Source organism: Magnolia sinica, chromosome 18 (genome assembly GCF_029962835.1).
Source record: "Magnolia sinica isolate HGM2019 chromosome 18, MsV1, whole genome shotgun sequence".
In the NCBI taxonomy this organism is placed as follows: Eukaryota; Viridiplantae; Streptophyta; class Magnoliopsida; order Magnoliales; family Magnoliaceae; genus Magnolia; species Magnolia sinica.
Genome location: NC_080590.1, coordinates 50407751 through 50479839, shown reverse-complemented (window position 1 = coordinate 50479839; position 72089 = coordinate 50407751). Strand labels below are relative to the sequence as shown.

Here is a 72089-nt window from a genome sequence, read left to right as displayed (position 1 = left end):
TAACGGTCGAAAAATGGCAACTTTTTTTTCTATTTAAATCAAATTTTGTTCTCATTTTTTTTCACTTTTCTCATTCCAAAAACTCTCCTAGGTCATTTTACTATAGATTTCGACCACTCTTACTATAGTTTTTGATATTAAAACTATAGATTGAAGTGATTTGAGCAAATAAAAGCTCCAATGGCCATTTAAAAAAAAAAATTGAAAAAGTATTATATATGACTTTAAAAAAAAATAAATTTCTAGTTTTGGCGCTTGATTGTGATGTGTAAACATTAGAGACATAATCATGTTCACAAATTCACTAGACGGCCTGATACAACACTCACCAAAGAGTGGACCGTTATACTACCGTAAACATGTTCAAAATAAAAAATGAATATATATTTGAAATATTTACATTATTCTGGATTTTCTAGATTTTTTTAAAAAGAATTTTTAGGGCAAAAGAAAATTTTCAACCGTTACGGAGGTTATAACGGTCGTTATGCCCTCGTATCGGCCGTTACGGCCAATGCCCGTATCGGTAATGGTGGTGACCGTTACGGCCACAATTACCGATACAAAATACCTTGGCTTGGAGAATAACATTCTAACCCAATCCGCCAAACATGGAAAACAATGCTGAAGCTAGTCCTGAAGCGCCACAAACTCTGCAACTTCCTCATCAAGCAGATTTCTTCGACATGGAAGTGACCAAACGACCGCATCTTCAGAAAGGATGAAGCACCTAACTACCAAAATATAGCTTTTTCAAAAGAGTTGTGCTATTCTTGGAAATGCCAACTAGAGAGAGGTCTCGCTTACCCATGTATCTTCCTAAAATTGGATTTCTCTCCTCATTACCAAGGGAGAACCAAACCTCCTTTTTGAATTTCGCCTTCAGCCCCCTTCCAAATATGCTATGCCTTGTAGAGAGAGGAGTTCGTAACTCACCAACCTTTTTCATTACACCCATACTTGTTTGCTATAGTCTCTCCCCAGTCCCCGCAGGGAATCTTCTTCTGACCCGAACCTCCATAACCATTTTCCCAAGAGTGCAAAGTTTACCTTCTCCAAATCCCTTATATGGATTTTCTAAGATATTGATTGTATGTAGTGTTCGAATTATCTCTGATATTATTGAAATATCCTCGATATTATCTTTATCTCTAGCTTAGCAATACCGATAACACTGGTAGCGATACCGATAACGCTGGTAGTATAAGAAATTCCCGGTATTAGCAATGTATCGCTAAGTATCGCCAACGTATCAATATTGCTAATGTAATCGTCAATATTTTCAACTATGTATATTATAGGTGTCGCTTGTATAGCCAATGCATTAATATCGCCAATATTTTCGATTATGTAAATTCTGGTAATGCTTGTATCATAAGTGTATTGATGATATTTCAATAATATCGCCAACGTATTGATATCATCAAAATTTTGTTTATTAGGAAAAAAAAAATATTTCATTTTTTTTTTCCATGGGCACATGGTTGTATGTTTTGTTCAATTTCTCATTGATAATATTAATAATATCTTGATATTATCGATATCGCAACATGCATGATATTGAGACCACAATATTTCGTTTCATTTCCAATTGTTGATGATTTGTTGGTGAAATATCATGTGTTGTTGATATTTTGCAATATCGATGGATGTTTGGATGGAAGGTTGGATGGTTAAATAGGCCGGATGAGGTATTTTTGTCTTTTTGGTCTTGCTCATTGTCAATGGGTCTTATGTGATGAGTGGACTAGAGCTCAAAATCATGTGCCCTTCCATATCCCTCTCTGTTGGCCCGACATCAAATGCTAACATTTGAACATGTGGAGCAAACTCATTCTACTTTTTTTGTGACCTCTTTGATTATCGGATCAGATTTGACATTGATTAACTCCACATTAACCATCCATTTGATGCTTACAACTAGACCGGTTAGGAAATATGTTTAGTGTCATTTTTGGTTTATGAGCTAGCTTTTGTGGGGCCCATTACATGAACTGTTTAATATGAAGTGCATGTATGTGACATCCAATTTCTCGAGAGTACACATGACCGGTCACATTGGCAAGACATGAAAGCTTCTCTTGCATGATCTTCAGCTGAAGTTTACACTTTACATATACTCTGATTTTAGTTTCATACAAGTGGGCATCACAGCTCAGCGATGCTGACCATGCGTTGGTTGGGACCTATCATGGAGGACCATTTTCGGAAAATTTCCTACGTGGAAGCTACTAGCCAACAATCTTGGTGCTTTTCTGAGGCAAACAAAAGTTTTTGTGGAAGCTGGTCCCTATTGCTGTTTGTTGGGAAATTTGGAAGGGAAGGAACTACAGGATCTTTAGAGATCAGAGAATCCCAAAAACTTGTTGAGGGCATGATCAATACGATTCCAAGTTCATAGGCAAAGGGTCCAGGGGCCCTCTCGGCTTATCCCTCTCAACCTTATCTTGTTGGCAAATGAGGCAAGTTTTTACATATTCTTCAACATCATCCCCCATCTTTGGCTAGTAGTAGGCCCTTTCAAGCAAGGCCATGGTACAATGAACTCTGGGTGCCCAGCCCATAGCATATTGTGGCACTCCCTGAGGGGAAATTTCCTAGATGATCTTCTCGTGATATAGTCATTGAGTGGTATAATCTACTGAATTAGCGCTTAGTTGCTCCCTCTGGTTAAACATTTTGTTTACTCGGTGGTCCCTGGTTTTGTTTTTGCGAGCCTTTTCTTTTGTTTTTCTTTCCCTGTTTGTATCTTGATCTTCAGATCTTTTTCAATGAATTTATCATTATTTGCTCGAAAAAAAAAAAAAAAAAAACTGGTTCTTTTTATTAACTTGTGGAATGTTGCTGCAACCATCTTTTTTAATAGGGCTCTAGTGATTGGTTAGAATTGTCGTAGTAGAGATTTCTAGGCATGTTCCATGGAGAGACCAAACTAATGGTCTGAATCACTGAATCATGGGTTCCACCAGTATATCATTTGAAATTAATATTTGGATCATAGTTATATGGAAATAAATTAGACTAAAAGAAGAATGATAGCCAAGTTTTTGGCAAGTTGGAAGTTGTGAGCATGGTTTGCATACCTAGACCACTATTGTTTCCACAGACCATTGTGGATGGATCCTGCCCCAAAGATCACGTCTAGCGACATCCATAACATTTCCATCTATGGCCTACAAATAGACGACAAGAAAGGAAATATAGCAACCATGAACCATCTGCAATTAAGTTACTAAAAAGCATTCTCAACACTGGTAGCTAGGATCTCCCAATCCTTTTCCTTCATCCATACCTGTCTGATTGGGTCAACCCGTTCAAAATAGCACAAGTAGGTGGGTGCATCATTAAGTAGCAACACATCCTTGAGAAAAGTAGCTTGTTCGTAAAAACGAATAAATGGTCTATATATCAATTTCGCATGTATGGATCCAACTAGTGGGCTTGACGGATGAACATCTCATGTTTCCTCTTTGGTTGGTATCAGTTGCAAGTTCAAGGTGCTCCCTTGATGTAGAGCGGGCCGCAAACCTATTCTTGTCACAACTGGACTGAAAGAAGCCTGAATGAAAGTGAATGCAGTCCATCAGATCCCGGCCCAGTCCTACATAGAGCATGGCATAACTAGGCCTCACGTGCATTCAGTTCAAAGAAATTCATTCCGGATGGGGAGAAATTGCCATTTGAAGTGTGAACCGTAAATAGCCATAACTTTGGATCCAGGTATTGTTACGGGGCGCACGACCTATGAATCTTTACTGTAAGAGGCCATATAGGGTCAATCGACCCACATAGTGGCTCACATCGGTCTGTTTCATGAGAAAACGCTTCTTTCCAATTCAAAATCGCAAATTTAGGAAAAACTTGCTATTTTTAGTAAGTTCTAATTTGGACTTATCTCATTCGTTTTAGAGTTTTAGCATATGCAGTCTTCTTACAAATTGCTTCCAATCATGCTAGGAATCATCTGACACGATTAAATTAGGACTTTATATTTTTAGTAAAATTTACTATTTCGGGTAAATTCTAGTTTAGTCAAATTAGGACTCCTAATTAGGTTTTTTCTTTTTCTTAAGTGATGTAATCGGGAACTCAGAGCATTATTGAACAATAAAATTTTGAATTTCCTTTTTACATTGTGGATTTAAGAATAACCTTGTGGATTCAAGGTCTTGTTTACCGGAGCTAGACGACGATCTTCCTCCTCACACCCTTCCCTGCGTTAGTTGGTATCAAAGCGAGGCCATTCCTCAGTTCGATGACATCTAACGATGGTGCGGGTAACAATCCCATGAACAGTGCGCCAGGGAACAATCTTATGATGATAGTGACGTTTGAGACTTTCTGGCGGGAGAATCCACAAGCCATGCAAGGACTGTAGGTGGCAATCGAGTGTTTAACGGAGGCCTTAGGGCAGACTCATGTTTGTGATGATGAGCAGCCTTAGGTTTGCGTTGGGGCTCGTAGTCGTCATGTTCATGGTGCGATACTGGTGGCGAATCACAGACCACCACTTGAAGATGGTGGATCTAATGATGGGGAGATTGATAATATGATTCTCTAGTAAGAAGAACGAAGAGGCGCCAGGCCGGATTGAGATAGGGATTTCAAAATGAAGGTCGATCTCCCTAACTTCAATGACCAACTTCACACCGAGGATTTCCTCAATTGGCTTCTTGAACTTGAGTGATTGTTCGGCTACATGGGGATTCTTAAGAAGAAAAAGGTCAAGCTAGTGGCCTACAAGTTAAAGGGTGGAGCCTCGATTTGGTGGGAACAACTCTAACGTATCGAACAGGCAGAGATGAAAGTGTCAATCCGCACATGGCAGTGGATGAAGCAGTTGATGCAGACACGATTCTTGCCAAATGACTATGATCAAGTATTGTTCTAGCAATACCAGAATTGTCGGCAGGGTAGCCGATTCGTGAGGGATTATGTAGAGGAATTCTATCACTTGTCCCCGAGAAATGATCTGGTTAAGACTGACTCGTAACAAGTTGCCAGATTCATCAGTGGTTTACGTACGGTGATCTAAGATTGGATCCAGATGCGACCCATCTAGATGATGAACTAAGCAATCAAATTAGCCACCAAGCAGAGATGCAACTGGACCGTTCCAATGCATGGAACTACGCTTCAAGTAGGGTATATACTTTTGGACCTTCGCGAGATGCAACACGACCCCGGGGGAAGGAACTTGTGGGGAGCGTCCTCGATCCCCTCCAACCGCAGATCGAGATTCAGTGAGCAGCCAAGTTAAACCTCAGAGGGCAGTAACTACTACTGTTGGTCCAAGTAGAATCCTTAACCCCTATGGTCCGCTTCTACCGGACAAGTGCTATCGATGTGGCTAACCTAGTCATCGATCTAATATGTGTCCTCAAAGGTAGATGACTAATCTGACTATTAACAATGGGGGAGCAGAAGATGTGAAGTAGATGATGTTGAACATGTCGAGGACGATGGAGGAGACAAATGGACTCATGAAGATCGCGGTAGGTCTTTGATCGTGAGGAAGTCGTTTGTGCCGAAGAAGGAAGTAGATCCGCAACGACATAACATCTTTCGAACAAGGTGCACCTTGAACAAAGGGTCCATGATACGGTCATAGATGGCAGGAGCAGTGAGAATATTGTCTTAAACATAATGGTGGAAAAGTTGCAGCTGAAGACAGAAAAACACTAATCTCCATACACGATTGGATGGATCAAGAAGGTCAATGAGACAAAGGTAATCGAACGATGTCGTATTTCCTTCTTCATTGGTAAATACTAGTAAGGATGAAGTAATGTGTGGCGTAGTCAACATGGAAGCTTGTCACATGTTACGTAGTCAACTATGGCAGTATGATGTTGATGCTACGCATAGAGATGAGAATAATATATTTATTTTTGTCAAAGATGGTAGAAAGATTATCCTTGCCCCTATGAGAATGTAGAATTAACCAGAGACTTCTAAAGTGAATGGGTAGTCCCTCGTAGCCATACGGGATTTCGTGAAACAATTCGAGGAGACGTAAAGAGATACACACACTGGTCGTAAAAGGGAAAGTAAAGCTCACGAACATTCATGAGAAGTTGAAACCAGTGTTGCAAAAATTCAAGGCAATCGTGCCTGATGAACTTCTCGATGGGTTGCCCCCTATGCTGGATGTACAACATCATATTGACCATGTGTTAGGAGCAAGTTTGCTCGGATGAGTTAGAAAGAGTGTGAGCTCTTACGAGGGCAACTGGAGGAACTGATATGTAAGGGTTTAGTGATGGAGAGCATGAACCCATATGTTGTGCCAACCCTGTTGACACCCAAGGGGGATGAGAGTTGGCGTATGTGTATTGACATTCGAGCCATAAACAAAATAATTGTGAAGTGTTGGGTTCCCATACCACAACTGGACGATATGCTGGAATGGGCAAAGATATTCTCCAAATTGGATTCGAGGAGTGGTTACTATCATATCTGTATTTGTTTAGATGACGGGTGGAAGACGACATTTAGGACTACGGAGGGTCTATACAAGTGGCTGGTTATGCCCTTTAGACTCTTGAATGCACTTAATACGTTTATGAGGTTAATGAACCAGGTTCTAAAACCGTTTATTGGGCAATTTGTAGTTGTCTATTTCAATGATGTTCTAGTTTACAACTAGGGTGAGACAGATCATGTAGAGCATCTCAGGCAGGTGCTTCAGGTGATTACAGAAAACAAACTGCACCTCAATTTGAAAAAGTACAGTTTTATGACAGATAACCTCTTATTTTTAGGCTTCGTGGTGATGTCCACGGGAATCCGTGTGGATATGGACAAAGTGAAAGCCATTAGGGAGTGGCCAGTTCCGAAAATTATTCATGAAGTGCGAAGTTTTCACGGGTTGACGACTTTTTATCGTTGGTTCATGCGGAACTATAGTACCATTGTGGCCCCTATTACCGATTGCATGAAGAAATGTCAATTTCAGTGGATCGAGAAGGCACACCGAAGCTTTGAAGAGATTAAGGAGCAGTTGTCTACTACCCTAGTCCTTGTGCTTCATAGCTTTGACAAGCTATTCAAGGTAGAGTGTGATGCTTCTTATGTGGGTATTGGAGGCATGTTGTCTTAAGAGGGTAGGCCTGTAGCATTCTAGAGTGAGAAGCTAAGTGAGGCCTGTAAGAAGTGGTCGATATACAAGCTGGAGTTAATATGCAGTCGTCCAGGCCCTGTGCCATTGGAGACATTGTTTGATCCAGAGGGATTTTATCCTTTATACAAACCACTAGGCCTTTAAATATATTAACAGTCAAGTTAATGCCAATCATGTGCAGTCCAGATGGATTTCTTTTTTGCAGGGCAGCATAACAAGGCTGTTGATGCACTTAGTAAACGAGCGGCCTTACTGATTACCATGAGTAACAAGGTCATGGGGTTCGAGTGCCTTAAAAAATTATATACAGATGATTACGACTTCAAGAACGTGTGGGCCAGATGCCAAGTGGGTCAGTCGAGGGACTTGCATATCCAGGACGGTTTTCTCTTCAAGGGAAACCGTTTATGCATTCCACAAAGTTTATTGTGAGAAAGCGTCATTCATAAGTTATATGGCGGTGGCCTCAACAGTCACTTAAGGCGAGACAAGATGATGGCCCTTTTGGAGGAATGATACTTCTGGTCATAGTTGAAGAGGGATGTCGAGAAAGCGGTGCAAAGGTGCCATACATGTCTAACATCTAAGGGGCAATCATAGAACACTGGCCTTTACACCCCTTTATCTGTACCTGCGGCCCTTGGGATGACTTATCAATGAATTTTGTGCTAGGTCTTCCACGAATTCGATGATGTATGGATTCTGTATTTGTACTAGTTGACAGGTTCTCTAAGATGGCCCATTTCATCCCGTGCACGAAGACTCTCAATGCGACCCATGTTGTGAATCTGTTCTTCGGAGAAGTCGTGTGACTATATGGCGTCCCCAAGACCATTACCTCATATCACGATACCAAGTTCCTCAGTCAAATTTTGTGGCGGCGATTTGACACCACATTGTAGTTTAGTAGTGCTTACCACCCCTAGACTGATGGACAAACAAAAGTGGTGAATCGTACACTCGGGAACCTCTTACGTTGGTGATAAGTCTAAGCAGTGGAATCTTACTTTGGCTTAGGTAGAGTTCGCCTTCAACAACATGCAGAATCGGTCCATCAGCAAGTCTCCATTCGAGGTTGTGTATGGTCGAGTTCCCAAGCATACACTTGACCTGGTCTTGTTGCCTAGTTACCGGGAATGAGTGTTGCTATGGAAAATATGGCGGACCATATCACGACTATACATGTCGATGTTCAGAAAAAAATATAGGCATCTAACTCAAGGGGCTGATAAACATCAGTGCCAGGTGTTTTAAGTAGGTGATAACGTGTTGATTCACCAACGCAAGGAGCGGTTTCCGACGAACATATAACAAGCTGAGAAATAAGAAGATAGGCATAGTCCCGATACTCGGGAAAATTAATGATAACGCCTATGTTGTTGATCTTCTCGAGGACCTAGAGATCTCGCGGACGTTCAATGTGGCAGATTTGTTATGAGTATCATGAGCCGAGTTCGATGGATAACTAGGAGAAGAGTTCTTTTCAAGTGGAGGGGACTGATGTAGAGTGGGTTGTAGACCTATTCTTGGCAGAGCTGGACTGAAAGGAAGCGGGCACAGTCCATCATATCCGGGCCCAGTCCTCTATAGGGCATAATGTAACTAGGCCTTAGGCGCATCCGATTGGAAGAAATTCATTCCGGATAGGGACAAATTGCTATTCGAAGTGTGAATCGTAAATCGACCATAGCTTTTGATCTGGGTATCACTATGGGATGCATGACCTATGAATCTTTACTATAACAAGCCATCTGGGATCAACTGACCCTGTAGTGGGTTGTGTCGGTCCGTTTCGTGAGAAAATGCTTCCTTCCAATTCAAAATCGCAATTTTAGGAAAAAACTCACTATTTTTAGTAAGTTTTAATTTGGACATATCTCATTCATTTTAGAGTTTAGTGTTATGCAATCTTCTTAGTAATTGCTTCCAATCATGTTAAGAATCATCTGACATGATTAAATTAGGACTTTCTAATTTTAGTAAAATTTACTATGTTGGGTAAATTCTAGTTTAGTAGAATTAGAACTCCTAATTAGTGTTTTTCTTTCTTCTTCTTTTTATAGTTGAATTAGTACTCCTAATTATTGTTTTTTCTTTTTCTTTATAAGTGATGTAATTGGGAAATTGAATAATAAAATTTCAAATTTCCCTTGTTTTTTCTTTTTCTTTTTCTTTGTAAGTGGTGTAATCGGGAAATTGTGAATAATAAAATTTCAACTTTCCCTTTTATCTTGTGGATTCAAGAATAACCTTGTAGATTCACGGTCTTGCATACTAGAGGGAGACGGTGATCTTCCTCTTCACACTCTTCCCTGCGTCATCCCTCCTTTGCTTCTATCTCGAGGAATTACACAATCCATGCATGTCAAGTGTTCAACCCATATACTCGTTCATTTTACTTAACGAGTTAATCTTTTTTTTCTTTTTTTTTTAAAAGGTTAAAAAGGAATATTTCAGCACCTCTATGTAAATTATTTATCGTGTTTTTATAATTTTTAATAATGTTGTTTACAACATATTTATTTACTTTGCTAAATAAAATAAATTTTCTATTTGCCTGTTCGTTCAACAATTTTTGGTGTGGTATAATTTCTCCAATGTAAGATATTTATAGTTTTAACATTTGGAATTATTAGGCATATTCTTAAACATATTTGTCGCATCTAAAAAAATAATTTTCTAGTTTTTAAATTTGGTTATGATGGTTCGGCTGATGAACTTTTCATAATATGTCATATGTGCCATTCAAATGGAGCCTTGATTTTGAGCATCAGATTCTAGTGGGGATGCTACAAAGTAGTAAATTTGCAGGCAATCATCCACTGTACACTATGCACGTTTTGACCAATTTAGACTGTCAAACTTATGTGCTGAATGTTAGAGGATAAGATGAAAATAAGCCACATGATGATTTCAAACCACCATATTTTGACCACACAATTTGTAATGCTGTCCAATTTCTTTTTAACATTCATTCGATGTTTCCCAATCAGATGCCAAAATTATTGATGCAGGACATGAAATTCAAGTATGATGTGCAAGAATTCAGGCTTAGATCATACCAATTCAGAAACAATTACACAAATTCCACATCCCACATGATAGTCCAAACATTCAATGAAAGGGGAATCTATACGAGTCTAGGCCAACACAGGCTAGGGCTGGACCAATAAAAATTATAAGCCAAACGATGTCAAAGGGAAATAGAAATCAACCACACATGCATAAGGATCAGTCCCTAACCCTAGGGATTCCCCAATTTCAATTCAAGGAACTCTAGGGTGAAAAAAAAAAGGGGCAAATAAATTAGGGCTAATGCAAACTAAGGCTAGGGTTTAAGAAATAGGAATGAAAAGAGGAAAACCATAGGAAAACCTAACCCGGAGAAAGCTCCTGCGTGCAGATGGTGACCCGGAGCTAACGCACGTGTGCGGGTGGGCTGGCCGCACGTGTGATGGAAGCCCGCCTCCCCAAAGTGACACCTAGGCCTTGGTCGGCCAGGGGAGACCTCCAATCCCTCCAAGTTTGACGACGATCCGACGTAAGGTCGTGGCATAGTGCTCCGCCGAAGTTTCAGCCCTCCTACAGGTCCAGATTATGGAAACTGACTGTAAGTGGACGAGTAGCTGCAAAGGCTGGGAATTTCAAAGCAATAATGATGATAAAAGATGAGGTATATGGATGGGAGAGGGTAGGGATGGATGGGGATAGATGTGGCTTCACACCATGTAGTTAGCCCTTCGAAAAGGGAGGAATTCACACCCACTTTTGAATTCTTCCATAACTCACGAAGAGAGCAGAAAAATAAAGCATAAATTTTTTTATTAAGCTTGAATGAATCAAAAGAACTACAAGGGGTGCCTATTTATAGGGAAAATCCTATACCCAAAAAATCGCACCATGTGCGCTACCTCTTACTTGGCGGTGAAGTAAGCTAAAATAAAAACCAAACAAAGAAATCCAAAGCGTTCACGATGTTCTAAATAATAACAATAAGCAAAACTTAAAATATGACATTAATTTGACAAGTGGGCCACGATCATGAGGTCCCATGATAGGCTTTTCTTGACTATCGGGCCCACCCTTTTGAAACAAAACTTCATCTTCTAGTTAGGAGGCCCTCATTGGACGTTGTCATCGAATCAGATCAATGGTGGGGCCCTCCTCCTGCGTACATACGTGTGTTGGGGGGGTGGCGTGCGCGCGCGTGTAGGCGGCGTGCGCACGATGTCCTCATCAATTATAGTTTCAATTTGATCTTTTGTAATTTGGTATATGTGGCAGTCAGAATAGGGGTTTGATTAATTGATTTAGAGGACCCAAAATGGGTTCAGATATGTCGTGCGCATATTGGATCTTTCAACCGTTTTTTTTTTTTCATCCTTTGTGTTGCTGTTGTCTGCGGCTAGTCTTTTTAATACACTGAGAATCTCCACCCTTGCTGCTATCTTGAAAGAGCTTTTATTCTTTCTTCTTCTTTTTTTTAATGTGCGGTCCTTTTTATTTGTTCTCTCAGGTTTTCTGTTGGATTCACAGCAGAGAAGTCCACATTGTGAATTTGATGAATGGCGCTTCCACATCTAGCAACAGCATTCGGGCAGCATTATCCTACTGCGTACAGCAAGTGCGCAGCTACGATTACCACCACTACCTCTGCCTCCTCCATCTCCCCCCAGCAGTGCGGAAGGCTGCATTTGCGTTGCGTGCTTTCAATGTAGAAACCTCCAGAGCCATGGATGTTGCCTCCGACCCCAAGATTGGACTCATGCGCCTCCTTTGGTGGCAAGAAGCAATCGACAAAATCTTCAGCAAGAAGTTAATCGAGCACCCGATCGCTCAGGCCCTCTCTTCAGTAATTTCAGAACACAAAGTCACAAAGAGTTGGCTGAAACGGTCTGTTGAAGCCCGGATAAAAGATGCGAGCAGGGAAGAGAATGGGATCCTGGAAACAATTGGAGAGCTTGAGAAATATGCGGAGGACACTATGTCTACCCTCCTATATATGACTCTCCAAGCTGGTGGGATTCGATCTACTGTGGCCGATCATGCAGCCTCTCATATTGGAAAGGCAAGTGGCCTCCTCTTGCTACTTAAATCTCTACCATATCATGCAAGTCGCGGTGGACAGTTTTCTTATATACCAAAAGAGGTAGCTGTGAATCATGGATTGTTGGTCCAGCAGGCAGGTCGGTCAGAAATCCGGGTGGAACCCAGTCAGGCACTGGCTGATGCGGTTTTTGAGATCGCATCGGTTGCTAGTATCCATCTGCAGAAGGCTCGGGAGTTGACTGGATCTGTGCCCACTGAGGCTTTTCCGGTACTTCTTCCAGCTGTGCCTGCACAGGTTCTTTTGGATTCTCTCCAGCGAAGTCAGTTTGATGTGTTTGATCCGAGGCTGGCACGTGGGGTTCTGGGTATTTCTCCTTTGTGGTTTCAGATGAAGCTGAAGTGGCATGCGTGGAGAAAGTACTGAAAATCATCTTTTTACCTTGATTATTAGGAAGGGTTGGAGGCAATTGGATGTGAGGTTGTACAATTTTCATGCGTTATCGGGTAAAATTTAAAATTTCAACGTTAGGAAATTTGTATCGTTAGGGTTATTATTAGTTTTTGTTCTCTCTACTTTCAGTAAGGCCATTCAATCGAAGTTGATTTGACCGCCAAGCTATTTTACACATGCACTCTCTCTGAAATCATCATCATCCACTCCTTATCCTTCCCAACCTTGGCAGTTTCTATCGATATCGCACAGGGCCAATCTGATAAACAGGGAACTTATCAAACTCTGCTGTATCACACAAAATGCCGCAATGTATTGCCGATATAGCCCGATGCATCGATATTGATATTTAAATCAGTGATTCCTACTAGATGGGGATGGCTACATGAATCCTATTGTTAGGATTCATGTGAGAAAGTTGTCAACTGTGACACAACCCTCCATTATTGGGGCTTGGGAGTCCGAAGCAGCAATGAGAGAGCAAAACTGGAGTTATGCACTATCTGTCAAATGAATAAATGGAGTTAAAGCCGTAGTTCAAAAACTAGACTTGACTCCATGTTTGGCCAGGTCAGGTGGACTTAAAAGACTGGACTGGACTCGACTTGACTTGATATTTAACAATTATAATTTGAATTAGTAATAGTCATATATATTGAATGTTGATAGAATTAATATAACCTCCTATCTTTCCTCTATTCCAGGTGGAGGTCTCCCTTGATCTTTGATCTAGGGGTGGATTTCTTTTCCTTAGCCTGAAGTGTAGGTTTTTCTTTTTCATTTCTTTCCGTCTTTTTGTTTTTTTACCTGACTCAGGGTGTGAGTTTCTTATACCTCTTGGTCTTGTATTCTTGGGTTTTTGCCCTTTAGGATTTATAAAGTTTTATGATCTTCTCCAAAAAAAAAAAAAAACTGTTGTTGTCAAATGATTGGATGATGGGTTAACTATATCTTCCTGTAGAAAAACTGAAGTTGAGGGTTCAATTCCCTCACTTCCCTCTTCTCATTTTGTTATTGTTTTAGCTATGACTTGTCCAGTGACTCGTTTTGAGTCAGTGCAAGTCCTGTCCACATGACAAGTCTTTCTGTGTAAGGATTGATACAGACCCAGTTCCTAGTTTCACAGCGACTTGGAATCTCTCCGAGTCCAGTTGACTCACCCGAGTTTTGAGTCGACTCAGCAGAATCCCTGGTGTATGTTTTTGATTTCACATTACCCATCCCAAGCCCTGGACAAAGGTTTTGTTAGATAGACGGATTGATGATTGTGTCAGGTAGACAGTTGTTGTAAGACTTGTTATATTCCTTTCTCAGGAATCCTGACCATAGTTCAAACGCTCAAAAACTTGACTTGATGTCTACTGGGTCGGGTCAACTCGAAGACCTTACCGAGTCTTAATTCAGTTCGAGTCGGCTGAGTTCTTGAGCTAACTCAACAAGTCTTGGTGAGTCCCGGCCGAGTTAAGCTTGTGAGGGAGTTTCACAGAGACTTAGCTGAGTTTCGAGTAGAGCCACTTAGTTTTAGAAGTATGATCCTGGATTTGAGCCACCTAGTTTTAGAACTGATGGTGACAAAGCAGTTCAAGCTCATGCTAGTAGAGTGTTGTCTGCAATGAGGATTGTCTTTTGACAGAGTAGAGTGGAGGAAGAGATGATGATGGTTACAGAAGGCATTGCTTCTGTTATTCGGCCCAACTGTAAACTTCAAAGATAGAAGAAACTCACATTGGGCTCCATTTATGTACAGGTCATGGGGCAACCCTTCACTGTAGGATGTTAAACGTTGGATTGGTGGGCCCACAAAATAGATTATGGATGGGACAATTTTGGGTCTTGGCCGACCACTCTAAGCCTAAATTGCCCAATCGAGAGGAGAGCGGATTAGGTGAGACCCCGGCCTCACCCAAGAAGGTGGTGCGGTCCTAACCGTGGGGCCCACCGTGATGTATGTATTATGTATCCACGATGTCCATCCGTTTTTCCAGATCATTTTAGGGCATTATCCCAATAATGCAGCAGACATGATAATCCATCCAGGCTGGGCTGTGGGGCCCACCGTGATGTATGAGTTTCATCCACACCGTCCATCCATTTTGCAAGATAATTTTATCGTATGAACCCAAAAATTAGGTAGGTCAAATGCTGAATTAGACCATAGAGTGGGGATTGAACGCTCACCATTAAAAACTTATCTCAGGAGGTTTTGGATCAAGCTGATATTTGTGCTTTTCCTCCATCTAGGCCTATGTGACCTTATCAACAGGTTGGATGACAAGTACACATCACAGTGGGGCCTAAGAAGGTTTCAACGGTGGGCATCATTATCACTGCTACTTCTTTTGGTGTGGTCCACTTGAGTATTGGATCTATCCCATTTTGGGTCTAATACACTAAAATGATCTTTAAAAATGGATGAACGGTGTGGATAAAACCCATAAATCATGGTGGACCCCACGGATCCCCTGCCTGGACCGAGGACGGAATCTACTTCCCCAAATCCAGGTGGGAGGTGAATTATCTGCAACACCCAAGCTCTGTGGGGGCTCACCATGATGTCTGTTTGAGATCAAATCCATCCACGTTAACTGTGTACACCGATAATGAGTCATGTCCAAAAGTTGGTTGGGACACACCACAGGCAACAATGTGCCTATTTAAGTTTAGGATCATGTCTCTTTATCCTGGTGAGGGGCACCTGATTAACGGGTACGATGGCACATAAACTCTACATTGGACCCGAGAGAACATTTGGAAAGCTTCCATGTTCCTGTCATGTGGTCCACCTGAATTGTGGATAGGGCTGGTTTTTGGCCTCAGACCCTATCATCATCTGGATGCAAATCTGATGGATGGACGTGACAGTCTTCTTCCACCTGAGGTGAGAGAATTTAATAAATGGACATTTTCTGAAATGAATAGAAATCGTTGATGTTTAATGCCTGGCGGCTTCATAGCTGGAGAAATTGATAGTTGTGAACAAGGCATTTAGTTGGTCATTTCTGATATCCAATGTATAGCCTTATTCTGGTCAAATCTACATCAATAACCAATGAATCATTTGGCTGTATTAATTGGACCATTGATCTTCAATTTCATACTGATCATACACGTTGATTTTTAATTTCAACCTGCCTAGGCCATTCATCTTCAATATAGGCCTAATCAGATCGTAGATATTCAATATAAGCATAATCAAACTAGTCGTCTTCCATATTGTCCAAATGAGCTGATTATCTTTAATATAACCCTAACCAACTGTACCAAATTGGACGAATTATCTATTAGTATTGGACCATTTATCTTTAATAAATAATGAATAGGACTGTTGGACTCTTACTTTGCCCTTGGAAACATTGGTTTCGGTTGGACTTGAGTATGCCAACCTCCCATGTAACCTTGGAAATCTTAGTTTTGGGTCCATTTTCACAGGTTTTTCCTTAAATAGTTCTTTTTAAAGTCTTCTTCTGGCACAATCCTCATCTCGGATCTTTTGGCATGGAGGGTTCTACGACATGCCTTGATACTGGTAGGCACACCACCAGGCTGTTGTGGTGGCCATGTCCATTGGATGTGCTCCTTCAATGTGACCAGTCCATACAGAAGCACAGACGTGTCCCACCAAAACATTTGGTAAGGGATCACCAACCAATAAGACCTTCCCCACTGTTTGCAGGGACCATCAAGTTGTGTATATACCATCTAATCCGTTCAAAAGGTGCACCCCAATAGGAAAATCAAGCCTTTGCAAAACCCAGGTGGGTCACACCATGTGAATTTTGAGGTCTTAGGGATGATTTTACCTGTTCCCTGCATTGTGGCAAATCAAAGACTTGGATCAACTTGATTTCTGGTTTCTACAATAAGCATGAGGAGAATATGATGGATGGGTGGTGGATCAGATGGACAGTTGACATGGACCCACGGCAGCCCAGTACCACCGCAAGTAACCACATGAGCCCACGTCCTAAATTGACTGGTCGGCTTATTTTGACTTACCCTACCCAGATTTTAATGGGGTCAGCCAAAAATACAGACCCAACGGTTGTGTGGGCAAGGTCTGGAGCTCGCCCCAATCTGACCCATTTCCACACCTAATCATAAAATGGTACAGATCCGTTCACAATCATATCTGGTTTTGCTGTCCAGATTCAACAGCAGTGGAACCATTTTACAGATTGTAAGGCGATAATATATTAAACATGGGCTAATTGACTTCAACCAATAGCACTGCTACAGATTACTGAAAACTAAAACAGCAGGTTTATAGTTTTTTTCCGATATCCATTTCTCAGGTGGTGGTGGAATTATTCACACAAAATCTACTTTCGAATCTCAGGGCAGAAAATAACTTCCATGAAGAACGGGAGGATTTCAAACAAATCTTCAAGGCCCTTCCGAACACCACTAGTAAGAGCTGAAATAGGACCCACCTTTCATACATCTCTAACCTGCCCAGAGTATTCAGGATATGCGGATTCATTCCTCTGCTTGGAAGCCTCTTCAAATAGTCCATCCGCTGTTTTCTGTCTATTGAATGGTGGTGGTTCCATGGGCATCCCAAATGCCTGAATGAACCCGTTCTTCATCTCCTCAGCTGCCTCAAAGAAACGGCTGAGACCACCAAACATGCTTCGCTCGAGAGCTTCGATGTCGTTGCGGAGCCCAGGGAAGGAGAATGGGTCGAGAGAAGAGGATTCAAATGGTAGAGGACCACCTCTAGTAATCTCTTCAGTGACGTCATCCTCTGTATACTGTGTGTTAGATTCCACAACTTCAGCGGGCCTGGGGACATAAGAAGAAAATTCATTTTCTCCTACCAATTGTAGGGTCTGGAAGTAGCAGTGTGCTCAAAGACATCCCAGGGCACATTGCAATATAATACGTCGGGACTTTAGCCTTTGAATCAGGGTCGTCTTCCAATGATCTAAACCATTTGTATGATTAATCTCACAACTTCATCATGACCTTTTGAAATGTGGTTCTTTGGCTTTGATAATGGAAGGTAACCATAACCTTCATATAATCAAAGGATCAAAACATACAAACTGAGAGATTTTTTGCGCATTCCCCAATCCAAGAGAATCCTTATCAGATAAATGGTTTGGGTCATTGAAAAGAACCCAAATCCAATGGTTCAAGTCCCGACGTACTATATTGCAATACATTGGGAGGTATTCCAGCAAACCTCGTTGAAGTAAGGGAACCATTCAGAGATGTAGCCAACAGCGAGAAGTTGCATAGAACATGTAGGGCTGCATTTGGATTCACCATAGAACTGAATTGCAATAGTAACTTGAATAAAGGAGAGATGACATGCACTGGCTTATGTTCCTTAGTTTTCATAGTGTGGAAGCATCCTTCAAATTGCAGTCACATTCCTTTCCAGTCCAACTTGAAAGTACCATCATAAACATGATTTGGGTCCTAGTCCATCGACGTTAATGCTATGGAAGGTCAGTTTGGATTTCCACCTTATCGAACTAACTAAGATCATTTGCAATGTGCCTCAGCCATGAAGAACAGTAGGATCAAATGTCGGTTATGGATGCATTAACAAAAAAAGGAAAAAGGCGTGCAAAGAACACTATAGAATATTAAATATAACATATTGGATTAGTCATAAAACTCAAAAACTACTACATCTGGAAAGCATCATATTCAAAAAAATTACCTATAGAACCTCAGCACTGCCAATGTTATATCCGTCTCACTGAACTCAACTAGATCTCTCCTTACATGCCTTGAATAGAAAGTCTTAGGGCCATTTGGTGCTGTGTAGTGATAGGGAAAAACTCAATGTTGGAACATGCGCTGTCTTCAGTTTGTAATAGAAAGTCTCTCTCTCTCTCTCTCTCTCTCTCTCTCTCTCTCTCTCTCTCTCTCTCTCTCTCTCTCTCTCTATTTTTTTGATAGGTAAGCCAAGATTTGAACCTAAGACTTCAATATTGGAACATGCGCTGTCTTCAGTTTGTGCTTTAAAGCTTCTTCTTCAGCTGCTTATCCAGTGGGTATCTCACTCATTCTATAGATGGAGTTAAGGCTTCTCAAGTATGGGCTGTTTATACCCAGTGTTCAAGTTTGTTAGTTTTTCATACTATGGAGATAACATTGGATCGCACTAAAGCATGTGGTTGGTTAATTTCTATGAATCGAACATGTCTCGCCATTATGGCTAGTCTACGATCACATATGTAAACATGTTCAACTGAACTTGTTCTGATCTATCAGCTCATCTGAGAAGCCACACAAACCAAACGGAGAACATTTTGAATACTAAAGCAATATTATAGGTCACTTGTTGGGCCTGAATAACATGTCAAAGGCTGATTTTATGCATAGGACCTGGCTCATCTGAGGAGCCACACATGTTCTAGAGATTAGCGACCTAGTTGACTAGTTTACCCTTCTCTTTGTTTATGGACATTGAAAATATTCGTTACAGGCAATAAAAGTGATCCTAGTTTCCAAGGATTGGAGGGTAGAATTGCTTATGTGTTCCACTGAAATGACAGCAATTGAGGAAACTTGCTGGTTCTTGAATTCAAAGAGCATGACATCCAGTGATGTCATTGTGCATTAAGGATTGATAAGGTAGTGTGTCCAAACGGACGACCACTTGTTTGGTGGGAGTACTGGATCATTCGGGCTAGTGGCATGAGCATTCAACTAGCCACATGCTGAGAGAACCACTTGCACGTTGCAATCTCGGCCTAAATGAAGGGACTGTGATGATGCACTAGGTTTCTCACTAGGTTTGGCATTTAGGCACCATCATCCTAGATAATCTAGTTGGTTGCTTTATTGATTAGATAAAGGATATCATAAACTTTCACATGATAAAGTCTTTATTCATGCTTAAGGAGATATTTTTTCTAATGTGAGCTTTTAAACCTTCATATCACCAATCACTATTATGACAGCCTCTTCAATTCCCTTTCAAATTGATAAACATTCCAACACTTACTGGTACCAACTTCAAAGAGTGAAAGGAAACCATATATCACTGTAGAGTGTATGGACTAGATCAAGCCTTGCGGGAAGATTCGCTAGTGAAGCCAATTGAATCAAGCTCAGCAACTGAGGTGGCCGAGTACAAGAAGTGTGGATAATCTAATGAGATGTGTCTAATGACAATAAAGCATTCCATATCTAACCTGGGGCTATACCAGCAAAGTGAATGCGAGAGTGTTCATAGCAATGATTGGGGAACGGTTCATGAAATCCAATAAGGCTAAAACGATATACTTCTTAGTAAGCTCATTTCGTTAAAGTACACCGGCCAAGGGAACATAGAGGAGCATATTGTGGAGATGTCCAACCTCGCTTCTAAAATAAGACGCTTAAGTTGGACATCTCAAAGGATTTGGTGGTCTATCTCTTTAAGCACTTCTTCACTAAGATTCAACACTTATAAGGTCAACTATAACACCTGAAAGGAAGAGTGGTCGTTGACAGAGTTGATCATATAGTGAGTGACAAAAGGGGAGGGGCTTAAGCTAGAACGTGCTCACATTGCATTTTCTTCTTGCGAGAATAACTCACAGAAATGGAAAGAACGAATCTAAGAACAAAGGTGAGCAAAAAGTAGTGGATGATGATTCACAAATGAAAGACAAAAGCAAGAAGGATGAACCCTGCTACTTCTTCAACAAGATGGGTCACTTCCAGAAGCAATGCATTGGGCATAAGGCATATGTAACAAAATAGAAAAACAAAAGGTAAAGGTAATCTCTATTTTAAATCAAGCTTCATTAATGCACCCGAGAATTCACGTTGGATCAATTCACGAGCCGCCAATCGATGTTTCAAGCTCCATTTCTAAGAAGCAAGGAGACCCATTGATGCAAAACGTTATATCATGAATTCGTGATGGACAACGGCACTAAGGCAAGGGGTTTATAGGCTACAGTTAGGATTTTATTTAGAACTTGTCAATACTTTCTTATGTTCCTTCTATTCAGACAATCTAGTTCCAATATCACATTTAGACAATGTTGGTCATACCTTTTCTTTTGGAAATAGAAAGATTGTGTTAACCTATGCCAGTTAAATCTCGACACCCCTTATCTCCAATCTCTTAAATCTATACATGTGAATATGAATGCTAGTATAAAGACAAGTTTAAATAAAGAGCATTCCTCAATGTTTATGACATAGTCGCCTTGGACAAATCTATCACAAGAGGATGGAAAGGATTGTGAAAGATGGAATTCTAGCACTTCATAGTTTGTGTAAACTGTAAAAAGGCATGTGGCTTGGGTACTACCCCCGCCCAGCCCTAGCTAGGAATGAATATGGGCTCTGAGGGTCCACCGTGATTTATGGGTTTTATCCACACGATCCATCCATTTTGCCATATCATTTTAGGGTACAAGCCCAAAAAATGAGGCATATCCAAGGATCAAATGGACCACACGACAGGAAGCAACAGTGATAATGACACCCACTGTTGAAACCTTCCTAGCCACCGTGATGGTTAATTGCCATCCAACCTGTTCATAAGGTCACATAGACCTGGATGAAGGTAAAACGCAAATATCAGCATGATCCATAACTTATGTGGCCCGCAAAAAGTTTTCAATGGTAAGTGTTTAATCCCCACTGTGTGGTCCACTCGAGCCTTGGAACTACCACATTTTTGGGGTTGTACCTAAAATGATATGGCAAAATGAATGGACGATGTGGATATAACCACATCACGGTGGTTCCTTAGAGCCCCCGAAACAGACGAAAATGAGAAAGTTAATACCATTAGGAGTTTGTCTCTTAGAGATGATACACCCACACATCTGTGGCCTATTCCTACGACTTCCTAAAATGGACGTGACTCTATTACTCTTACTGAATGGACATGACTCTATTACTCTTACTACGAGTACCTATACTTTATCACAACAAATCAGAGGCTTTGAATGTCTTTAAAGTTTATAAAGCCAAAGTTGAGAATCGACTCAACAAAAAGGGTCAAAATCCGTCAAATTCACCTGAGGTGGTGAATGTGAGCACAAAATCGCCTTGCAAATTACATCCACCTAAACACGAGAATATAAGAGGTTGATAGCAGGCATATTTTTGCCATTAATAAATGCTTAAAGTATGGAAAAATAAAAATAAAAAAAATACAAGAGCAGCCCACAGGACACCCAAGCCCAAACAAACACAAAACACCCTCACGCTCAGGGCACCCAATCCCTGATATGCATAACAACTCGATTGAGGACCCCAACAGCAGCACCACTTTTATTGTAGAAGCAACGATTATTCCTTTCACCCCAGATGGCCCAAAGAACAGTTAGCAAGGTGACCCTCCATCTAGATTTACCTATGCACCCCCCTACACCAACACACGATGAACAAAGGAGGCTCTCAATTAAGCTTGGCATGACCTCAGAAACATTTAAATAGAGAAAAATACCAGGCCAGAACCATGGAGAAGTGGCAGTGAATAAGAAAGTGACTCATTGAGTCCGCAACATTAAGGCAAAGGAGACAAACATTTGGCAACGCCATAGTGCTTTTGCGAAGGTTGTCAACTGTTAGAATCCTATTCCTGCAAGCAAGCCACGCAAAAGCTGCAATTTTTTGAGAAGCTCCATAGGATCAGACAGGGCCAGTGTGATCACTACAGCCCAAATTGTCAAAATGGGACAAGATCAAGTAGAATGATCGCACCGAGAAAATTCCCGATTTGCCATTACGCCAATACAAAGAATCTTTCACTCCCGGAGAAGGCAGAATCCTTCACAAACGCGAAAGAAGACACACCATGTCATTAATCTTGAAGATAAATTTCGTCAAGGAACCAACATACCCCCAGCCAGTTTTCGAAATATCGGTATCGCACAATGTATCGCACCCTTGGGATACAGATACGTATCGGTTATCGCACGGGATATATCGTTTGTATCGCATAGTTTATCGCACTTTTTGGGAAACATGGGGAAACATTGGAAAAATGGTTGAATTTTTTAATGAAACTTTGGGGATCGTTGAAAAGGCCCTTAATACACACTTTTAAATCATAATATCTCAAAAAAAAAAAGATGCACATAAAAAATTTACTTTGTATAGGGTCCTAAGTTATGCGATGTTTAACTGAACTAATGTAACTATTTTTTAACTTGAATGCATGATATTTATAAATATACCATAGTCATGTATGAAAACACAACCAATTCATTGAAAAGCAAAAGAAAACAGTAGAATGAGTCAAATCCAAGGCTCAAATGGACCCCACCATAGAACACAGTAGAGAGAGTGACGCCCACCATTAAAATTTTCTAAGGCCCAAAAAATAGTGGATCTGGTTCATTCTTTGTCTCATGCCTTAAAATGATACACCCAAATATATGGACGGTTTAGATACAACACATACATCATGGTGGGCCCCACAGAACTTGGTGCGTCACTTCAGTAACCGTCTGGCTACGCTCCTCGTCAAAACTTGGTGCGCGGGGAGACGGATTGGCTACTCCCCCTGACACCGGCCTCATGGCTGGTGGTCGGTGCTTTGTGGGCCCCACCATAATGTATTTGTTTCATCCATTCCGTTCATCCATTTCTACGGATCATTTTAGGGACTGATACGATAAATCATAGGGATGTAAGTCTAAGGTAGACCACACCAAAGGAAAACAATAATGATTGGATATCCACCATTAAAATCCTCCTGAGGCCCACTGTACTGTTTATTTGACATCCAATCTGTTGATTGGGTCCTAAAGACCCAGATGAAGTGAAAAAACAAATATCAGGTTGTTCCAAAGCTTTTATGGCTCCCACAACGTTTTTAATGGTCAACGTTCATTCAACACTGTTTCCTTTAATGTGGTCCACTTGAGTTGTGGATATGGTTCAATTTAGGGCTCAACGCCTAAAATGATCAGTAAAAATGATGGACGGTGTGGATAAATCACATGTAATCATGGTGGGCCCAACTGAGTTTACTCAGAAAGATAAGAGCGTACTGACTACGCGAATGCCCGTCAGTGACAGGCTCGCATGCTACGTCACCAAGTTATGTGGGTCCTACCATGATGTATTGTTTCTATCTACACCGTCCATACATTTGAAGAGATCATTTTATAGCATGAGCCAATGGGTCAGATCCAGAGCTCGAGTGGACCCACCATAGAAATCAGTGGAGAAAGGTTTCAACGGTGGAAAACATTTACCCCATCGGCGGGGAAGCGGATTGCGTACTGAGTAACTCAGTATGCTAAGCGTATTGAGTAAACTTTGTGGGATCCACTGTGATTTATATATTTGATCCACACCGACCATCCATTTTAAAAGTTAATTTTAGTTACACATACCAAAAAAAAAAAAAATTATATCCAAAGATCAAATAGACCACACCACAAGAAATAGTGTGAAATGAGTGTCAACCATTGAAAATTTCTAGGGGCCACCGAAGTTTTGGATCAAGCTAATATTTTTTATTTCACTTCATCCAAGTCTTTTTTATCTTATGAACATGGTGGATGAGAAATAAATATCACTTTGGGCACTAGAAAGATTTCAACGGTTGAAATCACTATTCCCACTGTTTCCAGTGGTATGGTTCACTTGGGCTTTGTATATGCTTCAATTTTAGGCTCAACGTATAAAATCATGTGAAAAAAATTATGGACGAATTGGATAAACCGCATACATTCAAGGTGGACCCAACTGAGTTTACTCAGTACGATAAAAGCGTACTGAGTAACTAGTATGCAATCCCATTTCCATCCACCGAAGTAGATGGCGCACTGTGTACTGAGCAAACTCTGTGGGGCCCACTGTCATTCATGCATTTTATCAAATCCGTCCATCCATTTTATCATATAATTTCAGGTCATTTGAAAGAAAAATTAATCATATATCCAAGCTCAAGTGGACCACACCACCTGAAACAGTTTGAATTGAAGTCTACCGTTGAAAAGTTCTTGGGGGCCCACAGAAGTTTCGGATCAAGATGATATTTGTTTTTTCCATTCATCCATGTCTTTGTGATATTATGAACAGTTTGGATAATAAATAAACATCATTGGGGCCTTATAAATATTTCAACGGTGGAAATCAATATTTACACTGTTTCCTTTGGTATGGTCTACTTGAGTTTTTGATATACTTTATTTTTGGGCTCAACCCGTAAAATGATCTGGAAAAATGAATGGACGGCGTGGATGGACTATATACTCAACAATGGGCCCTATAGAGTTTACTCCGTACGATAGGAGCGTACTGAGTAACTCAGTACGCAACCCGATTTCCCTGTCCGCCTCTCTTTTCACTTTCCCTATTCACTTTCATTGCCATGGCGCCATCCACGCAGTCCGTCCGTCCCTCTAATCTCGTTCCGGAAGCCACTGATCGTCAATCCGACTTGATTCCTTGCCGGAATCTCCGAGAAAGAGGGAAGATGAAGAAAATGGGAAGAAAATCGCACTTACCTGTCAAATGGACCACCTTCGATCACCGCTATAGCCAGGTACTCTCCGTTTTCTTTTCTTTTTTTTTTTGTAATTCAAATTTTTTTTTTTTTTGATTCTTCATTGCTCGGATCCGATTTTTATGGTGTGTGTGTGTGGTTAGCTACAGTGGGACCCGTAAGTCCCCTGCAATCCACCCATGACTGTCCGTGTGTTGATGTCCGACTATAATGGAGAGGAAATGGCGCGATATCGTCGATATATCGTGCGATATTGTTGATATATCGTGCAATATCGACGATAATATCGGCCGATATCTGGATTTGGAATTTTTTGGTATCTTCTGGAGGTTATCGGGAGTATATCGTCTCGCAGTGGTGCGAAACCGATAATATCGGCCGATAGTATCGATATTTGAAACACTGCCCCCAGCATCCTAGCCCGAGAACCCATTGGCGACAATGATATCAGCAATAGGACAAAGAATGGCCAAAGAAGGGAAAGACAATTAGAGTGAGGATTCTCCACACCAACCATCTTCCAAGAATTTGATCCTAGTCCCATCCCCAATGGCGAAGCGAAGCTCATACCGATAAAAACCTTGTTTGTGACCCGAGCAACAGCCTTCCAAAGGAAGGATACACGATAGAGGGATGAAACCTTAATCCAACAACCCATAGAGGATGAACAATACTTAGCAACAATGATTGTCCTCCACAGACTGGTCTCCTCCGCCTTGCAACACAAGACAAACTTGCCCAGCAAGGCAAAGTTCCCCTTTGCAAAAGGACAACAAAACTCCTTCCAATTCAACAGATGGAATTTCCCCTTAGAGGCACCACCTTGCTAGAGAAAATAACTTATCAGCTTAACCATTCTCACAAGAACAACTTTTGGGCATCGAAAGACGGACATAAAATAGAGAGGGATGCCTTTCTTAAGGTAATTTTACCCCTAAGAGATAGCAATTTACTTTTCCAATGCCAGGACTCCACACCAAACATATTCCCAAAATTTGACCCTAGCCCCATCCCCGACGACGAAGCTCAGACCGGCAAAACCATTGTTCACAACACAAGCAACAACCTTCCAAAGGAATGATGAAAAATAGAGGAATGAATCCTTAATCCACAAACCCATAGTGGATGATAATAATGATTGTCCTCCATAGACCGGTCTCCTTCACTCCGAACCGTCAGGCCTACTTGCCCAACTAAGCAAAGTTAGAGACATTGAGACATCTAATACCTACACCCCCTTTAGAGCCACCATCTTGCCAAAGGAAATCCTAAACCGAAAGTAGGTATAAATGATAGAAGGTAAAGTTCTACCCATAACCAAACTCATTTTCTCTTACATCTCCACACATCTCGTTAGAGAAAAAGCTATGCTTCCTCAAAATTTTTCACATAATAAAATTTGAGTACTCGCGGGGCATTTTAAACATTTGCACCAGTCCCATGGGAGCCATCGGATGCTCATCATGTTAATACAAACTATCCAAATCCATTATCCGTACACGGGTCACATGTGACCCACCTTAGGATTAACTCTAACATTTTCCCATCTGGGTCTCATGTGGCAGAGTAATATTTATGATGGAGAGGGGGCATATCTAGCACATATCTTATGAGTTGAAACTTCTATTAGATACTTATAATGGAACCAAGAGCTATAATATGACCAATTCAGTCCATTGCGACTACTAATATCGGATCATAGCTGCCGTCAATGCACTTATCGAAGTGCGATCCAACATAATCACAAATACGAGCACTCCTACTATCATGGATACTTTAGCATAGATGTATGTTATGAAAATTACATGCCCAGCATGGTCATGCATGCTAATTTCGAAGCACTATTGTTACTCCCAAGTTTGTGGAATTTAGACCGGTAAGTTTGGTTGGCAGCTTGTGTAAATTTGCGGTTGCAGTCACTGCTAATAGGATAAGTAAGATCATGGGCTATGTTATCGACTGGGGAAAAATCAGGAGGTATGTTATCATCCATTTCAAGGAGAATTCGTTGATAGGTGGCAAATTCAATTTAGTCTTTCCAGACAATGATTGTATGGGATCCAACAAAAGAAATGGCAACCTATGTATTCTTTGAAAGTTGGATATGGAGAAGGCATACAGTAACACGTATTACTCACTTCTCCTTCACATGCTAGCTTGGATGGGTTTTTGGTGAGAAGATAAAATGGGTTAAAGGTTGCATTCATGGGCTCATTTACAATTTTGGTTAATGGCACTTTTAAGGATTTATTCGATAATTCCAGGGGCCTGAGGAAATCAGATCCTCTTTTCCATTCTTTTCAGTATTGTGGTGGAAGGTTGTATTGTAAACAATGCTATGACTGGTCATGTTCGAGTGGGTGCCTGGGCAGGCCAAGTTATGTTCAAACAGGCATGACAAATCATTTCTGCTGTCCTATCAGTTGCCTCAATGGATAGGTACCTCCTTTTTCTTTTTCTTTTCGAGAAATGAAATTTTCATTACCGATTAGAAAAAAGAAAAGAAGAAGAAGAAGAAGAAGAAGAAGAGATAACTCAAGATTCTACAGTTTGATTCAGCAGTTCTTCATGAGGACAAAAAACAATATTTAGCTTTAAAATTGTGTTTGAACCTAACCCCTAACAAAGCTGTGCCCTTTTGATAACCAGCCTCTACAACTGGAAAAAAAAGAAAAAAAAGAAGAAGGAAAAATAAAATAAAAAACACTAACAAAAAGTTCTGAAAATATCGAAAACAGTCCAAATCTCCTTGCTTGCAACAAAATCCAATCATATTAGGGAAAACATATTAGGGAAAACATGAATAAACAACAAGAAAAACAGCGTATTAAGAGAAACACAGTTCATTTTTTAACCAAAATCAATCGAGATATTAACACAAGTGAAACCAATCAGCAAAATCTGTCCTCATTTCCTTAACCAAGGCAATAGAATGAGCAGGAACGAGTATACAACAGCAGAAAATCAATATCATTTGCAAATCCTCATTTCCTACAACAAAATCCTTGGAAACAGTGGTAAAGAAAAAAAACAAACAAATAGCAAATAAGAGAAACCCAATTCATTTCTCAACCCAAACCAATTAAGAGAGGGAAAAAAAAACGATGAAAGCAGACCAAATCCATTAACCAAATAAACCAAACAAGCAAAAAATCAAACACTTAATTACAACCGAAAACCAAACAACCCAAATCAATCAAGAAAACCAAAATGTAAAAAAAATAAAATAAATCATATTCTCCAACACAATTCAATAGCAATAATAATAATAAGCTAACAAACATGCACTGGAATCAGCAGAAAAACAATACGAATATTTAGCTCAATGAGAAAAGAAGCTGCCTACATCGAAATCCATAGGATCGATAGGAATAGAAGATCAGATGAATAAATACCTTCCGACACAATCCCTGAGGAGCTGCTCGGTCTTCTCGCACCTCCGGACGAACTTCCCTGGCTCGACCTCATCGATCTTGCATTGCGATTTCACGATCCTCCGTGTCGAGCATCGATCTGCTCCGTCGTCCAATCTAGGGTTAGGGTTTCCGAGATCGCGAATTCCTCCAAACCCTATAGGATGATGAGAAGAACTCGTTTCAGGTGAATCGCCCGATCCGTCATCACTCCATTTCCAACCCATTTCTCTCCCTCTCTCTGCCTTCGTTTGCGCGCAATCCACATCCGCTTATAGGCGGTTTTAGACCAGCTCATTCTATTTTCCCTCTGTCGCGACTGACAAACCTCTATCTGTCGCCGTCCCCCATGGGTCCACATGATGAGTGGTACTATGATCGGAACCGTCCATGTTGTAGAGTATATGCTACGTATGCTATCATAATAAAATTATATTGAAAAAATGGTTGTGACCATCACCAGCTGTAGATAAGTTGGAAGCAATGAAAAGGGGTTTTTAACGGCTCATGATTCATCAAGACAGCGTAATTGCGGTGGAAATAACGAGAGTATGGACGGTTCAGATCATCGTAGCAATGGGAGCACCAATGGGTGGCAATACATGCAGGATGGCGACAGGCGAGGGTAGTACCTAATCCACCGCCCCCCACCAGGACCTGGCTAGAGACGGACGGTCCTGTCCGGGGCTCTGTGGGGCCCGCCGTGATGTATATGTTTTATCCACGCCGTCCATCATTTTGACCGATGCATGATCCCAAGAAGAAAACATATTTGAGATTCGAATGGACCACACCACACAAAGCAGTGAGGATTGAAAGTTTACCGTTGAAAATCTTTCGGGAGCACAGAAAGTTTGGATTATGCTAATATTTATGTTTTCCATCGTACAGTTCGACGGGTAACTTATGAAAAGGTAGGGTGGAAAATAAACAAATAAACATTATGATGAGCGCTGGGAAGTTTTCAACGTAGAATTCAATCCCTTTCCAGTGGTCTAGTTGACTTGAGCCTTTAATTAGCCCCATTTTTTTTCCCATCTTACATAAATGATATGTCAAACTGGATGGACTGCGTAGGTAAAATATAAGTCGGGTTGTGCATCAAGTCAAGTTGAGCCGAGGTGGGCCAATCTTGGCTTGACTCGTCCGTGCTCCCGCACCCAAGCTTACCATTAGAGCTTGGCTTTACTCATCCATGCTCCCCTTGAGCTCGAGCCTGCCCTTTAGATAACCATACGAGCTCGAGCTGAAGGAGAGTTTTAGAAATTGAAATTTTTCTATTTTCAAACAATTACCTTTAAAAAAAATAAAATAATAATAATCAAATAATACATTTAGAGATATATTGTTGTTGAGAAAGAGACAGTGAAAGAGAGAGAGGGTGTGTGAGTTTGGTGGGTGCAGACCGTGTGGCTGAGAAGTTGAGTCGAGCTTGGGCAAGCGGCCAATTAGGGAAGAGAGAGAGAGAGAGAGAGAGAGAGAGAGATCAGGCGAGCGCAGTGGGTTGGGTTTGTAACGGGAATGGTAAAGAAAGGGACGAATAGGGTACGGCCTTTAGGATTATTTTTTTTATTTTTAAAAAATTTTAAATATATATATAAATATTCGAGTCGATCCGAGCTCGAGCTAACCAAGCTTGAAATCAAACTTCTAGCTAAGCTGATTCAAGCTCCATTCTGCTCAACCTCGGCTTGTTTTCAAATGAGTCGGGTCATATGAAGCTTGGCTCGCCTTGAGTTATCATTCAAACCGAGTCAAACCGAGCTAGATCGAGCCTAATTGAGGGAGCTTTTAGATTGGCTTGTGTACAACTCTATGTCCAAGCACAGAAAAGGAGATTTCAAACATGTCATGGGTGCCATACGTGAATGTAGTAGGGAGTCTCAAATATACGATGGTTTGCATGAGGCTAGATATCTCACAGACAGTTAGCATGGTCAACAAATATATGGAGAATATGGGAAAAGAGCACTGAAGTGCTATTAAATGGATTCTCAAGTATCTCAGGAACACAATCGACACTAGGATTATGTTCGAAGGACATAGAGCTTTAGGTGGAGTTATAGGCTACGTGGATTCAAATTATGCAAGAGATCTAAACAATAGGAGGTTAACTACAGGATATGTTTCCATATTAGTAGGAAAATCGATATGTTGGAGATATACCATATAGTCTGCGATAATATTTTTTATAACTGAAGAGGAATAAATGGTTGTGACGGAGGCATCAAAGGAAACATTATATTTGAAAGGTATGATATGAGAACCCATATTAAAGCAGGAGGCGATTTGGTTCCATTGCGATAGTTAGAGCACTATCAATCTAATGTTGAACCAAATGTATCATGCGAGAACCAAGCACATCAACGTGAGGTTCCACGAGATACGAGAACCCATTACTTCAAGAGAGATTTTGTTTTAAAATTTTCACACAGATGAGAATGCCGCAAACATATTGACAAAATTGTTGACCGCAAACAAGTTCAAGCACTACTTGGGCTTGATCATTCTCACTGGCCATTAATAAGATTGGACACCCTTGCACTGTTCTAGGTAGAGGATGCAGGAAACGGTCTACGCTCAAGGTGGAGGCTAGTACCGAAGATCTTGAAGGTGACTTGGCAAAATATAAATTAAGGTGAATATTTTTGTGTGGATGCCTTGGATTCTATGCAAACAGAGAGTTGAAACAAGGCTTTGTCGGTTCGACCCATGGAGTGCGGGTTTTCTTAGGAGCAGAGCATGGTCTATCGGTCCAAGTCAGTTTGACTGGTAGGGATATGTTGGTCTAATTGACAGGTTCCGACTTAATTATGCAGTTTTGTAAAAATCAGGGTATTTGAGCTTGTTAATACGAGTGTTTTCTTTCAAAACGTAAGAGTTTTCAAGGTGAGAGTGTTTTCTACACTTGTAAGGGCTTGTGAAGGAATTTTCTTAAGGGCTAAGGCTTCCCTAAGCTATGCATTGCAAAGGGAGATCGGGTACTTCTGTAATCGAAGAAGGTGAGTGGTTTAACTCTAAAGTTTTGATTATAGTGGAGATTTCTATCACTTTGTGTCACGGTTTTTTCCCCACAAAAGTTTTTCACATTAAATATCGTGTGTTTGTGCATTTTGCATTGATTGGTTAGTTCCATTTGACTGCTCTATCTTCATTGAACGTGCTTCCAAAAAGCGCATGATTGGTCCAAGTATTACATCTGAATTTCTAATACCTAGGATTGATTCGGATTTTTTGTGGGCTCGAAATTACAATACCGGTGAACCACACCATTGAAAAAAGTGGTGAATAGAAATTAAAGACTTTTTGTGGGCCATAAAAGTTTTGGATCAAGATGATCTTTGTATTTTCCCTTCATCCAAGTTTGATTGACCTTATTAATGGGTTGGATGTTAAATAAACATTATGTATCTACTTATGATGGGCCCCATGAAGTTTTTAATGCTGGGTGTTCATTCACCACTATTTCATATGGTGTGGTCCACTTGAGATTTGGATCTGCTTAATTTTTTAGACCACATCCCAAAATGGTATAGAAAAATGGATGGATGGCGTGATATACAACACATCATCAAGGTGGGCCCACAGTAAGGTTAACACCCATTAAGGTCTCACCTAGGTAACACCTAATCCGCTCCCCATCAAATGACTCTAGAAATGTTAATATGTCCATGTGTAAGGTATTTTTCGGTAATTGAAGTTGCAAAGAAAAAATTCCATTCCACGTTTATAACCAGTACCTTACCTTTACACTTTTGTGACATATCTCTGTATATAATGATAGCAGTTTTGGATTATTTTTCTCTAATAATAAGTGTTTAGGAGAGCCTTAAATCTTAAGATTTGAAATGATGTAAAAACAATTTCTAATATAGATAGGGTATTTTATGGATTTTTAAGAAGTGCTAGTAAACAAGACATTTTATCATTTCAAGAGACCTCTAATGACTACTTTCTCTCTCCCATGATCTCTCTTCCTTCCTATCTTAATGTGCAATACACATGGAATAACCATACTTTTAGTGAAACTTTTGTCGTCTCTGTAATCTCATTCCCTTAAGGAGCTTCTTCCACTTTAAGAGTAATGCTCGACCTTTGTCCTAATATAGTATTGTAGACACCTCACCTGAAATGAGATTAAAACTACTATTTCACTTTAGTTAGGCTTCAATAAAAATGTCTTCACAAGGCTTGATATCTATCAAGCAATTATATGACTCGGGCAAGATGAGTTTTTAGGTGAGTCTCGAGAACATTTGGTGGACCAAATCAGTAGATCAAGGGGCCACCCAATCCGATTTCGACCAAATCACGAGGACCCTCTAGAAGCTTGAAACACACATTATTATGATAAATCCACCTCTAGCCAGCCCAAAATACCTTATCAAACCATATGGCTGAATAGAAATTATCATGGGCACAATGCAGAGATGGTTAACGGGTCAGATTGATTGACTCACAACCTGAATAAATCAGATATATATCAATTGATTATCCAAAATACCTAGAAATTATGAATCAACACAACTTTAATCAAATCACATTTGTCAGACTCCAAAGGTACCAAAAATTTACACAAGTTCAGTCAAAAGGGTCCCTGACACCTCCCAAAGACAATCACCAGACCTGGTTGAATGATGCCTAGGTCCATTAAAAGATAGACTCTTAGGAAACCTTGAAACCCCTCATACACAATGTTTATAAGGCAGAAAAGGATTTAAAAAAATGCACAGCGAGTACTTAAGGTACCATTGTGCGAAATAGCACCCACTGCCAGCGGGATGATTACCTTGCCCAAAGAAACTGTCACGACATAAAAAAGAAAGCCTATAGGTCTATAATCGCATAGGTTAGGGTAGTGTCGAGCAAAGGTCAGGACAATTGCTATCATGTCCCATGAGTGATATCTCTCAAGAAGCTACCAGGCCAAACTCGTTCTACCGGACGCCGACTTGACCCACTCTTTGGCTCTCCTGGTCAATGCTGCATGTCGTCCCCAATAAAGCTGTCAAGTTTGGATGAGGATACCGTTTTAGGAGGGTGATTTCCTTTTAGTGTCATTTTCTTCCTTGTGTTCCTTGTGTCTAGCTTTTATTTCTTCCATTAAGGGAGATTTAGGAAAAGATGGAATAGGAAGATATATTTCCAGAATGAACAAGATACGGGTTATCTAGGGTACTGGTTGAAGATATGTTTAAACCCCACACAACAAACCATACAAGGAACAATGGCAGGGGTAGAGGGTCATGGGGGAAGTCTAGGCCAACTAAAGAGGGAGCTTGAGTGATTCGACTATCAGAGTACGGTCGCCAGTAGGCTATTGCATGTGTTAAAAGCCTCTCTAACTTCTGCCTAGTCCAAAAAAAGCCTAACAACGTTGTCACCCTGCCCAAATAAGAGAATGAATATTTTGAGATGAATAAGTTATTGAAGTTAAAAAAGGAGGGTTAGAATTAGGGACATCCAACCATCCATTTTGTAAAAAAAAATGTGTCTAGTTTTCTATTTCCTTCTCACATCTCAAATCAAACTATACTCCCCTCAATATATCCCAAGGACGTTCGCAACATTTACATATACATATTGCTTCTGCACTCCTTTCTTTTTTGCATTCTTCTTTTTGGTTTTTATTTTTCCTACTCTCGTGGTCCTAAAACTCAATGGAGTATCGCCTAATGTAGTGACGACCTCTTTAAATCCCAAAAAATCATAATATCTTGTAGAAACTGCATGTTGCACGGGTGGAAAAAGGTTGTCTAACCCCTTACTTTTTCGTCACCTAGACCATTATTCAAAATCAACAATCGTAGGCCAATCGCGGGAGTCATTTGGACTAAAAGTTTTTATGATTCCCTAGGCTTTAAGCGATTTTACGATTTTCAGTAGACTGCGGATTCTTAAGCTTCATTTGGGTAGTGGCGATTCTAGTTTAAGCATATTATAATACCTAAGTCAATACCACATCCCTCTACTCCCAAAATACCAAAGTGCAAAAAAAGAAAAAAAGGAACTGCCAAAGAAAGTGAGGGTGTTTTGTACTCTTACGTTGGAGTGTTCATGAGTATACACGAAATGGATGTGAATGATTAATGAATATCCTCATATATTAAAGGTCATCTAATAAAAATATTTATTTTTATTTCTTAAAAAAGTTATTTTATTATATTATATAGCTAGTGGGAGACATTTTTACCTCTAAAATTAGTTCCCACCAATGGATGACGTTTTATACTTAAAGGACATGAAAATACATTTTAAATAAAGTTATGGATATTTATTCAGAATTCAAAAATGTGTATGTTGTACAATATGTGATTAAGATTTCATCTACAAATGCCACTCAATGGTTTATATTTATTTAAAAAGAAATGTAAACAACCTTAGCGCACATAGACTTTCTCTCTCGCTAGAGCCGACTAATTTCCCCAATCACACTTGGTAACTTATAGCTAGGTACTTATAAGGTTACCTTTGTAAAAAGAAAGCCAGGTGGGTGGAACTTTTATTAGATCCACCCTATCTATCATATACACTGCCCCATTGTAACTATTAAACCTAAAAATCATGATAATCCAAAACTTAGACCACATCATGGGGAAATGTGGGAAAGGAATGCTTACGGTTCGTTTTGTATAGGGCCTACCATGGTGTTTATTGCCATCCATATCTGATGTGCCTGATTGTAATGAAAGAATTGCCCGAAAATCATAAATTCCAAGACGGGTCATGCCAATTAAATTTTAGGTATACGTTTATATGTTGGCTACCTAAGAGTTGAATCACCTTGATTTAAAGCTGTTGTTTATCTGATGGAGTAGATGGTGTGCATGTTAGGTTGTTTAACTTACACTAGTGAAAGAAACCCACGTAGGTACTTAGGTGAGGTACCCAAGTAACTTTTTTTTTTACTCACCTCTCTCTCTTCCTCTCTGTCCACTTTCCGTTGCATGTGTCATACACCTTAGTTCTCCACTCGAGAACCTACTCATTTTTGGGGTCATGCCATAAAATGAGCTGGTAAAATGGATGAATGGTGTGGATAAAACACATACATCATAGTAGGCTCCACAAGGTTAGGTCACAAGGCAATCCCTATCCATCTATGCATGCCTTAGAATCGATTTCCATATATAATGTGTCTCATTAGCTGGACAATCCTGATAGAAAGAAAACCCTGCCATGTTGATGTAGAGTAGGCTGCAGATACATTCTTAGCACAACTGAACCAAAATAAGCTTAAACAGAAGCAGAAGTAGTTTATCAGAACTAGTCCCAAGCATGTCCAGTTTGAAGAAATTCATTCAGGATATGGAGAAATTGTGATTTAAAGTATGGACCGTAAAATAGTCATAACTTTTTATCCGGGCATCGTCACAAAATGCACAACCTATCAACGTTTATACAATGATGCTTATGAGGTCAACCGACTTGCTATACCAACCAAATTCATTCATTTTGCAAGAAAACACACGCCTCTAGTTCAAAATTATGATTTTAGAAAAAAATAATAATTAGAGATTTCATTTTTATCATCATATCTTCTTATTCTTGTAGTTTTAAGATTTTCATCTTTTTTAGAAGTTTCTTGTAAAAATGTTGGGAATGCTTTGATAAGGTTTTTTTGGACATTTCTATTTTTGAAAAATTAGGCTTTGAATAAATATTTTTACTATTTTGGATAATTTTAAATTAGGGTTTGGGTTTTCTTTATTAGTGGTATAATTGAAAAATCATACACACATTATTCGATAAAATTACCTGAGTTTTCCTCTTATTTCTTGTGGACTTAAGAATTATCCTTGTGGATTTAAGGTTTTAATTAATTAAAGAAGATAGTGATCTTCTTCTTTGTTATTGTACGCTCTTTCCCTCATTAGTTGGTATCAAAATAAAGCTTTTCCTTGATTCGATGGGCATATAATAATGGTTTAGGCAACAACCCCATGAATGGTGCTCCAAAGAATAATCCGTTGACGGTGGCAGCATTTAAAGCTTTCTAATGGGAGAATCTGCGAGCCATGCAAGGTCCGAAGGCAAAAATCAATCGTTTGACAAGGACATTAGGACATACCTATGTCCGTAATGATGAGCAACCTGAGATTGGCGATGGAGATCTCAGTCGTCATGTTCGTGTTGTGGCAATAGTAATGAATTGCAGATAGAGGTGTACATGAGTCGAACCGAGTTGAGCTTGACACAACTTGATTCGGCTTGGGCACTAGTTGACTTCTGCTCGAACTCTACTCGGCTCGGTCCTCAACCCTGACTGGCCAGCGTAGCTCGATTCGATCAGCAGCTCGGGCCAATTCGAGCCAAGTTTGAGCCAAGATCGATCCGAGTTCGTCTTTGTAGCATTTTCACAAGCACATGGACTGCACCTTCAAATTCTATACATAGGGTCCAGGAAATCAAATCCATTCGTCATATTTGATCGATCCTTAAAGGGATTTGGTCGGTGAGGTCTAGGGTCCAGGCAGTCAACGTTGACTGCTTTTTTTTTTTTCTTTTTTTAAAAGTTTTGTACATAGGGTCTGTGGGCTCCACTAGAGAGATTCGTTCCGTCCATTCGATTGGGCGGATAAGATAGTTTGAGGTTTAAAGATAATGTAAAACTAAAATCTTGGTGGTCGTCAATTTAACGGTCAAAATTGATATTTGTGATTTTCGTGGTGCTAAATATGTTTAGATTGAAGTCAGATGTTTAGATATCATTAATAGACCTATGAGGAGTTTACTGGATGGTTTAAATTGATGATTGGTCAGGTATGTACGATTAGATAAGGCTCGAAATGCAAGGAAAAAGTGGATAAGTTCATGTACTTGGAAGTGGGGTTGTTGGGTCATGAATTCGACGGTTAACTAGGTTTATACATGGGTACTAGATGAGATGAACAAAATAGATTTAAAGGTGGATATGTCTACAAGTGAATGAGATGATTTGAAGTTGGTTTAACATGCTGGCGGTCCAATGGCTAAGTGGAGGGTTGGATATCTTTACTCGGTGATGTGTGACTATTTCAATGGTTGGTTTGACAATTAGTCGAGTATACGTAACTATATTGGGTTTTGAGTGTAGTTATAAGGTGTACAATGGTCTAAGTGTGTGTACTTAGTGCAAGTTCAAGTGTTGACCTCCTAAAAGTACGTTTTTGATTTAGGGTGTGCACTAGGATACACACTCATGTACCTATACGAGTGCATAAATTTTCCTTATTACACGCTCTTTTGCTGCATCAATTGGTATCGGAACAAGGCATTTCCTCGATTCGATACATCTAACAATGGTTCAGGCAATAATCCCATGGATCGTGCTTTAGGTGAGAATCCTATGACAATGACAACGTTTGAAGCTTTTCAGCAGGAGAATCTGCAAGCCATATTGTAAGGACTGCAAGCAAGGATTGATCATTTGATGAAGACCTTAGGATAGACCTATGTTCTTAATGATGATCAACCTAAGGTTGAGAATGGAGATCGCGATCATCATATTCATGTTGTAACAACAATAATGAATTGTAGATCACCACTCGATAATGGTGAGTTTATTGATGGAGAGATTGATGATATGATTCTTCGGAGAGAAGAACGAAGAGGTGAAAGGTAGGAGTAAGATAGAGATTACATGATGAAGGTTAACCTCTCCAGTTTCAATGACCAACTTCACATCAAGGACTTCCACCATTGGCTTCTTGAAGTTGAATGATTCTTCTACTATATGGAGATTCCTGAGGAGAAAAAGGTTAAGCTCATGGCCTACAAGTTGGAAGGTGGGGCATTAACCTGGTGAGAATAACTTAACCTTTTACGAACTAGACAAATGAAAGCGTCAATCCACACGTGACAACAATTGAAGTAGTTGATGTGAACACGATTCTTGTCGATCGACTATGACCAGGTATTGTTTTAGCAATACCAAAATTATCGGCAGGGTAGCCAATCCGTGAGAGTACACAGAGGGATTTTGTTACTTGTCTACGAGAAATGATCTGGTCGAGACCAAGTCCTAGTAAGTCACTAGATTTACTGGTGGATTATGTACGATGATCCAAGATTAGGTTCAGATGCATCGCATCTGGACAATAAACGAGGCAATCAAGTTGGCTACGCAAGTAGAGATGCAACTGGAGTATCTCAATACGCGAAACTATGCTTTAAACAAGATGACTACTATTGAACTTTCACCCAATACAACATAGTCTTTAGAGAAGGATCCTATGAAGGGTGTTCTCAACTTCCTCCAACCACGAACCGATATTTAGGAAGCTAAGTTAGACCTTAAAGAGTAACAACCAATGATGTTAGTTCAAGTGGAAACCCTAAACCAATGATGTTGGTTCAAGTAGAAACCCTAACGCCTATACTCCACCTCAACTGGACAAGTGCTACTGATGTGGAAACGCGGTTGCCGATCCAATTGATTGCATGAAGAAAAGAAAGTTTCAGTGGACTGAGGAGGCAGACCGAAGCTTTATAAAGATTAAGGAGTAATTGTCTACCAAGCTAATTCTGGTGCTCCTTAGGCTTTGATAAGCTATTCAAGGTAGAGTGCAATGCTTCTTGTGTAGGTATTAGATGCCTGATATCTCAAGAGGGCATATTTGTAATATTTTATAGTGAGAAGCTAAGTGAGGCTTGTAAGAAGTTATTGAAATACAAGTTAGAGTTATATGCAATCGTCCAGGTCCTGTGCCATTAGAGACACTATCTGATCTAGAAGGAGTTTATCTTTTATATAGACCATTAAGTCCTTAAATATATTAACTGTCAAGTTAATGTCAATCGTGTGCATACTAGACGAATTTCTTTCTTGCATGAATTCACATTTGTGTTCAAGTATAAAGTAGGGTAACGGAATAAAGTTGTTGATGTAGTTAATAGATGAGTGGTCTTATTGGTTATCATAAGTAACGAGGTTGTAGGGTTTGAACGCCTTAAAGAATTATATACAGATGACAACAACTTCAAGGATGCATGGGCTAGATACTAGACATGTCATCCGAGTGACATGCATACCCGAGACAATTTTCTCTTTAAAGGAAACCAACAATGCATTCCACGGACTTTACTGTGAAAGAGCATCATTTAGGAGTTACATGGCAATGACCTCAGCGGTCACTTAGGGTGAGACAAGATGATAGCCCTTTTGGAGGAGCAATACTTATAACCATAGTTGAATATGGATATTGGGAAAGCAATGCAAATATGCCACATATGCCAAAAATTTAATGGGCAATCATAAAACGCGGGCCTTTACATGTAACTGACATTCCTTGGGAGGACTTCTCTATATACTTCATGCTAGGTTTTTTGCAGACCTAGCAAGGTATGGATTCAGTATTTGTGGTGAGTGATAAGTTCTCTAAGATGGCTTATTTCATCCCATAGAAGATGACTCTAGATGAGACCCATGTTGCTAATTTGTTCTTCAGAGAGGTTGCACAACTACATGATATCTTCAAGACTATTACTTTAAATCGCGATACCAAAGTTCTGGCAAGTCAACATTTGAGGTGATGTATGGTCATATTCCTAGATATATATTAAACTTGGGCTCTTTGCTTAAGTAACCGGGTATAAATGTGACTGCATAAAATATAGTAGAACATATGATGTCAATGCATGCCGAGGTCAAAAAAAGTTACAGGAATCTAATGCCAAGAATAAGAAAGAATTTGATAAACATCTATGCCAAAAGGTGTTTAAAGTGGGTGATAATGTACTAATTCACTTGCATGAGAGGTTTCCAACTGGGACATCTAATAAGCTGAAGAATAAGAAGATGGGCCTTGTTTCGATACTCAGGAAAATTAATGATAATGTTTAAATCGTTGATCTTTCCGAGGACTTGGAAATCTCACGAACTTTCAAACCTGTATGAGTATCGTGAGCTAAATACTTTAAATAACTTGGAGACGAGTTCTTTTCAAGTTGAGGGAACTAATGTAGAGTGGGCTGCATATATATTCTTAGCATAGTTCGGCAAAAAAAAAAGAAGCCTAAAACAGAAGTAGATGTAGTCCGTCTGAATTGGGCTTGGTCTTACATAGGGAATGATGTAACTGGGCCCCGGGCATGTCCGATTTAACAAAATTTATTCTGGATAAGAAGAAATTATAGTTTGAAGTGTGGACCATAAAATAACTGTAACTTTTGACTTGGGCATCATCACGAAATGCATGACCTAATGATCTTTATGTAATGATGCTTTAGAGGTCAACTAGCCTACTATACTGGTTGAACTTGTCCATTTCATAAGAAAACCCACGCCCCGGTTCAAGATTGTGATTTTATGAAAAAATTGTTATTAAAAAAATGCATTTTCATCGCACCTCCTTATTTTTGTAGTTTTAAGATTTTCATCTATTTTAAAAGTTGTTTGCAATAATGCCAGGAATGTCTGTAAGATTTATTTGAACATTTATATTAATAGAAAATTAAGCTTTGAAGATAGATTTTTATTATTATAGATAATTTTGAATTAGAGTTTGTGTTTTGTTTTATTAATCGTGCAACTGAAAAACCATACACATATTATTTAATAAAAATATATAAGTTTCTCTCTCTCTCTCTCTGTTATTATTATTATTATTTTTTTATAAATTCTTTTTAGATTTAAGTACTATCCTCGTGGGTTCAAGATTATGATTAATTGGGAAGATGATGATGATCTTCTTCTTCTTTGTTATATGTTGTTTCCACATCACAATATGACTCTATTATACTTGGGTTCTTCTAGCTCCAAGTTACCACCTCCCTCACGTAGTGGGCCTGGTCGTGCTAGGCCTGAAAGAGGATAATTCCAGTGCTCAAGTCTATTGCTCACGTGTTAGACTTGAATTGATGTGAGCACACGTATGAAAGATTAAGCCAATCATGGTCTTATTGGTTGTCATAAGTAATGAGGTCATAGGGTTTGAGTGCCTCAAAGAATTATATACAGATGACAACAACTTCAAGGATGCGTGCTCTAGATACTAGACATGTCATCCGAGTGACATGCATACCCGAGACAATTTTCTCTTTAAAGGAAACCAACAATGCATTCCACGGACTTTACTGTGAAAGAGAATCATTTAGGAGTTACATGACAATGACCTCAGCGGTCACTTAGCATGAGACAAGATGATAGCCTTTTCAGAGGAGCAATACTTCTAACCATAATTGAAGATGGATATTGGGAAAGCAATGCAAATATGCCACATATGCCAAACATTTAATAGACAATCATAGAATGCAGGCCTTTACATGTAACTAACGTCCCTTGGGAGTAGAGATAGGCATCGGACCGAGTCGGATCGGATTGGGTCCAACTCGACTCAGGTCGAATTCTATATGGCCCAACTCGAACTCGGACCGATCCGGGACCGAGTCCAAGTCATCTGACTCGGACTGATCCGAATCCCTGTTGGCCTGAATCGAACCGAGTCCGACTTAATCAGGAAAATCGAGTCGGATCGGATTGGGCAAGGTTCGGATCGAACTAGGATTTTCTTTCTTTGAGCCGGGATTATCGGGAGTTTGGATGGGTGTGGCGAGGATCGAACTGGGATTTTCATTCTCCAAGCTAGGATTGTCGGGAGTTGGGATGGGTGTGGCGAGAATCAAGCTGGGGTTTTTGGGCGTTGGGATGGATGATGCAGAGAAGTGGCGTTGGAAGAGGTATATAGACTGGAGGCGGAAGCGAATGATGGAAGCCATGGATTCTTAGACGGAGAGAAAGAGGTTTTAGGCTCCGTGGTCCCTCGCCTCCCAATGTTCTTCCTTTCAGGGTTTTAGCTAGTAATGGAGTGATTAGCTGATATTTCATGAGAGAAGATTTGCAAAGCACAAATGCGTGTACAGCCCTTCACGTCCGTGCGCGGTCACACATGCCAATATGACACATGTAGTAGAACCCATATTTCTGTGAACTACATTGATTAGATCTTCATGCTTAAATTAGGCCATTTCACTCTCTAGGTGGGCCATATTATAAAAACAAATGGATGGCTAAAAAGAGATGTGTTTCCATCCGTTCGTTTTCTAGCACATGATTTAAACAGTGCCTCCGCCTGATGGAAGGCCACGATCTTGTATAATTATGACTTGTTGTTATGTCTGCATATGCATGAGCAAACACGCGTGTGGGCTTAGCACACCTCAACGATTTAAAGCTAATATTCCATATACATTTCTTTTGGTTTTTAAATATTGGGCATACTCCATTGCTTTAAGAGTACTATAAGTCAGTCATTGATCAGTGGCCTACAAACTCATAAATGTAAGGACACGTGTCGCCATCTTAGTACTCCCTGTCAGAATGATAGCTAAGGGAAATGGCAATGCAGGGGTGACTGGCCTTTTCTCCGCCGATTCCTGCCGTCAATAGCCGTATCAATCAGTCCTTGCGGATCTTCTCTCTCTTGTAAGTTGGATTCCCTGACGCCGTCATCATCACAAATCATCACCTTAGCCTTAGTCTTGTAGTCCACGGGCTACTGAGTGAACTTGTTATCCGTTCGCTGGGATATGTACGGATGATGATCAGAGCCATTCAATCTGTACATCCTTTGCACAGGGAAAGATTTTGGGCATGCCAGAGCTAGAGAGAGTTCTGCCATTCCTTAGTTGGACATATTAGATCGTAGGATAATGAACGGTTCAGATTTAAGTCTATTTCATGTCATTAGTACATCCAATGTGGACCGCCAGTCGACTACCCACGGGAAGCAGCTTCAATAGATCCTCGTATCCAGAAAGTTCCGTAGATCTCTGACTGTAGGGCCAACCATGGTGAAGATCCCTCCATCTTTCCAAACGAATACTTCCATCTCTCTCTCCCTCTCTCTCTACACTGAAATTCATTTCATATAACAAAAACCCAGGAATGTTATCAACGGAGCAGTCCTTAAAACCGCACAAAATCTCTGAAATGTTCTAAAAGTTCACCCTCGCCTTCAAGACCAAAACATTGAATTCTTTGCTGAAGATGACACCGAATGTGACGACGCCTACAACAATAACCATAACGATCTCTCTCTCTCCTTAACTCCACCGACGAGATCATCACCGACCAAAGTGTTGTCGTAATCAAACCCGACCACAACAAAACACCACCACCCCTCTCCCAAAACAACTACAATAATCCTCAAACCCTCCATAATATAATTTCTTCTCTTTCGCCACCATTTCCTCCTTCAAGGCTTCCTATCTCCATCTCCAGACCGCTCCGGGTCAGGTCTTGTCGGTTCGGTGTGGTTCCCATCGATTTGGGCATTTGGATCGGATCTGTCCGGATAGACCTCTATTTGGACCCGACCCGAAAAACGATCGGATCTGGATTTCCACACTCGATCAGGCCCAATTTAGGCCGTCGGTTCTGTTCGGAATGGGTCTGATCGGATCGGATCGAGTCGGATCCACCGGATCGGGTCAGAAATGCCCACCTCTACTTAGGAGGACTTTTCTATATACTTCATGCTAGGTTTTCTGTGGACCTAACAAGGTATGGATTCGGTATATGTGGTGGTTGATAAGTTCTTTAATATGGCTTATTTCATCCCGTGGAAGACGACTCTAGATGAGACCCATGTTGGTAATCTGTTTTGCAGAGAGGTTGCGCAACTACACGCTATATTCAAGACTCTTACTTTAGATCGCGTTACCAAGTTTTGGCAAGTCAACATTTGAGTTGATATATGGTCATATTCCTAGATATATATTAAACTTGGGCTCTTTGCTTAAGTAAGTGGGTATAAATGTGACTGCATAAAATATAGCGGAACATATGGTGTCAATGCATGCCAAGGTCTAAAAAAGTTACAGGAATCTAATGCTAAGAATAAGAAAGAATTTGTAACATCCCTGATTTTTTCCAACTTGGCAATGGACGTCCTTGGACGTAGAACTGCCATAGGACCTTATTCTGTTGTAATTAGGGCGTAATTTAGTTGAGTATTAATAGCTTGGATCACTTTCTATACAAACTACAAAGGCCCAAGTACCACCTTAGGCAAAAATCAAATAAGACCAAATCCTTTAGAAATTAGGTTAATATTAGCAAGTGCTAAACTAGAGTATTTATGAAATTAACACTAATCACTTTAAATATGATCTACAAGACCCAAACCGTGCAGTATCATTGACATTATATTACCCTGAAATCTAAAATCCATCCCTAAACCCGGTTGCTCTCGGAAGCACACCGAAACTCCGTATCGGACCTAGACCGCACGTCGAAAGTCCGATAACCACAAAACTATACAGTTATGACCGCATTACTGGACTTGACAACCCCCTCGAAAATCAAGTCTTAATTGTGTCTAGAAATGTACAACTTGAGCCTGGAGCAAAGTGTGTGAGGAACGTGAATATCTTTAGAAATAAAATCTGAATTTAAGTAATCTGAGTCGTGTCGCTTGTGGACCAAATATAAGGATTCAGACCGTCAGAATCTGAACCTAATATATCCTCGGATCAGGGACAATGTCCCATACATGGAAATGCACTTGTGGCCCTGATCGAGTGCCTGTGACCGTTGAACTGGAACTGGTATGCCACGGTCAATCTGTAAACCCGATCGGAGCGAAAACTCAGCCTGACCTAGATCCATGGTCAGGGAGCTTAAGTCCGACTGCACGTGGAAAAGGGGCCACCAGAAGTATTCCGTTGGGCTGAAATAGACACCCTTTGGATATAACCTAAGTATACCTTGGCCCTGGGGCCATTCCCATCAGTTCTGGGCCTATATAAGGGCCTTAAACCCCCTCTCTCTCTCATTCCATACGATTTTGCAACCCTAGGAGAGAGAAGAGAGCAAAAAGAGAAGGAAAGAGAGAGAAAGTGAGAGAGAAAGTAGGAGAGAGTTCCTTGTATCTGAGCCCATCGCTCCACGTGCTGAATCGACCTATCTGTATCGCTATACTGACGATTCTAATTCCATTTTTGGGTAAGAAATCCTAACCCTAATATGTTTTAGGGATTCAGGTAGAGTAAATGGTGAAATAGCTGACCTGTTTCATGCTATAGGTTGCCGTTGTGCCGTAAACAAAGACTCAGTGTTTAAACTGAGTTCGTTATGCGTTTACCGGTGAAAGGTGCGGACTATAAACGTATAGGTTATGATTTTCAAGCCTTTCAATGTCGGTTAATAATTTATTACTGACGTGGGTGCTATTTCACATGCCAAATGCATCGTTTGTTTCGCGTTTCAGATATATATGAACTATATTGACTATAGTGTATTCTAAGTATTTGTTGAAATGATTGAATGTGTGTAGAATTGGGATTTGTGTTTGCCATAATTATCTGTCATAGATAGGGGATAGTTGCATTTGCAACAACTCCTTGGTGAAAGGATCCGCTCAAATACATGTTATGACCGATGTACGTCATGTATGTTGAAGGGTGTAGTTTAAGTGTTTGTTGAAATGACTGAATGAATATGAAATCATGATTTGTACTTACCATGGCTATGGGATGTATGTGCATGATGATAGTTTATGTTACAACTCCTTGTCGGAAGGATTTGTCCAAGTATATGTTAAAAATCAACATATGTCATGTATGTCGATAGGTGTAGTATAAGTGTTTGATAAATTGTCTGTATGAGTAAGTAATTGGTGAATTGTATTGTATATGGGCGTTGAGATAAGGTTCTCAACTACCTTAACTATGTGCATAAATCCCTCTATGTACCTTATATTATAGTCTGATTACTTATGAAATGCATATGTGTGAATTCATGTTTATATTGTATTTCATAAAATGCTTAAATGGTTGTAGGATTTGAATTACTTACTGCTTGATTATCTCACATGAACTCTTGTTGGTACTAGTGTGGTTGGGACTATGAAATAGTCCAGGCAATCGGTAACAGGTCTGATTTGGTGGCTGAGGTTGTTTTCGCCCACAGGACGTGTTCGATGAGCCCGAGCCGTACTTCGGTTGTCGACAGTGGTTAGGCCACACGGAGTACTCGTGCACTTCATGTCGATCAATTCGATGTGCGCTCGTGCTAGTCGAGCTCGTCAAGTAACCCGATTGACCTGATGTATGTTCACCATGTATGAAAGCTACTGCTTGAACCTAAGGTACCAAACTTACCAGTGAAAACCCCTTTAACCTTGGTACCTCGATCCGCTAAGATTCATGAGCCGGGCATAGTGGTATGAGACACCGTGGTCGGGCTGTCGGCCTACGCTGGGGAGACGAGCCTCCCTGTAGTGACTAGTGAGCAATCCAAACTCGTGAGCCGAATACGGTGGTATGTGACATTGTATTTGAGCTGTCGGCCTACCCTTGCACAGCCTGACTGTGGTCTCCAGTCGGGTTGGTGACGAGCCTTCGAAAATAGACTGCCAGTTGGTAGGGTGTGAGTGGTGGTGACTTCGAGTGTACTTTGAGATTGCGTTGAGGCGACGAGTCTTTCCGTAGCAACCAGAGTACAAACTAGGCCTGCACTGATAAGGTGACAAGCCCTTTGCAGTAACCTAGAACCGTAACATCATATGGAAATTGCTAGGACTAACGACCCTATAATAGATCATTGTTTGGGAATTGATATAAGGGAGGTACCTTAGCTTCCCAATCCTGCTGTATGAAAAGGACTAATAAGAACTTGGTAATCACGTTCATGCACCGCACTGCATATACCGTTTGGCGTTAGGCAGAGCACTGAGGAAGTGACTGACATGCGCGGCTGTTAGATGAAGAACGCAGAGGGAGTGTAGACGAGGGCATGCATCATTTATATATATCATTCTTACATTAATCAGAGTACTTAGGGATGTTTAATTGTATTGTTTTATCATTACTGTTTGACTGAACTGACAACATGTTAACCTTTTCTTTATTGTTCCACTGAGTTGATCACTTACTCTCACGTTACGGGACGGTGTTTTAAACACCCACCAGACCCTGTTGTAGGTTCAGATGATGGCGTAGCTTGCGAGGCGGAGCTGGACTTTGAGGATGGCGATGAAGTTTTCTCATATATGCAGTATTCAGGCGGGTTCATATAGACCGTTCTGATCAGCGGGGCTTCAGGGTTATACTTGCAGTGGACTATTACATTTTTGTCATTTTGTATTTTGAAACAATACATGTAATTATTGACCTGGTAATGCATACATACTTTGGGGACTTATACTGATTTGTATAGCTATACATATTTGAGTCAGTCTTCCGCTTGCGTATTACAACTGTCCCTGGATTATGTTTTGCTGATTTAGCTTAATCTCATTCATGTTTTATGCATTAACATGGACAACATTAAATCATCATTATGTATGTTGCATAAGCGATGCATTGGAACTCGGGAGCTGAGCTTCTGCTCGACCCCCGATTTTCAGGGCGTTACAGAATTTGATAAACATCTATGCCAAAAGGTGTTTGAAGTGGGTGATAATGTACTAATTCACTTGCACGAGAGGTTTCCGATTGGGACATTTAATAAGCTGAAGAATAAGAAGATGAGCCTTGTTTCGATACTCAGGAAAATTAATAATAATGTCTAAATCGTTGATCTTTCCGAGGACCTAGAAATCTCATGAACTTTCAATGTGGCAGACTTGTATGAGTATCATGAGCTAAATACTTTAAATAACTTGGAGACGAGTTCTTTTCAAGTTGAGGGAACTAATGTAGAGTAGGCCGCATATATATATATATTCTTAGCATAGTTCGACCAAAAGAAGCCTAAATAGAAGTAGATGTAGTCCGTCCGAATTGGGCTCGATCTTACATACAGAATGATGTAACTGGGCCCCAAACATGTCTGGTTCAACAAAATTCATTCTGGATAAGAAGAAATTATCGTTTGAAGTGTGGACCGTAAAATAACCGTAACTTTTTACTCGGGCACCTTCACAAAATGCATGACCTAATGATCTTTTGTAATGATACTTTCAAGGTCAACTAGCTTACTATACTGGTTGAATTCGTCCATTTCATAAGAAAATGCACGCCCCGGTTCGACAGATTTTATGAAAAAATTGTTATTAAAAAAAATGCATTTTCATCGCACCTCCTTATTTTTGTAGTTTTAGGATTTTCATCTATTTTAAAAGTTGTTTGCAATAATGTCAGGAATGCTTTGTAAGATTTATTTGAAAATTTATATTTTTAGAAAATTAAGCTTTGAAAATAGATTTTTATTATTTTAGATAATTTTGAATTAGAGTTTGTGTTTTCTTTATTAATTGTGCAATTGAAAAACCATACACATATTATTCAATAAAATTATATAAGTTTTCTCTCTTATTATTATTATTATTATTATTTTTTATTCCTTTTAGATTTAAGTACTATCCTCATGGATTCAGGATTATGATTAATTGGGAAGACGATAATCTTCTTCTTTGTTACATGCGGTTTCCACATTACAATATGACTCTATAATACTTGGGTTCTTGCAGCTCCAAGATACCACCTCCCTCACATAGTGGGCTTGGTCATGCTAGGCCTGAAAGAGGATAATTCCGGTGCTCAAGTCCATTGCTCACGTGTTAGACTTGAACTGATGTTAGCACGCGTATGAAAGATTAAGCCACTCATGGTCCTTGCCATTATAAAGATGCTTTGTATCAAAGATCAAGCCGATCCACAGTGCTGTTTGATTTTTAATTCACCTAGGATAAATACCTAAAAATAAGTAATTATGACTTACTCCACCAGTTTCGAATCAACGAAGAATTATGTCTCCAAAATCAGTCCATAAAAACTATGTTATTGCCTGTTTAAAATTGTTGGCCCTATCACGATGTATGTGACTTATCCACACCCACACCATCAATACTTTTTAAAATAACATTTTAAGGTATGATTCAAAAAATAAGGTAGATCCAAATTGCAAGTGAACCACACCTTAGAAAATAGTGATCTTAAAAATGTAAACGGTTGAAAGCCGTTTTCTTCCTGGGGGCCACGTTGATGTTTATTTGTCATCCAACCTGTTCATGAGGTCAGGCAGTCATGGATAAAGGGAAAACAAAAATGCAGCTTGATCGAAAACTTATGAAGCCCTCGAGAAGTTTTCAAAGGTAAGAGCTCAATTACAATTGTTTCCTGTGGTGTGGTCCACTAGCTTTTGATCTGCCGAATTTTTAGTATTAGAAATTAAAACGATCTGTAAGAGAGGATGGACGGCGTGGATGAGGAACAAACATAATAGCGTCCCCCACAAATTTAACATTTTTCTCATCGGTTTAGATGACGAGTGCGATAATTAAATGACGGTGCGTGTCAACATTTGAGAATCCAGCCTACAAAATACAAAGGTAATTTACCCATGTATCTTGAATTATCACTACATTTAGAAATTCAAACAGCTTAAAAACTAAAATGGGCAACATGTGCACTAAGCAAAGGATAAGAGAGAAATAATCTTTTTAATGGTCCGCATTCAACTTATCAAATCAATCATCAGAACCGTCCATTCAGCCAGGTAATTTTACGGTGGTCCATCCATGGTAAGGCTGAAAAGATGGACGTCCCAGTCGTCGAGCCATTTTAGTATACATTGCAAAGAGAGAGGCCATCTCATACACTTATCAAGTGGGCCACACTGATAAAATGCACTAGCCTAAAAATCATGCGGGTGCAATCATCAGGTGGGCCATACTGATAACATGCTCCAAGCCACAAACGAAGCCAGTTCGCTCAGGTGGGCTATTAATAAGGTGAATATAGACCATTGATCTAACGGTCCATTCTTCTCATACACGCCTAGACACCAGATCAATGAAGCAGCTTCAAATTCGAGCCAAGCAATGTAATGGTGGGCCACAAAACTGATCGCTTAGCCACAGTGCCACGCACATCGCCCGAACTTGCTCTCACACAAAGCCACGTGGCATAGATGTGAAACATCTGGGCCGCTAATCAGCCGTCTCTATGCAGGTGTACGGTTAAAGTTGGACGTTTGGTCACTTTATCCTGACCGTCTATCTAGTTGGTACTCGTCTGGTCCACCTGATGATCCAAACCGATCGCGACCTGACTTTCAGGACAAAGCATCTAATCTGTGTAGCCCATCTGATGAGAGGATCGTATCCCTAACACGTGGCCCATCTTCCACGTGTGATAGATCGGTAATGGGTGTTGGTTCGAGTTCAAGTCGCAAACTCAGACCGGAATCCTCTGCGATTCCTGTTTTGCTCTGCGCGTAAAATACCTAACCCTGTGGGGCCCACCATGTTGAATATGTAAAATCCACTCCGTCCATCAGGTTATATAATAAAATCTAGGCCGTGAAAATACAAATCAGCCAGATCAAACTCAGATGGGCCACACCACAAGGAACAATGGAAAACACCCAACTCTTTGGGGCCCACCATGTTGAATATGTAAAATCCAGTCCGTCCATCAGGTTCTACCATCGATTTTTGGATTCATGGGAAAAAATTTCATCCAGATCCACAATTCAAATGGGCGACATCGTAGGGAAAAATGGGGATGGGATGCTAACCATAGGTTCGTGTTTGTGGCCCCCATGATGTGTATCTTTCATCAAACCCATTAATCTGACGTAAATCACCGTAATAAAATGAAATTACGAAAATCATATTGATCCAAAATCAGGTAGGCAATGAACTTAGGAGGTTTTAGGAGAAGTTTTAAATTGTTCCAAGTGGTGTGGCCCCATTAGAGTTCATTTTATATATGATGTTGTGTTTTACAGTTAAAATAATTTTTCTCACCCGATGGACGGAGTGGATTCATATTTGAAACATGTTGGGCCGCAAAGTTGTTGTAGACGATTCCGGTCCGTTGATTTCGCGTAGTAAGTCAGATCTCTGCTGTGTGGGTTGGTTTTTCTTTCATGGATGCTCTCACCCTATAAAAAAAAATGAGAATTTTGCCCAAATTCCATTCATTTCTTTACATTTCTAACGCAGAAAATTGGATTCTTCAGCCGTTCAAGTCGCAACGGATGCATGTTTCAATACACCGCAAATCTCCAACCACTCATCCATCCAAGGAAATTCCAGTCTCCGAAGAAACCCACATGAAAAAACCAGAGACAGAGACCAAAGACACGACCTCCCTCTTTCATACGATTTCAGAGATTGTAGGCACTGAAAATCTCGGCATTGACAGAAATTCGTCTGAAATTCCAATCTTTGAAGAAACCCACGTCAGAATTCCTAAGATAAGGCCCCAACGTGTGATCAGCACTCTACCTGTTTGTGGAAATACCCAAGAGAGCATGGGGCATGCAAAAAATCTCAGAGGCCAAAAGAACTGTCGATCAGATGGGTTTGTTTCTGAAATGTCGATATCCAGAAAATCCCACCTCAGAAATCAGAAGAAACGGCGACGACACGTTGGCACCCCACCTGTCAATGAAAAGATCAAAGAGACTACACGAACTGAAAACAACGTTGGAAACATGAGAAAACATCTCTTCGAGGGATCTATATGTGAAACATCGGTATCTGAAAATAAGATAGGGAGCCAAAGTGTAGGAATCCCATCTGTTTGTGGAAACGATGCTGGACAGAAAAAGAATCCTCCATCTGAAGAAATTGTATGTGAAAGTTCAGTGTCGGACACAACCCACTTGGGAAATCAATTGGTAGAAGATATAAGCCCTGTTGTTCATAGGATTACAGAGATTGTACGAGCCGAGAACCCTCAAATTCCTATGGAGAAATGTTTAGAGAATTCGAGCCTTTATTTGAATTCAGAGATTGTGGAGAAAGTGCTGAAGAGATGCTTTAAAGTAGGACATTTAGCTCTTCAGTTCTTCAATTGGGTCAAGCTCCAGCATGGGTTTTGCCACACGACGGAGACTTACAATACCATGATTTACATAGCTGGAGAGGCAAGAGATTTTGATTTGATGGAGAAATTGGTAGAGGAAATGTGTATGGAATCCTGTCCGAAGAACATTAACACCTGGACGATTCTAATCTCTCATTATGGGAAGGCAAAAATGACTGGAAACGCATTGTCAGCCTTTGAGAAGATGAGGAAATCCAGTTGTGAACCTGATGAGGCAGCTTACAAATCGATCATTAATGCCCTTTGTAACGTGGGAAAAGCCGAGCTAGCTATGGAATTTTACAAGGAGATGGTTTCTAAGAACTTGAGCATAGACAGGAAGTTGTGTAGTATTCTTATGTGTTGTCTAACGGGAGCAGGAGATATAGAAGCGATTCATACAGTTGGGGATGATATGATGAAGATTGCTGAGATTCCGGAAAATGAAGTTTATACTTGTATTCTGAGGAGCTTTTGTTTGTCTGGGAGGATGAATGAAGCTCTGCAATGGATTGATGAGCTTAAAGACAAAAGCCCAATGTCCGAGCCTGAAAATCTCAAAGTTCTGGTGAAAGGGTTGTGTCGGGCAGGCAGAGTTGATGATGCTTTGGAAATCATTAACGCTACAGGGCATAACTCTGTTGGAGATGGGAAGGTTTATGAGGCCATTCTCAATGGGTACTTGAGAAAAGACAATTTTTCTAAGGCCTTTGAAGTGCTGAGTACTATGAAAGAATCCGGGTTCTTGCCTACAGTGTCGACTTACACTGATATGATCCAGCATCTCTTCTGTTCAAACGAGTATGAAAAAGCTTGTGAGATTTATAGGCAGATGTTGGGAAATGGAATTGAGCCAGATGCTGTGGCGATCACGGCCATGGTCGCAGGGCACGTGCAGAACGGCCGCATTTCCGAAGCATGGGAAGCTTTTGATGGTATGAAGAGGAAAGGCATTGGGCCAACTCGGAAAGCTTATTCAGTATTCATTAAGGAGCTCTGTAAAGCTTCTAAAACAGAGGAGGCTTTCAGCCTTTTGAATGAAATGTGGGATTTGAAGATAAATGCCAGTCACAAAGTATTTCATTTGGTTTCATCTTCTTTACAACAGAAAGGGGAATTGGAGAAAGCTGGGCGAGTCAAGTGGATGTTTAGATCCTTTGAACTTAATAATCAAGATGACAAACTAGAAGATCTATCCATCGATCATCATCATTCCTGCAATGGGACCCACGATGTTTTCAGTACACTACCTGAGAAACCGTATTACTCAGTGAAGCAGGACCTGGACTTCAACCAAGTACAGCCAGCAAGGACTGATATTAGTGTAATGGACCCACCGAAAAAAGGTTACAGCTGCCATGATCTTGATGAAGTATGTAGAATCTTGTCTTCTTCAAAAGATTGGTGGGCCATGCAAGAAGTCTTGGAGAAGAGCACAGTTCATTTCACACCAGAATTCGTCCTGGAGATTCTCCATAATTGTCAGAAACATGGTTATGCCGCTTTGCAGTTTTTCTCATGGGTAGGACAGCGATCTGGCTACAAGCACACATCAGAAACCTACAACATGGCTATCAAAATCTCCGGCGGCGCGAAAGATTTTAAGCATATGAGGAAACTCCATCTTGAGATGAGAAGAAAAGAGTGCTTGGCAACTTCAGATACGTGGACCATCATGATCACCCAATACGGCCGGGCTGGCCTGACTGAGATTGCTCTAAAGAAATTTGAAGAGATGAAGGTTGAAGGGTGTAAACCAAATGGAAGCACATACAAGTATTTGATCATTTTTCTCTGTGGAAAGAAAGGCCGGAAGGTAGATGAAGCGGTCAAAATATTCCAAGAGATGATGTGTGTCGGACATGTACCAGATAAAGAACTGTGTGAGATCTATCTCTCTTGTTTATGCGAAGTGGGGAGGTTGTTGGATGCTAGAAGATGCTTTGAATCTCTATGCAACAGCGGGTTTGCAATTCAAACAAGCTATTCATTGCTTGTTAAAGCTCTTTGCCGAGCTGGGAGACTGGAGGAGGCTCTCGCATTAGAAGGCACCCAGGGATTAACAGTAGATCGATATATTTATGGGAGTCTAATTCATGGACTTCTACGTGGAGGGCGGTTGGACGAAGCCTTGGAGAAAATTGATGCAATGAAACGAGGTGGGATTGTTCCAACCGTTCATGTTTACACATCATTGATAGTGCATTTTTTCAAGGAGAAGCAGATTGGAAAAGCTCTGGAAATGTTTAACCAAATGGTAGAGGACAGCTGCGAACCGACTGTGATCACTTACTCTGCATTGATTCGTGGGTATACAATGGAGGGGAGGATTTCTGAAGCTTGGAATGTCTTCCGTCGGATGAAATTGAAAGGACCATTCCCTGATTTTAGAACTTACTCGATGTTTGTAACTTGTCTTTGTAGAATTGGGAGATCGGAAGAAGCGTTGCAGCTCATCCATGAAATGTTGGATAGTGGAATTCTCCCAAGCAGTATTAACTTCAGGACCGTGTTCTATGGCCTAAACAGAGAAGGTAAGCAAGATTTAGCCCGTACTGTATTAGAAACTAAGTGGGCCCTCGCAAGGAAAAGAAAGTTCTGCACATGAATCCTCTTTTGATTATTCTGATTTCTATTCAGTTCTATCGGGCCGTGCTTCTTTTTTTCATCTTTAAAGTAACTTTATTAACGCCCAAGAGCCCAAATGAAACAAACACTGACACTCACGGTACAGCAGAGCAAGATCCCATCCCCGAAGGAAATCATCTTTTCCATAACCCATGAACTCCTTTGAAGATCTAGCCCAGGAACTAACATAATTTAAGACTTTTTCAATCACCTGGTGCAGTGTAGTTAGAGGTGTTGGGTGCAACTGCCCTTGGAATGGCCAAAAAGCCTAGGCATACCTAGGAGCATGCCTGGAGATTCCAGGATTTTTTTTTTTTAGAAATTAATTTTTAAATCGTATATAGGAAACATATTAATTTCTTTTTTATAGTTATAGTTTGAAAACTAAATTAACAGAATGAAATAAATCTAATTATAAAGTTATTATGAATTTTAAATAGAGTGATGACATAATGAAATAAAGCTAATTATAAAGTTATTTTGTATTTTAAATAGAATGATAGTTAGACACTGCTTCCAAATACCTACTTCTACTCAAACATTCTAGCAAATCCATAGAAGTAAAATTTCAAATTTCCTTAATTTCTCAAACCTATAAACCTTAATTTCGTAAAATTATTAATTCTGTTTAGCTCAAAACCCATATCTCCATTTTTTTTTTCCCTTGAGTTCCTCAATTCTAAGCCACAATGTTCCAATTTTCCTAAATCCTAATCCTAAGTTTCCCAATTGCCCCAACTCCCTCAAATTCCCAACCCGAGATCGAAATTTGGCTAAAATTCCAAAATGTTCCAAACCTTAAAAAATCCAAAATGTCAACATCTCAAAATCTTGTAACCTAAAATTTTCAATTGTCGTAAAATCCCCAATTTGTTACTTTCTCTTGCATGACATGAACGGAAACTTAAAATTGTTTTTAAGAATCTCACTATGCTGCTTATGGAAACGAGATCAGTGCTGCTAGGGTTTGCGTCAAAAGGCGTTCGGTCTAAAAGGACCCCCAATCGATTGATCTTTGGATCGAAGAAGCAAAGGTGGTGGTGGGGGTGGTCACGGAGCCCAGTGGGGGGTCTCGGTACAAATGGGCCGATGAGTGGAGGCGCAGCGGCGTAGATCGGGACGATGTTGGAGGTCATGGCGATGGGTTCGATGAAGGAGTTCCAGTTCCATGCTCCCGCAAAACTCGCGATGGGGAGGAATTCAGGGGTAGGGGCACGTGGCAGATGCGGATTCAAATTTCCCCTCATGAAGGGCACGAGTCGAATGGGGATGGCAATTGTCTGTTGTTGGATGACGTGGCTTGGGGAGGCCTGTTCAATGCCAAAGAGGTGGTGGCGGGAGACCCTTCTCTCTTTCAAGCTCGGTCAGATGATCGGGCACTAACAGAGGTTCAGACTGAGGGTTGGCTATTGCAAGATCTCTCATGTGGTCTTGCTGTTTTAGGGGTCAGGTTTGGAGCAAGCTCCGATCCAACCCACATGTCGAAACGTTGCAACCCCCTCTCTCGATCTATGTCTTTCAGTAGGCTCGAATCCAACTATTAGTGCGTCTTTGCATCGCTCTCTATTGACACGTGGCAAGGGTCAGTCCCTTCCCTCCAGCTATTATCTTGTGCCCAATCGCATGAGTCGCCTTTTACCCTGGGTATGTTGCACATGGGGATTTTATTGGGCCCCTCTCATGTGTCCTCCTTGCATGTTCGCCCTTCAAGGCTCTTTTCCTTCCAGTCCTACCAATCAATCCTCTTCTTTTAATAATCACGCGACAGCTCCTCCAGGGCTCTGTGTTCTCCGAGATCGCCTCTCACAAGACTTTCTACCTGAAGATGGGAGGATGGTCGAGGGTAGTCATGACCTGGTGGAGGCTCGGTACACTTCTTTGAGGTAGATGAGTCTTTCTACCTCGTTGAAGATGCGGTGAGTGGGGATTTCTTTGACGATGCGCTCGACATCCCTCCATTGTAAGTGGTGAGGGAGCTTCCTGTGAGCAACAATGTCATCCCGCTTCCCTCTCTTTAGTATCTTCCCTCTCACTATTAGGGCATTTGATCGATGTTGAAAGTGGAGCTGCACTGGTACAAAGATATGCTGGAGTGCGTCGGAAAGTCAGTAAGGATGTCCATTGGTGCAGAGGATGATGACGTACAGGCCTTCATAAATTTACTCCAGGAAAGAAGCAGTCGGAACTCTGAGGCAACTCAGATGCAAAAATCTAGGCCAGAGTTTCCCAGGGGTTGGAGAGAGCTGTTGAGCCTGGAGAGCTCAGTGAATTACGATACCAACAGCTGTTGCAATGGCAAAAAATGCAGGGGTATGAGAATTGGTTACTAATGAAGGTCTTAACTTGGAACATCAGGGGGCTGGGAAGTCGAGACAAAAGGAACCAGGTGAAAGAGGTATGTAAAAAATATAAAATCCAAATCTTGGCACTCTATCTGGGACATCAAGAACAAGGGTTGGCTATCCTTGAATGCTGAAGGATCAACCGGGGGGGGGGGGCATATAGGTTCTTTCTGTTCTTAGGGAGATTTCTTCGGAGTTCAAATGGTTGTTCACTACTGTATATGGACCGTGCATTCCGACCCACAGGAATCTGTTCTGGTCAGAATTGAACCAGGTGAGAGCTCTTTTCAACCTGCCTTGGTGTATAAGGAGGGATTTCAACGTCATAAGGTTCGTCCACGAGAAGTTTACTAGAGGGATAGTCACCAAAAGCATTATAGGTTTCAAAGATTGGGTCGGTCAAAACGAAATGGTGGATATTCCAATTGGGTGGAAGGGAAATACATTTGGTCTAATGGTAAAGAAAACCCATTCTTGGCGCGGCTGGATAGATTCTTATTGTCAGCTGATTGGGTGGAAAAATATCCTCTGGTAAAATCTAGGGGTTTACTGAGAACATGCTCAGATCACTGACTCGTTTTGTTGGAAGTGGAGGAAGATGGTTGGAGCCCCAAACCATTTTGCTTTGAACTAGCATGGCTAGAGGTGCAAAACTTCACGAAGATGTTAAAAGGCTGGTAGCTATCTTTCAAGGTCTCAGGTACGACTGGTTTTGAGCTGGCCCAAAAGTTGAAGCTTCTCAAAGCCAAACTGTCCATCTGGAAAAAGGAATTCCTCAGCAAAAGATCCGAAAAGGCTGAAGGCATTACTCGTGAAATCAGCGAATTGGACATCAAGGAGGAGGGGTTGGTCTCTTGGATGATGAGTGGAACAAAAGACTTCACCTTGCGGAGTTCTCCAAATTTCTCAACGAAGAACAAATCAGGTGGAGGCAGGGATCTAGAGCAACCTATCTCAAGGAAGGTGATAAGAATATCTCCTTCTTCCATGGAATCGCAAGTGCTCAGGCAAAAAACTAATCACATCAGTAACATTCTAGTGGAGGGGCAAAGTGTAGAGGAGAAATACCAAATATGCTTAGCAGTTGTAGACTTTTACTCCACTCTTCTCTCGAGTCCGGGGTGGAAGAGACCACTGTTGGATCATTTGCCCTTACCAAGGATCTCGATGGAGGAAGCAGGTTCATCAGAGAAACCTATCTTGGAAGAAGAAATCCAATGTGCCATCAATTCATTAAGAAGGGATAAGGCCCCGGGGCCCGATGACTTTCCTATAGCTTTCTATCAAGTTTTTTGGGACACGATTAAACAAGACATGGTTGACTTTGTTAAAGAATTCAGCGATAGAGTTAATCTTGCTAAAGGTTTGGGGGCTTCTTTTGTTGCCTTAACCCCAAAGAAAGAGGGAGCAGAGTCACTTGCAGACTTTCGGCCCATGAGTCTCATTGGTAGCCTCCACAAGATAAAAGTATTGGCTGGCAGATTTAGATTGGTGCTCCCTTCGGTTATAGCAGAAAATTAGGGAGCATTTGTTGCAAATAGACATATTCTAGATAGTGCGTTACTTGCTCACAAATGGATTGACTCTAGATAGAAGGAAGGAATTAAGGGTGGTGTGTGCAAATTAGACATTGAAAAGGCAGACAACCACTTTGAATGGGATTTCTTCGCATACGTGCTAAGAAAGAATGGGCTGCGGTAGTAAATGGATCAGCTGGATGCATGAATGTGTGTCGTCAACTTCCTACTCTATATTGGTTAACAGATCACCAAAAGGTTTCTTTAAAGGCTCGAGGGGTTTAAGGCAATGGACCCGCTATCCCCTTTTCTATTTATAGTGGTGGCTGAAGCCTTATGTCCCATGCTAAGCAAGGGGCAGTAGGCATGTCTCATCTCAGGTTTTTCTAGGACAAGAGATGGGGTCAAGATCACCCATCTACAATTTGTAGATGACACCTTGTTATTTTGCGATGCGGACGAAACCAAGCTAGACAACCTAAGGAAGATATTGGGGTGCTTTGAAGAAGTTCCAGGCCTTAAGATCAATGTCCGGAAGAGTGAGATGCTTAGCATCGGGATATCAATCGAGGAGACTTCTCATTTGGCAAGTGCGTTTGGATGCAGAGCCGGGTCCTTCCCATCTTTCTATTTGGGCCTCCCCTAATGCTTGGGCAAACCGCCTAACGGTCCAAGGTGATCGAGAGGTTCGAGTGGAAATTGTCAAAATGGAAGGGAAGACACATGTCCCTAGCCGGGCGCATTACTCTCATCAAGGCAGCCCTTTCTAATTTGCTACTATACTTCATGTCCCTGTACAAATGTCCTAAATCGGTTTGGAGAGATTAGACAAATTAAAAAGGGATTTCCTTTGGCAAGGTGCCGAAGAAAACATAAATTTCATCTAGTCAAGTGGGAAGAAGTCTGCAAACCTATATCTGAACGAGGCGTGGGCATTAGAAATCTATATTTGATGAATGTCTCCCCTTCTTGGCAAGTGGCATTAGAGATTTGGCACGGAAAGGGGAAGTCTTTGGAGTGAAGTTGGAAGGCCATCATGTCTGTGTCCCCTTTGGTCAAACCAGCATGTCTTTTGCTCTCGGCAATAGTGATTGGATCAGGTTTTGGGAGGACCCGAGGTGTGGAATCAGGCCTTTGAAGATGGATTTCCCATCCTTAACTCTTTTGTCTCCTTTGCCGAACATCTCTGTGGCTAGAGGCTTCTTCTCTGATGTAGGGAGTGGGGCTTGGTGTACCCTGTGTCACAGGCCTTGTCAGATGATGAGGTGGAGGACCTTGCGAGGCTTTTGGTGCACCTTCATAATATACATCCTTCCCTGGACTCCTTGGATAACATTGTTTGGATTGCATCCCCTTCAGGAATATTTTCTGAAAAATCTTTTTATTTGAAAAAATGGGGATTGGCAGTCGCTAGTGGTGAAGGACTCTTTCACGCCTTTTGGTTCTATGGTGCCACTCCTAAGGTGGCTACTTTCACCTGGTTGGTGGGGGGAGAAAGCACATCCTTACTATAGACAATCTATAGAAGAGAGCTATGACTCTTCCCGACACGTCTCCTCTGCATGAAAGACTCTTGAGTCAATTGACCACATATTTATTCATTGCTGGAGTGTGTGGTCCCATCTCCTCAACATCTTTGGCTTCGACGGGATGATGCGATCCTCCATTGATCAATTATTTGATATTTCAGATGTGGCATGCTGTTCTCCTAGCCAAATCCAGCCAGGTTCTCTTGCGATTATGCTTGCCAGTAGTCCTATGGAACTCATGGTGGGAGCATAATGCGAGATGCTTCCGCAACTAGTATGAGCCTTCGGAAGAAACTCTATGGAAAACAAAGAGAGAGAGGTTCTAGATTGGGCTGCTAGTGCATGCCTAGTAGGCATTAATGTGGCAATATCTGTACTGGGGATGTAATTTGGCTCCTTTCTGCTTTAGTCCTTGCTGGTTGTTATTTCAATCAGCTTTTCTAATAAAATGTGTTACCCCTCCTCTCTCTCTCTCTCTCTCTCTCTCTCTATAGATATATATATATATATATATATATATATATATATCAAAGGCAATGCACCCCCAACTAGAATTGCTATACAAAGGAGACACATGCCCGCCTTTCCGAAGCTCCTCCGCCCCAACCTCCTGTTGAGATCTCTCGCTTCGCCGTCACGGGATCGAGCGCTATCGACAGCGCTACACGTGTCACTGGCTCTACGTCAAAAGTTCGAAAGGACAGTAGCCAGTTTACGCTCTGGACCCTGGAGCTGCCACGTTTGCATCGCCCGTCAGGCCCCATTTATGTTGGTAACGTACATCCTTCTTCTCTCCACGTGTCTGCTGACATCGCCGAAGCATCCGTCCTATCCGTCCATGTGGCCGGTCGATCTTCTCCCCTTCAACCTAAACAGCTATCCTCCCTCGGGTCTGACGATGCGGGTCCGGGTCCGACCAGTATCACCCTCCCGTCTGTTCGCTGGGGCTCGTATAACTTAACCGACTCAGTTCCCTCTAATCCCGTCCCTAACTCCCTTCGGTCCATTCCTTCGCAGAAACGGGGTGATGCCTCTTCGGTAGGAGTCGAATCAGATAGCATTGCCTCTGACAGCCTGCCTTCTAGCCTAACGTCCCCTACTCATCCCCCCGAACTGCTATCAGACTGGACTGAAACGGGCCCTCTGACACTGTTCGACAAGAATTTCTCCAGTGAAGTGTTAGACGCGGATCCATTGCAGGTGTATTGTCACTTTCAGCAGCTAAATGTAGATATTCGTGATTCTCCTCCTAGGTAGGATATTCTTTCGGCGTCCAGTTCGGAAGGGAAGAGCAGAGAGGACATTTTTGAAGAAATCCAGAAAACGAAGTGGATTAGAGATGCAATCGGACATGTCGGTAGAGCCCTCGGTTTATCCTTTGGGAACAAACCTGAAGACTATACCAATTTATTCCAGTTCATTGAAAATCGAGGCAGACCTCTCCCTCTTTCCAGATCTCCCTCTAATCCTATTCAGAGGCCTTCCAACAGAGAATTGCTTCGCCTCCAAATAAGTCCAGCACCATCATCTTCTTCGGCGGGCCGTCGAGGTCGAAAGGGAGCCCGGGGGAGCAATGTTTCCCAATCATTATTTTCTCCTGGAATGTAAGGGGGATGGGTTCCTTCCAAAAGAGGGGGCTGATTAAGGAATCCATCAGACGGAAGAATCTGGAGATAGTCTGCCTTCAGGAAACTAAATTGCCCCAGTTCTCGGACAGATTGATGAAATCGATTTGGAGAGCCTCCGATGTTAATCGTGTCACGCTGGACGCTGTGGGCTCCTTGGGTGGAATTTTGGTTGCTTGGAAATCTTCCCATTGGGAATTGATATCTTCTTTCATTGGAACCTTCTTCGTCTTCGTCATTCTCCAAGCTAGGTCTTCTAATTTCAGTTGTAACATTATCGCTGTTTACAGTCCTAACGATGATTCTCTCAGGTCTTCCTTTTGGAATGAACTGACTTCGTCAAGACAATCCTTTCCAGGTCCTACCTGTTTCGTTGGAGATTTCAACATCATTCGCTTCTCGGACGAACATTCCCGGCTGAGGAGTACTTCGCCTGCTATGATCCAATTCTCTGATTGGATCCAAGCGCAGGAGCTTATTGATCTTCTGTTGTCTGCGCCTCCTTCACCTGGTCTAATTGCTGCCGGTCTCCCATTCTCTCGCGATTGGATAGGTTGCTACTTTCCACAGAATGGATGGAGGCTTTTCCCTCGATCTATCAGGTCGCTCTCCCCAGAATCACTTCAGATCACTGTCCTATTATGTTATCCATTGAAGAAGTCAACTAGGGCCCTAAGCCTTTTAAATTTAATCCAGCGTGGATGCAAGTCGAAGGCTTTCAGGAAAAAGTGGTGGATTGGTGGAGCTCTTTCCAGATCGATGGGTTTGCAGGCCATAGACTTTCGTGCAAGCTCAGACACCTCAAAGAAAAAAATCAAGGACTGGAAGTTCATAGAACTCAACAAACTAGAGAAAGAGACCGAGGCCCTTATGGTAGAACTTCAGCAAATTGACGCGTCATTCGAAGGCGAGGAGATGCCTATCGAATCTTTTTCTAGACGAATCCAAATCATTCAATCCTTGTCTGCCCTTGCTTTGGAAGATGAAGTCAACTGGAAAGTCAGATCTCGAGTGAAGTGGCTCAAAGAAGGTGATAGAAATACCAAATTCTTCCACAAAATTGCCAGTCTCAGAGCTCGTGGTAAAGCCATCCACAACATCTTGGTGGAAGATAGGTTAATTGAAGAAAAAGACGAGATCGTGGATTGTGCGACTGATCATTTTCGATCCATGTTCTCTTCCGACGGATGGGCTAGACCTCGGCTTGACGGGATTGCCTTCTCTCCCTTGCAAAGATCGGAGTCCGAAATGCTGGAGGCTCCCTTTTCTGCCGAAGAAGCTAAGGCATCCGTCTTCGCTTTAACAACAGATAAATCTCCAGGGCCAGATGGTTTTTCTATGTCTTTTTTTCAGGTCTTTTGGGATACGGTTCAGTCAGACATTTTGGCTTTTCTTCATGAATTCCACGAGAGGGGGAAGCTCTCCAAGAGTCTTGGAGCTTCCTTTATCACTTTGATTCCAAAAGTTTCGGGTGCGTCCTCGCTGTCAGACTACAGGCCTATTAGCCTTGTTGGTGGTCCCTACAAAATCCTAGCCAAAATCCTCTCTTCTAGACTATCTACTGTTCTGGGGAACCTTATTTCTAAAAATCAAAATGCGTTCTTAAAAGGGAGACAGATTATCGATGGGGCTCTTATTGCCTATGAATGTCTGCATTCCGCTCACAGATCTGGAAGAAAAACCATTTTTTTCAAGCTAGACATCGAGAAGGCATATGACCATGTTGAATGGGATTTCTTGCAGTACATGATGATGCGTATGGGATTTGGGGATAGATGGCGAAGATGGATTAGCTCTTGCGTGGAGTCAGCGCATTACTCAATTCTCTTAAACGGTTCTCCTTTCGGTTTTTTCCCTGGATCACGAGGCTTACGCCAAGGGGATCCTCTCTCTCCCCCCCCCCTGTTCCTCCTGATTGGAGAGGCTCTATCTCAAATGATTCTTAGTGGGCAGGCCGCTGGGCTATTTTCAGGTTCTTTCGTCGCGGAAGCAGTCCCTCCTATTTCTCACATCCAATTTCCTGATGACACCCTGATTATGATCGAGGCGGACGAACCTTCTCTTCACAACCTTCATACGACCCTCCGTTGTTTTGAGGCAGTCTTTGGTCTCAAAATCAACATGGCAAAATCTAAGCTCTATGGTGTGAATCTTCAGGATCAGGCTCTAGAGGAGTACTCTGACATTTTGGGATCTTCTTCGGCTTCCTTCCCTACTGCGTTTGTCGGTCTCCCCCTTTCTGTGGGCCCCCCCCCACCCCCCCCCTGGCAATGTGGGAAAAAATCATCGCCAAAACTCAAAAGAAACTTGCCACGTGGCAATGTTGATATCTATCGCTTGGAGGTAGTCACATTAATTAAAGAATCGCTGTCCAACCTGCCTCTTTATTATATGTCTCTCTTCAGATGTCCGCCCGCTGTCTTGGATTGAATTGATGCGCTTAGGAGGAATTTTCTCTGGTGTGGCAATGATAATCACAGGAAATTCCACCTTATGGACTGGAAGGAAGTGTTTTCCACTTCAGGAATAGGGGTGCTAACATTAAAAATCTTAAGATTATGAATGCGGCTCTTCTAGGTAAGCGGATCTGGCGTTTGGGCATTGAATCCGAAGCAATGTGGAACATCATCGTCAAAGGGAAATACGGTTCCTCTGCAGGTGGCTGGTGGACTGGTGATACCTCCTCCTACAGAGCCTTCTTCGTCTGGAAAGGCATCCTTCGTCACAAAGCTACGGTGCTGTCAAATTCTGCTTTCCAACTGGGGAGAGGTACGAACATCAGGTTTTGGGAAGATCAATGGTTGGGTGATAGTACCTTGAGAAGAAGATTTTCGGGTATTTACGGCATTGCTGCCAACAAGGAGAGTATGATTGCCAGCAACTATTCTTGCTCGGAGACTGGTGGGGGATGGGAAATTAATTGTCTTAGAAACCTGAGAGATTCGGAGGTGGACGAATATGTGGATTTGCTTCAAAGCCTCTCATCCATCTCTTTGGATATGTCCTCTCCTGATAAGCTGCGTTGGAATTGTCACAGCTCTGGTAATTTTTCAGTCAAATCGTTACATGCAGTATTGCTCCCCACCCCTTCCTCCCAATTGCAGATCAGTCCGTTTACATGCTCGAGTTTTTAATGATTCCCCAGTTCATATGCTTTGGCTGGCTTGCAGCCATGAACCGGATCCTTACTATTGACAACCTCAGGAAACGTGGAATGCAGATCGTTAATATCTGTCGCTGCTGCATGAGTAGTGAAGAGACAGCAGACCATCTCCTGGTCCATTGTCCTTTTATCAGCCACATTTTGTGGGACTTCTGGCCTCGATTCAACTTTATTGGATGCACTCCATACTCTGCAGCATCCTTCCTTGCTGCTTGGCAGGGCCACAAACTTGGCAAAGTGAAAACCAGAACCTGGAGAATGGCGATTATTGCAATTTGATTGCAGATCAGTCCGTTTACATGCTCGAGTTTTTAATGATTCTCAGGCTACGGCTACATCTGTGGGCTCCTATGCTAAAAAGTTGATCGTTGAATGGGTGACGAATGTTATGGGTCTAAAAGATTATAATCTTATTTTCTTAGGTGTCTAGCTTTGCCTTGTGGCTGCTATCTCAGCAGTCCTTGTATGCTTTTTTCTTTCTTTTAATGAAATCTTCGTTGCTTTCAAATATATATATATATCTAAATGTTTGGGAGGTGAGGTCTTTTTCCCAAAATCAAAGCTTTGATATAAAGGAAATGAGGAAAATGTATTCTAAGTGGGCTTAAAGACGTATTTCCACCCATAATAGCTGTCTGTCAACATTCCCAAACTACCATTCTTTAAGGTACTCAAAAAGTATATACATCACAATATTATGTAGATGGCAGCCGGGCACACCTAACACATGCAGGAGGACCTCAGGCGATGCATAGGTAGCCAAAAACGCCCAGGCGTGCTCCTAGAACTCCTTGACTACAGTAACCTGGTGAAGTGAACTGATTCGGATTGGTTATTAAAGATCTGGTTGTTTCTTTCCTTCCAAATTAACCACATAGTTGCACGAAAGCAAAGATTCCTCAACACCCTACCTATTGACCTTCTTGGTCTGTCCTCCCATGCAATCAGAAGTGTAGAAATTGTATGCGGCATCGACCAAGCTGGACTGAATTGACTAAGGCACCACTCCTATATGGATGGTTCACACCTTCTGCACCCCTCGGACAGAATAGAAATTTACAGCTGTGAAGAGTACATGTATGCAAGATTGGAGCTATTCTTCAGGTGGTACCCCACCATTTATGGACTTTTGGTCATTAATTTTTCAGCCATCCATTTTCTTCATACAGTTCAACTGACTGGCCTGATCTCTAGAGCATGGAACAACACACAATCGGGCTCACTTGATGAGCGGATTGGAACATATGCATTCCTACCACACAGTAGCCATAATTGGAGGTACGAGAATGCGTTGGCTAACTAAATTGCAGGTCCACCAGAGAAGGCTACAGTGGCAAGTAGAAGTTATCTTGAGGATCTGTGTTGAAGCCAACATGGGTTCAAGAAGAAAATTGATGCTAGAGATTCCAAATCCATGCCGTTGTTGGAAAGATAATCTGCTACCCTATTCTCTTCCAGGGAGATGTGGAAGAATTTCCAATTTAAGGTGAGTTATTTGGTACTTGATGCACATATGCTCCGAGAGAGGTTTGCTTGAATACATCTCAACTTTTACAGTATGATACGTGGGAGATGATCCAAACTGTTTATATGATGGGTCTCACTCTTTATGGTTGGATAGAAAACAGATAAAAGCTCTTAAATTGAATTATTTCAGTCTTTGATAAATTGGCCCCTTCTACTTTGAATATGGACAGTTAACATGACCTTTGTAACGTACAAAGGTTGAAGCATTCAATCTGAGGCATCCTATCAAAGAGGAGCCTTAGTGCTTTGGGACATTGAAAGGAATCTAAATCCAACTGTTAAAGTCCCGGCCTATCATGTTGTAATATGTCAGGTTGTATTCTAGCAAACCTTCCTAGAGATTGCACACACGGTATGCATTAACTCAAATTAAACAGTATAAATTTCAGGACCCATGAAACCATACTAGCTGTCGATCAATGAATGCTCTTTTGTTTGTTGAAATTGGACCACTGACTTATGATCAAGTCCTGCCCATTTAATGTCCGCCAATCATCAAGTTAGGGAATCAAACCAGTCTAATTTTCTGTTCATGAGCTATGTAAATTGGAAACCAGGTTTTATTATTATTATTGTTATTATTATTATTATTATAAATGGTTCAAGTTACCTATATGCCATGTGTGCAATTTTCAGAACCATCGGTCCAATGGACCATGGGAAGTTGGATCTTTTGCTTGAGATGTTCACTGAAGTTGTGTTTCCATTTGATCAAATCCCATTTCAGTCCAACTAGCTGATCTTCTTGTTGAGGACTGGCGATGGAGATGAGGTGTCCCATTTAGGGCCCATCTGGATGCACTTCCTCAAAGGGGAGTTTGCGAAGAAGGGGGTTTTAATCTTCAGTGGACTCGGGAAAATCCACCTGTTTAGTCTTTGCCGAGTCAGTGTTTTTACCATTTTTTGCCATGCAGAAGATGAGACGGAGGTTTGCGAAGTGCATCCAAACATAATGCATCAACTGTTGTTTGTTTTTAAGCTTTGTTTAGGCATTTGTGAATGCCACTCCCGTAGCTGCGGTCTCTTTCACTTTTGCTTATTAATTGCGCAGATGAGGTGAAATTGATTCAGATATATAGATGTGTTTGGTTTTTGGGGTCGCCAATAGCCAAATGAAGCTTAGAATTGATGGTTGGCTAAAAACTGTATAATTGCTTAAAGGTTAAGGAATCTTACGATTTTCCAACTAAAGTGACTCTTGTGGTTGGTCTGCAACCATAGATTTTTATTAAGGGCCTCAATTACGGAGAAAGGGTTAGGCACTATTTTTTGCCCGCACGATATGCATTTATTACTTTATGAGAATCTACGGTTTTCTAGGGGATTCAGAGGAATTTCAAAGTCATTGCATCTAGCCGTGCCTTGCAGAATTTAAAACTTTGGGTGGGCAAAAAAGAAAATAAATGGCACTTAGCCCTATTGCGCAGGTTTGAGACTCCATGTAGGCAAATAAAATAAAAAAGAAGGTAGATAGGAGAGATGATTGCAAAACAAAATAAAATACGAGTGCATGTATTGCTGACGTGATTGGAATGTGCGAACTGGAATGTAAGTTGATTTGTGATGTGAGAAGGAAAAAAGGGAGATCCAACGCCCTTTTCTGTAAAAGGGATTGTCGGATATCTCCGATTCCAACCCTACTCTTGAACCGATTGATTTTCTCTGACAAGTTAACTTTTCTGCAGTTGGCTTCCTATTGAATAGGATCTAGGCATATGTATGGTAATTCTTGGGCTTCCTAGATGCTAAAGCCTCCTTTTTTTTTTTTTTTTTTCCCTTTTCTATGAGCATTTTGACATGATTTCAAGTCTCCTTAGGGGTCTCTCCTTTTGCTTCTTCTGCTTATGAACTGGACATTGGGGGGTCGAATTTATAGACTTGCATCGTCGATTCATTGGGAACCAATGGTGGACACTTGACAAATTTTGAAATTGCATAGATTGTCTACCACAAAGCGTGCAGAAGCTTGTCAGAGCTTAGAATTATAGCTAAGTCCTAGATTGGGTGTGATTAGGACCAATTTAAAATTCTACAACAAAATGTAATTGTCTACTTAAACAATTTACCAATTTAAACAAGGCAAAATAACACTAAGGCTTCCAAGCCAAAGTGAGTCCAATCACACAGACTATAAAAGATATGCCAATTAAGCAATTAGTATGTATGTATATATATATATATATATATATATATATATATATATATATAGTGAGCTTGTGCGTGCTTACAAGTGCCTAGCATATAATCAAATTCAAGCATTCAAATGATTTAACTAATCAAACCCATAAGCATGAATAGAATTGTGCTCAAATGATAATCGCAAACACAAGTATATATAGTGGTTCAGTTTCCCTACTCCACTCCCGGCGAACGCACTCTCCTCGAGTGTACTGGTATTCACTATCTTAAGAGTTTTCAATTGGTCCACCCCTAATCTTTGCAAGCGTGTACTCCCATTAGAGGCATACACAAGGTCTTACACACATACACTCCCGTCGGAGGCCTATACAAGGACTTGACACAGGTACACTCCTGTCGGAGGTCTACATAAGGACTTACACACGTACTTACCTGTGTTAGTGGCGATACAGTCCTACATAAGAACCTATGCGAGTTTGGGTTATAAACTCTATACTCAATCCTAGATAAGGAGAGAGTATGTGGAATCTTGCAATTGAGAATCTGTCGAATTGAGCCCCTTTGTAGCTCCTTCTTAAGATGCTCTCCCGTGCTTTAATCAGCTTCTCCTGTGCTCCCACGTTATTTGAAGTCGGTCTTCTTCCGCTTCCTTGAATCGAGTACCTTGTAGTTGATACTCCAATGAGGTTACAAAGGTAATGTGATTGGTTTGGTTGAATCTCGTATAATTAAAGGTTTAATTGGTTTCCAAATGAGAATTAACCTTGATGGGCATTCTAGAGGTTTGAGAGAGAAGGTTTGCCTATTGGATTGATGTCTATCCCCTATAGAATGCAAGGAAACAAGACTATCTTCATAAGAGTTGATTAAACACATTAAAGATGCGTGTTGGGAAGTATTGGGATATACCAAGGCTTCTAACTCACTCAAAAACTATCATTTTTTTTTTCAATAACTAAATGCCCATTTTATAGAAAAACATTTCCAACGGGTATAAAATGGCTATATCAATAGGATTGAAAAGCCATTCGGCGGGATCGAAGTTCCTTTGATAGGATTGAACTGTCCTTCGATCCCATCAAGAAAATCTAGGAATTTTCTATATGGTTGTTGAACTATTTCTTCAATCGCATCGAAATGGTTTTCAATTCTAGCGAGACCCATCGACAGGTTGTCGATGGGATCGAGGACCACTAAAAAATTGTTGTTTTTTTTTACTGTATTTTATAACATCTTAATACCTCTTTTAGCATAACTTATGATGTTCCAATTAAGCTTATAAGGCTCAAGAATGATCAATCAAGGTTTATCTATAAATGTTAGGATCATCTAAAGGTTAAGGTTGTTTTGGGTCTAAGGTTATGGTCACCAAGACATCTCATTTGCCTGTTCTTCATTCATTGATACTCAATGTCCTCTTATGTCTTCGATCTTCAGCTTCTAATGGCTCAACCGATTACATAACACGGACTCATATGATTGACAAAATAAGTGTATAAATAAATAAGTGCATTAACAAATTTCAGGCATGCGAGATCTGTCAGAAGGAGATCCATATCTCTGGTCAGCGAGAGAAGGTGCCAGGTGACCGTCGGCTCGTGGTGAGCCGATGGTATGCTAATTCAGGTGGGGTGTCTATAGATGTCCCCCCTTTGGTAGAGGTTGCATGCAACTGAATACCAAAACCAGTGGACACCCCACCTTTTGCGTTAGACATAGACGCGGTTTGGTTTATTCCAATTGGAGTGTCACTGTCGAGAGCTCATCCGGTGGAAGAATAACTTGGGCATCTCTAGAGGGTTAGGGAAAATGTTTCGATTTGTCTGTGGTTTTTTTGCAGCTTTACAGGCCATTAAATCGCAACCCCTTCACGTCATGATCGGTATTTGTACATCAAGTGTGTCTACATGTATGAATTTTTTGTGGCTAGAACCCTTGCACTTTTTATGGCCTTACAAGGATAACCTAGTTGGATATGGAAAAGTAGATCTCGATGCCACACGATTCCCTAGGATTGCTTGTAAGGCAAAGTGTTTCTAACGGACAGCTACCTGCACATTTTGTGGCTTTACAGATCTCCCATGTTACAAATGCATTAAGCTTATAAGCATTTCGAACTAGAGCCATTCGGATTATCTTTTTGCCACTTGAGTTTTTTATTTTGACACTTTAATTGTAATGGGCTTTTTCACAGCTGGAAGTGCAGTTGCATCAACTTGAACATAATCATCCTGCATTTCGGGACAATCGAGTTGACATAGCATGGAATTCTTGAGTATATTGTTGGCAGTTGTGTTCGAGGTCGCGATCGAATTTTCCTTTGTTCGATGAAATTTTGGATTGTATGTTTTAATGTAAAACAACAATTTGTCATGTGACCTTTGGATTGTTGGAACACACAATACTCATTTTCGTTATAGTTCAATGACATGGGATTTAGAGGGGGCCTAGGATGTAGTGGGGCAAGAAGTTGCCTCTGCACTAACATGACTAGTATTTCCCGGTAAGATTGAGTCAATGGAGTGAAGTGCCTAGGTTCCTGAACTGTACCCATTTGTTAATTCTGATTGGAATATTGTGGGTTCCATATTTATAGTTGTTGATGTTAATGTCGCTGTCCCTATTGAGGGGCGAATGGTGCACCTTGGACGAAGGCAACAAGATTGTCATCTTTTGTTGGATAGGGATAGGGACATCATAATCCTTGTTTTTGTATTTGGTAGGCTCTTCATCCACTTGATTCCACTTTTCTAGGGTGATGTGAGTAAGAGGAGAATGTTCCGGCTCTTATTTTGGCTTCGACTTATTCTCTAACGCGGTTGAGTTGAGTGAAGTTAACATACGGATACGAGACAATGTATCTAGATATACTCGAGTTTGCAGAGTGTATAATCATGGAGATTTGCTCTTCATTATCGATGGGCGCTTTCATTTTGGCGGCCACTGCCCACCGCCGTCTAATGTTAGCTGACAATGACTCATCATTTCTGTCCTAAGGCGGAAAAATCTGGCATTCTGGGTGCTACATTTAGATTGTACATGAAACGGTCTACAAATATTTGGGTAAGTTTTCCCATGTCTTGATATAATGGTAATCAAGTGACGTGTATCAATCCAGCGGTCACCTTTTAGGTACTTTTGAAATAAATGGATTAATGCTCCGTCATTGCCTACTATGGTATCAAGTTCTCCATAGAATGCTTTGAGGTAGGCTACAGGGCATCATGTGCCATCATATTGTTTGAACTTTGGTACCTCAAAGTTTTGAGGCACCTTGGCTTCCAGAAAGGGGCAAAGATATCCATCTCATGCTGCTTCTGAAGTTTGCTTTTCATGGTATTGAGATGTTCCTTGAAATGTTTCTAGAGCTGATTAATTTTAGAGTGGCCTAACTGGAGGCATTTT

At 41.0% G+C, this 72089-nt stretch overlaps 3 protein-coding genes across 5 annotated transcripts in view; 2 read left to right on the top strand and 1 right to left on the bottom strand.

Annotated features, from left to right (window-relative positions):
* Positions 1-12798, top strand: part of LOC131232727 (uncharacterized) — a 15173-nt gene extending 2375 nt beyond the window's left edge. Inside the window, exon 2 of one of the 3 annotated variants that reach the window (XM_058229175.1) lies at positions 11663-12798. In XM_058229175.1, coding sequence (XP_058085158.1) covers positions 11685-12596 — 912 coding nt within the window. In that variant the 5' untranslated portion in view covers positions 11663-11684 and the 3' untranslated portion in view covers positions 12597-12798. Of the gene's footprint in view, positions 1-11639 lie in introns of all 3 variants that reach the window. The other 2 variants (XM_058229174.1, XM_058229173.1) reach the window with 2 other exon arrangements.
* Positions 12799-16739: 3941 nt separating this feature from the next.
* Positions 16740-28735, bottom strand: LOC131232611 (fra a 1-associated protein). Its single transcript, XM_058228963.1, has 2 exons — positions 28452-28735; positions 16740-17405 (listed from the first exon to the last, which is right to left on the bottom strand). Exons 1-2 carry the CDS (start codon positions 28694-28696, stop codon positions 17057-17059), a joined length of 594 nt encoding a protein of 197 aa, XP_058084946.1. The 5' UTR covers positions 28697-28735; the 3' UTR covers positions 16740-17056.
* Positions 28736-51293: 22558 nt separating this feature from the next.
* On the top strand, positions 51294-54857 carry LOC131233282 (putative pentatricopeptide repeat-containing protein At5g06400, mitochondrial). Its single transcript, XM_058229930.1, has one exon. The coding sequence runs from the start codon at positions 51298-51300 to the stop codon at positions 54820-54822; it is 3525 nt and encodes a 1174-aa protein (XP_058085913.1). The 5' UTR covers positions 51294-51297; the 3' UTR covers positions 54823-54857.
* Positions 54858-72089: the final 17232 nt, after the last annotated feature.

Coding starts and splice junctions, on each gene's coding strand:
- LOC131232611 (XM_058228963.1), bottom strand. CDS start 28,696: ATGGGTTGGAAATGGAGTGATGACGGATCGGGCGATTCACCTGAAACG. Junction 17,406..28,451: donor CTCAGGGATTGTGTCGGAAG/GTATTTATTCAT, acceptor TTATGTCCCCAG/GCCCGCTGAAGTTGTGGAAT.
- LOC131233282 (XM_058229930.1), top strand. CDS start 51,298: ATGAGAATTTTGCCCAAATTCCATTCATTTCTTTACATTTCTAACGCA.